Source organism: Silurus aristotelis (assembly GCF_946808225.1).
Source record: "Silurus aristotelis genome assembly, chromosome: 11".
NCBI lineage: Eukaryota > Metazoa > Chordata > Actinopteri > Siluriformes > Siluridae > Silurus > Silurus aristotelis.
This window is the reverse complement of record NC_139584.1, coordinates 2004767-2076855: the sequence shown is the minus strand read 5'-3', so window position 1 is coordinate 2076855 and position 72089 is coordinate 2004767. Positions and strand designations below refer to the sequence as shown.

The following is a 72089-nucleotide window of genomic DNA, read 5'->3' as shown; positions in this document are numbered from 1 at the left end:
GAGAGAGATAGCTGATATGATGGAGAGGAGAAAGGTAGATGTGTTGTGTGTTCAGGAGACCAAGTGGAAAGGGAGTAAGGCCAGGAACATTGGAGGTGGGTTTAAACTGTTTTATCATGGTGTGGATGGAAAGAGAAATGGTGTAGGGGTGATTCTGAAGGAAGCGTACAGTAAGAGTGTAGTGGAGGTGAAGAGAGTTTCTGATATGGTGATGATCGTGAAGGTGGAAGTTGAAGGGATGATGATAAATGTCATCAGTGCCTATGCTCCACAAGTTGGCTGTGAGATGGAGGAGAAAGAAAGATTCTGGAGTGAATTAGATGAAGTGGTATATGGTGTACCTAGGAAAGAACGATTGGTGATTGGGGCAGACTTTAATGGGCATGTAGGTGAAGGGAACAGAGGTGATGAGGAGGTGATGGGTAGGTATGGTTTTAAGGAGAGGAATGTGGAAGGGCAGATGGTGGTAGATTTTGCTAAAAGGATGGAAATGGCAGTGGTGAACACGTATTTTAAGAAGAAGGAGGATCATAGGGTGACGTATAAGAGTGGAGGAAGGTGCACACAGGTGGATTATCTTCTGTGTAGGAGATGCAGCCTGAAGGAGATTGGAGACTGTAAGGTGTTGGCGGGGGACAGTGTAGCTAGACAGCATCGGATGGTGGTCTGTAGGATGGTTTTGGAGGCGAAGAAGAAGAGGAGGAAAGTAAGGTTTGAAACAAGAATAAGATGGTGGAAACTGAAGGAGGAAGAGTGTAGTGTGAGGTTCAGGAAAGAGGTCAGACAGGGGCTTGGTGGTGGTGAAGAGGTGCCGGATGATTGGGCAACTACTGCAGGAGTGATGAGGGAGGCAGCTAGAAAAGTACTTGGTGTGACATCTGGAAATAGAAAGCAAGACAAGGAGACGTGGTGGTGGAATGAGGAAGTGCAGGAGAGCATTAGGGGAAAGAGATTGGCAAAACAGAAGTGGGATCGACAGAGTGATGAGAAGAGTAGGCAGGAGTACAAGGAGATGCGGCAGCAGGTTAAAAGGGATGTGGCGAAAGCCAAGGAAAAGGCATATGAGGAACTGTATAAGAGGTTGGACACTAAGGAAGGAGAAAAGGATTTATACCGATTGGCCAAGCAGAGGGACCGAGCTGGGAAGGATGTACTGCAAGTTAGAGCAATAAAGGATGGAGAGGGAAATGTGTTGACTAGTGAGGAGAGTGTGTTGAGAAGATGGAGGGAGTATTTTGAGCAGCTGATGAATGAGGAAAATCTGAGAGAGAGAAGGTTGGAGGATGTGGAGTTGGTGAAGCAGGATGTAGATAGGATTAGTAAGGAGGAAGTGAGAGCAGCGATTAAGAGGATGAAGAATGGAAAGTCGGTTGGACCAGATGACATACCGGTAGAAGCGTGGAGATGTTTAGGAGAGATGGCAGTGGAGTTTTTAACCAGATTGTTTAACAGGATTCTGGAAGGGGAGAGGATGCCTGAGGAATGGAGAAGGAGTGTGCTGGTACCGATCTTTAAGCATAAGGGAGATGTGCAGACCTGCAGTAACTACAGGGGAATTAAGTTGATCAGTCACACCATGAAGTTATGGGAAAGAGTAGTGGAAGCCAGGCTGAGAGAAGAGGTGACCATCTGTGAGCAACAGTATGGTTTCATGCCGAGGAAGAGCACCACAGATGCCTTATTTGCTTTGAGGATGTTGATGGAGAAGTATAGAGAAGGACAGAATGAGCTGCATTGTGTATTTGTGGATTTAGAGAAAGCGTACGACAGGGTGCCGAGAGAGGAGTTGTGGTATTGTATGAGGAAGTCAGGTGTGTCAGAGAAGTATTTGAGGGTGGTGCAGGACATGTATGAGGACAGAGTGACGGCAGTAAAGTGTGCAGTAGGTACGACAGACTGGTTCAGGGTGAAGGTTGGACTGCATCAAGGATCGGCCCTGAGCCCTTTCCTGTTTGCAGTGGTGATGGACAGGTTGACGGACGAGGTCAGACAGGAGTCTCCCTGGACTATGATGTTTGCAGATGATATTGTGATTTGTGGTGAGAGTAGAGAGCAGGTTGAGAAGAGCCTGAAAAGGTGGAGATATGCGCTGGAGAGAAGGGGAATGAAAGTCAGTAGGAGTAAGACAGAGTACATGTGTGTGAATGAGAGGGAGGGCAGTGGAGTGATGCGGTTGCAGGGAGAAGAGGTGGAGAAGGTGGAGAAGGTGGAGGAGTTCAGGTACCTGGGGTCAACAGTGCAAAGTAATGGAGAGTGTGTTAGGGAAGTAAAGAAAAGAGTGCAGGCAGGGTGGAGTGGGTGGAGAAGAGTGACAGGAAAGATTTGTGATAGAAGAGTATCTGCAAGAATGAAAGGGAAAGTTTATAGGACTGTGGTGAGACCTGCGATGTTGTATGGATTAGAGACAGTGGCATTGAGTAAAAAACAGGAGGTGGAGCTGGAGGTAGCGGAGCTGAAGATGTTGAGGTTTTCGTTGGGAGTGACGAGGATGGACAAGATTAGAAATGAGTTTATTAGAGGGACAGCACATGTAGGATGTTTTGGTGACAAGGTGAGGGAGGCGAGATTGAGATGGTTTGGACATGTGCAGAGAAGGGACATGAATTATATTGGTAGAAAAATGCTGAAGATGGAGCCACCAGGTAGGAGGAAAAGAGGAAGGCCAAGGAGGAGGTTCATGGATGTGGTGAGGGAAGACATGCAGGTAGTTGGTGTAAAAGAGGCAGATATAGAGGACAGGGTGGTATGGAGACGGATGATCCGCTGTGGCGACCCCTAATGGGAGCAGCCGAAAGAAGAAGAAGAAGAAGAAATAAGTAATAAAAAGTGGGCCGAACCTGTCGGAGGGATCCTTTGGCCATGATGAGCTTGTAGGCGACACAAATGGGGACGCAGAGCATGGAGGAGAGAGCCATACACCATCCGATCATCTCTCCCCACCACGGGTACACGTACACACTGTTGTAGGTAAGAGGCTTGTAGTTTACCAGGTGGAACACGAAAATTCTCTGAGATGAAAAGAGAGAGAGAGAGAGAGAGAGATGTGTGTAGGACGTCTTTGGATAGCATGAAATTTTACCTTCACAAGACCAAAACCTGTTCCAGCACATTGCTTTCCACTGGGGGTGGAGTGGAAGATCTCCTGCTACAGAGCTACAACACTATTGAACACCTTTTATCTGTGAGTTCAGCAGCAGGAAAAGAGATTCACTCACCATGCAAACACATGGAGTAAAAAACGACCAGCACCACTTCATCCAAGGGAAAGGCCGGTAACCGATCATACGGGCAATGTCATCCATAAACCTATCAGCACCTGCACACACACACACACACACACAGGAAAAATTAAAGCCAGTGTCATCGAGTGCATATTAAATACCTCCATACATGATAATGGAAAGCTTTATCTCCACACTTACCTGTGTAACCATGGAGAGATCTATAATAAAAGACAAGATGCAGCAGGACCCCACAATAATTTCACATTTGCTATAACGTGAAGGGAGCAGATCCAGGATGCCAGTGATCAAGCCTTCAACTCCAACAAACTGCACGAGGAGAAGAGACACGTCAAATTACGCAGTGAATTAATGGTTAGACTTCTAATCAGAAGGTCATGAGAATAAAATTTGAATAGAAATTTCTTACAAATGTAAACGCTTTCATTAAATTTTTCCATTTATAAAATGATATTTAATCGATTTGATTCATGACAAATAAATCCATCGCTAAATGTAATCAATATAATAAAAATGTATTTCATTCATTTGATTTATTCTGTTTAATTCTGATGTATTTTAGATTTTAAAATATTTATATATTTCTATATTATTAAACTGTTGACGTTCACAAATTCAAATAATCATTACAATTACTTAATAAGTAAAAAAAAGAAACAAGCTTATATTTTGCATTTAAACATATACAGTATATATATAAAATGAACACCAGGGTGTTAATAAAGTCACAGTTTCATGTTAAATGTTATAATTTGACCCTGAATCACTGACCTGACTGTCCAGTCCCAGCATCAGCAGCATTAAGAAGAAGAGTGTGGCCCAGACCGGGGCCACGGGCATCATCGACACGGCTTTGGGATACGCGATGAACGCCAGACCCGGCCCTGAAAGCAGGAGAGCATGCGTGAGACACGTTCATCACAACAGGCCAGTGGCCGGTAACGACACACACCAGCACAACTTACACACAACACCAACTTCACAAAGACAGAGAAAGCAAGAGGGAAAGAGACTGAGAAGAAAAGAGAGATGAATGTGCCTCTGGATGGAAAGAGTGTGTGAGAATTCTTCGTGTGTCATTTTCTCTAACGACAGCAGTGTTGATAGACACATTCAGATGGATTGGTCCAGTGTTTTACTACAGATACAGCGTTTAGATGTGGGGGAGGGGGCGGTGCTGACATGCTCGAGTTAAACTCATCAGTGTTCCGTTTCTCAAAACTCTTTTAGAAAAATCGCCACGTGCAAAGTTCTTAAACCACAGCAATTTGCTCCCAACTCTAATTTTCGATCGATTTGTAACGAAATGATCAAAACGTTTTAATCGCCGTTCGTTTAATAATAAAGTCTAGCGGTTATTATGCGTTATAGCAGCTATAAACAGCCACTTCTCCATCGTTCTCGGGTTTCTTGTCGTTTAACACGCTTAGGTTACAAGACGAAAAAAAAATTCAGCTTAAACGTCTCGCAGGACTCATGATGTCCTCGTTCCTGAAGACTTTACCGCATGTTACACCGACACTGGAGACTCCTTCCATAAATTTACAATAAATGTCTCCTTGTGCCTGTCAGAAATTTGGAAACACCTGGTTATTTTTATGGTTTATGATGGACACGTGCATGTTCCTTTTGTTTTTATGAACAAAAATAAAAACCCCACACCAGAATTAAACAGTGATTGAGTGGATGAAGTTCTGTGGAGCCCCAATGTGATATTTTTCTCTCTACCAGAAGAACTTGTGTGAGAAGGAGAACAGGAGAGAAGATGTGATCAGACTGCCTCATCCCCACAGTCACACATGGAGGTGGAAGCTTTGGTTCGAGGTTGGGGTTGTTTTGGAGCAGAGAAGGTTGGAGACTTATTCCAGAAAGTGAACCAACCATTCCATATTTCAACACCATGCAATTCTGTCTGGACTGCGGCTCATCGGAACCGACTTCGTGAACCGACGGTGAGCCGAAGCGTCATCCGAGCTCTGTGAGAGTTATTTAGAGAAGAAAGAGTCGTCTGGAGTGATATCTATCATGGAACGACCTGCCCAGTCACTGCAAGTTTATCACTAGATTAACTGGAGCACAAGAACTAGTGAACATCTTTGGCGGGTTGTACAGGAGGCATGACAGAGTATTTCAGCTGAACGTTTAGAGAAACCAAGTGTCCGCATGCTGAGAGCATGTAAAGCTGTTCTTCATGCTCGATGGAAATAAAGTTCTGGACATTTTTAGATTTGTTTGGTCGGAGGAAACCCTTCAGACGGTCACATGACCGAGTTTGTTGCATAGAAACTGCAGGAACATGCAGGTGTCACCTCTGTGCTGTGGTACGAGCAGGTCTGATTCAGTAGCACCAATTAAAACGGACTAATTCGACTAGTTTAGATATTTTCAGTTGGAATTTAGCCGAATTTAAACCGTTTATACGAGTTGTTTACATTGTGTTTTTTTTTTTTTTTTTGTGCACCTATTTGATGGCACTCGATTTTGATCAATTAATTACCAAACCTCGTTTCTATCGTCAACATCTGTAGCAAATATGTGATGAACATGAACAAATTCAGCACATTCCCTGCCCTTTGTTTCCTTCTAAGTGGAAATGAATGTTTACATTTACTTGTTCATTCATACAATGCAGCAGCTATGGGGTTAAGGGCCTTGCTCAGGGGCCCAAGAGTGGCAGCTTGGTATGGCTGGGTTTTGAACTCATGACCTTCAGATGCAAATTCCAATACCTTAACCGTTCAGCCACCACTTCCCCCTATCATTCGTATGTAGCTCATCGTCACTGTCTTATCACGGAGTCTGAAACACACAGTTGTATAAGATCTTCTGAACGTTACATTTTTTCCTCTCACTTGAACCAGGAGACCTGAACCTGATCCAGCATGACGATAGTTCTACCTGAGTGTCCTGCTCAGAACCCTGACCTTCTCAACCCCACTGAAGGCATTTGACAGATGCCCTTATCCAGGGCAAATTACACTTGAGCAGTTGAGGGTTAAGCGCCTTGTTGGGGACCCAGCTGTGGTAGCTTGGTGGAACTGGGATTTGATCTCATAACCTCCTATTCAAAAGTCCAAATAGAAAGGTGAAACTCTTTCTCCGCACATCCTAGCGATGTTAGGAAGCTGGGGTCAGAGCACAGGGTTCCAGCATAACAATGCTTCTGTGCACAAAGCCAGCTCCATGAAGACCTGGGTTTTGGAGTAGAAGATCTCCTACTATAGTGTTCAGATCTCAACCCTGTTGAACATAAACGCTGACTGCACCCCAGGCCTCCTCCCCTCACCAACATCAGGACCTGACTTTACTAACACACATCCTTGTGGCTGAACAAATCTCACACAAATCTCCACAAGCACACTCGAAAATCGAGTGGAACATCTTACGAGGAGGTGGCAGCGCATTGGTTAAGGCATTGGACTGTTCACAGGTCACAAGATTAAATCCCAGCACCACCAAGCTGCTACTGCTGGGTCTTCGCGCAAGTCCATTAACTGCTCAGTGGTGAGTCATATGGCATTAAGGTAAATGGCGGAAGGAGACACGAATAAGAATAAATCATGGATTGGAGTGGAAGATCTTGAGTGGACTGCTATAGAGCTCTGATCTCATCCCTACTGAACATCAGGCACACATTATAACAGCAAATGTGGAATTGGATGTTAAAAAGAATCTCATGGTCAAGTGTCTACAAACTTTTGGTGAAATAGTGTAGGTGAACTTTCGAATGTGTTTTAGGAATCAAACGTGAGCTCTGAGATATTCTGCACCGAGCGTAGAACACGCCGTGCTTCCCTTAGACGCAACAAAATCACGTGAGCCGCTCGAGATTCTGCACTCGTACACCACGGCGGAAGGAAGGAGCCCAAAGTTCGCTCAAGGACCTGACAGGGATTCACATTGGAATCTTTCTCCAAACATCTTTCCATCCATCGCTCTTGAGGCAGAGGAGTCAAACCACATTATTTAATAATAATAAATCATTATACTTATGATTTTCAAACCGTAACGAGAAATCATACGAATTTCTACAACAACAAATGCAGTATGAAATCCGAAGATCCATCAGGTTCCTGTGGAGGGTTAAACACAGGAACCATGAAGATGGATTTGGACTGTAATCAATATAAACAATTGTCTACACCGGTTCAAGTCTACGGTTGCCAGGAACAATTTTACATCAAAGTCTCCATCAATGACCCAACCATGACAACGATGAGATGATGAGAATACGTTTCCTTTCGAGTCTGGTTTCTCTCAAGCTTTCTTCCTCGTACCATCTGTGGTTTTTTTTTTTTTTTCCCTCACGTCTTCTGTCTCGCTCATTAGGGATAAACTTATAGAAAATCATTTTTAATGTTAAAATGTATATTCTGCACTTTCACAAAGTCAAAGACTTTTTAAGAGCACTTTTTTTTTTAAAGAATGAAATGTACATTGAAATTTAAACCCGTTTTACCTCTGCAGTAGAATCTGAGAGATTCGCGCCGATAACAGGAAGCCGATTGGCTGCTGCGTGTCTCATTCGTACTCGTAATACAGCGCATTTTATATGGACCAGCGGACGAAAGAAACTACAACAACCACAGAAGACCACGTTTAAGACCTGAGGTTTAGATTTTTTACAGACTGGTTAAGATTCCACAGAAACCCTGAAGAGACAAAACGATTACAAAAGAATTCATGTTCCTTATAATTGCTAGTTTGTCTCTAATTAGGGAGCCAGTGGCAAATGTGGTGAGGAAAAACCTGAGACAGCACGAGTAAGAAGGAACCTTGAGCGGAACCAGACTCCAAAGGAAACCTCATCTACATCCTCAACACTGAATGTCCATTTAAAACTGAATTGTTAGACGACTAGTTTAACTTTAAATACTGCTAGTTTTGTTTCCACTAACTAGTTCCAGACGCCCTCATCCAGAGCGACCTACAACTGAGCACTTTAGGGTTAAGGGCCTTGCTCAAGGGCCCATCAGTGGCAGCTTGGTGGTGACCTGATCCAGAGTGCAACACCTTAACTACCACCTCCCTAATAATATAAAAAAAGCAAGAAAAGCAAAGCCAGAAAATATATCTAGGGTGTGAGTAAAAACACCTTTCCCTGAGGGAGGTGACAATATTAAAATTAAAATCATTGAAATTGCCGTCACAGGTATTTTCCCATCGCTAGTATTCGCCGGAAGATTCCGGATAAAACCAATAAATCCAGAAAGACCTTTTGTACAGGCCTCTGCTCTGAATGACTTCAGCACATCTGCGGCCACAGGACAGCACTAGTCTCTCACACTGCTCTGGTGTGATTTTGGTCCACTCTTCTTCCAGTCTCCTCCACAGTTCGGTGACTGTAGTGGGTTTCTTGGCCATAACTTTGTTGCCAAGGATTTTCTAGAGGTTCTCTATTAGGTTGAGATCAGGACTCTGGGCAGGCCATGTCATTATTTCAATGTTTTCAGTTTCAAGGAACTGCTTTACCCGTTTTGCTGTGGGACATGGAGCGCTGTCCTGCATGAACACTGCAGGCTGATTGGGTGATGAACGCTGGGAAGGAACCATATGTTGTTGAAGAAGGTTCTGATAAACATTTGCATTCACTCTGCCATGTAGCTGTATAAGAGGCCCAACTCCTGCTGCAGAAAACATGCCCCAAACCATCACACTTCCTCCTCCACTTTTCACTGACATCTTTACACACTTTGGGTTCAGTCTTTCTCCAGTTTGTCGCCGAACATAATGTTTCCCATCGGACCCAAATAAATTAAACTTGCTTTCATCATTGAAGTGAACTTTGGACCAGTTCTCCTCTGTCCACACAACATGCTCCTCAGCAAAGCTTAGTCTAGCCTTTTGATTCTTTCTGCTAATGAGAGGTTTGGTCACTGCAGAGTGGGTTTTCAGTCCAAATGCTCTTAAACGTCGAGACACTGTATGACGAGACAGATCCTTACCCTGTTCAGTGCTAAACTGGTGAGCAATTCCAGCTGCAGTGTGGAAACGATTGCCCATTGAGATCCTCCGCAGTGTCCTGTCCTCTCTTGTATTTGTCTTCCATAGAGGACCAGCCTTCTTGGCGAACTTGAATGAGTTTGTGATGTAAAGATTCAATATTCTTGAAATCACAAATTTGGAACGACCAACTTGTCTTGCTTTGGCTGATAGGGTCATCCCTTTGGCCCTTATTTGGACAACCTGCTGCCGGAGGCTTTCAGTCACTAGAACGGCCCACCATCTTGCAGAGTCAGTGAAACTGGAAGTTAGGCTGCCAGTTAAATAGGGGTTGACAGATAATCAAGGAAATTAGCACCAGGTGCCAGATTAACACCAATAACAGGGAGGTATCTGAAAGTGTTCTCTAATTTTGATCAGTGTGTTTTCTGCAAAAAAAAAAATTTTTTTTTAATGCCTTAGTTATTTTATGGAAAAGGTGTTCTGGTAGCACGGTATAGACAGGACAAAAACTCCTTCAACTGTTGAGCAGTGAAGATTTTGTTTTAGAATCAGAATTAGAATTCAGAAGATTCAGAATTGTTCAATTGTTTATCAGGTGTGCTCTAATTTTGTGACCAGTGTGTGTGTATATATATATATATATATATATATATATGTATATATAAATATATATATATATATATATATATATATATATATATATATATATATATATATATATATATATATATATATATATAAATACAGTACAGACCAAAAGTTTGGACACACCTTCTCATTTAAAGAATTTCTTTATTTTCATGACTATGAAAATTGTAGATTCACACTGAAGGCATCAAAACTATGAATTAACACGTGGAATTATATATGGAATTATATACATAACATAAAAGTGTGAAACAACTGAAAAATGTCATATTCTAGGTTCTTCAAAGTAGCCACCTTTTGCTTTGATTACTGCTTTGCACACTCTTGGCATTCTCTTGATGAGCTTCAAGAGGTAGTCACCTGAAATGGTCTTCCAGTCTTGAAGGAGTTCCCCGAGAGATGCTTGGCACTTGTTGGCCCTTTTGCCTTCACTCTGCGGTCCAGCTCACCCCTAAACCATCTTGATTGAGTTCAGGTCCGGTGACTGTGGAGGCCAGGTCATCTGGCGCAGCACCCCATCACTCTCCTTCTTGGTCAAATAGCCCTTGATGCCTTCAGTGTGACTCTACAATTTTCATAGTCATGAAAATAAAGAAAACTCTTTGAATGAGAAGGTGTGTCCAAACTTTTGGTCTGTACTGTGTATACAGTGGGTACGGAAAGTATTCAGACCCCCTTAAATTTTTCACTTTTTGTTATATTGCAGCCATTTGCTAAAATCATTTAAGTTCATTTCTTTTCCTTATGAATGTACTCATAGCACCCCATACTGACAGAAAAACACAGAATTGTTGACTTTTTTGCAGGTTTATTAAAAAAGAAAAACTGAAATATCACATGGTCCTAAGTATTCAGACCCTTTGCTGTGACACTCATATATTTAACTCAGGTGCTTTCCATTTCTTCTGATCATCCTTGAGATGGTTCTACACCTTCATTTGAGTCCAGAAATTTTTTATTATACTGATTGGACTTGATTAGGAAAGCCACACACCTGTTTATATAAGACCTTACAGATCACAATGCATGTCAGAGCAAATGAGAATCATTAAGGTCAAAGGAACTGCCTGAAGAGCTCAAAGACAGAATTGTGGCAAGGCACAGATCTGGCCAAGGTTCCAAAAAATTTTTTGCTGCACTTAAGGTTCCTAAGAGCACAGTGGCCGCCATAATCCTCTAATGGAAGACGTTTGGGACGACCAGAACCCTTCCTAGAGCTGGCCGTCCGGCCAAACTGAGCTATCTGGGGAGAAGAGCCTTGGTAAGAGAGGTAAAGAAGAACCCAAAGATCACTGTGGCTGAGCTTCAGAGATGCAGTCGGGAGATGGGAGAAAGTTGTAGAAAGTCAACCATCACTGCAGCCCTTCACCAGTGGGGCTTTATAGCAGAGTGGCCCAACGGAAGCCTCTCCTCAGTGCAGGACACATGAAAACTCGCATGGAGTTCTCCAAGATGGTAAGAAATAAGATTCTCTGGTCTGATGAGACCAAGATAGAACTTTTTGGCCTTAATTCTAAGCGGTATGTGTGGAGAAAACCAGGCACTGCTCATCACCTGTCCAGTACAGTCTCAACAATGAAGCATGGTGGTGGCAGCATCATGCTTTGGGGGTGTTTTTCAGCTGCAGGGACAGGACGACTGGTTGCAATCAAGGGAAAAATGAATGCGGCCAAGTACAGGGATATCCTGGACGAAAACCTTCTCCAGAGTGCTTTGGACCTCAGACTGGGCTGAAGGTTTACCTCCCAACAAGACAATGACCCTAAGCACACAGCTAAAATAACGAAGGAGTGGCTTCACAACAACTCTGTGACTGTTCTTGAATGGCCCAGCCAGAGCAATGACTTAAACCCAATTGAGCATCTCTGGAGAGACCTAAAAATGGCTGTCCACCAACGTTTACCGTCCAACCTGACAGAAATGGAGAGGATCTGCAAGGAGGAATGGCAGAGGATCCCTGAATCCAGGTGTGAAAAACTTGTTGCATCTTTCCCAAAAAGACTCCTGGCTGAATTAGATCAAAAGGGGGCTTCTACTAAATACTGAGCAAAGGGTCTGAATACTTAGGACCATGTGATATTTTAGTTTTTCTTTTTTAATAAATCTGCAACAGTGTCAACAATTCTGTGTTTTTCTGTCAATATAGGGTGCTATGTGTACATTCATGAGGAAGAAGAATGAACCTAAATGATTTTAGCAAATGGCTGCAAAATAAAAAAGAGTGAAAAATTTAAGGGGGTCTGAATACTTTCCGTACCCACTGTATGTATGTATATATATATATATATATATATATATATATATATATATATATATATATATATATAATGTCAAGTCAAGTTTATTTGTATAGCGCTTTTCACAACAGACATTGTCTCAAAGCAGCTTTACAGAAATCAACAGTGAAGGTGAATAGTGTGCATTTATCCCTGATGAGCAGTCATGGCGACTGTGGCAAGGAAAAACTCCCTTAGATGTAATGAGAAAGAGACCTTGAGAGGAACCAGACTCAAAAGGGGAACCTCATCCTCATTTGGGTGACATCAAGAGTTTGATCATAAATCTGTCAACAGTACAGAACACTGGAGAGTGAGAACTAACATGAGTACTGGAGTATAAGATTATAAGTAAATGTTCTTTCAACAGTCTTTGGTATAAATGTAGGACAACATTTGTGATCATCACAGATTCAGCATCAGCTTCTCCATGCCAGAGCCTTTAAACACTTCAGGAAGTCCAATGTGAAACTCCACACATGTAGTGGGAGCCAATTGGCACTGGTACGTCTCTAGATGGTTCAGGATGTTTGCGAGTTTGGCATCTATTTCTTTAAAGTCCATAATCTTCACGAGGTGGGAGGTGACTGGAGCTGGCCAAACCTCAGGAAGCCTCGGGATGGGGAGAGAAAGAGAGAGGAATTAGCGTAGCTGCTGTTCATGATATTAACAGCACAAGTTGATAATGTGCATGTGATCAGATGTTCTGGAGCACAAGGTTATAATGTGAGATGTGTTATGTGTAGGCTTTGCTAAAAAGATATGTTTTTAGCACTTAAACTGGGAGAGTGTATCTGAACCCCGAACACTGTCAGGAAGACTATTCCAGAGTTTAGGAGCTAAATGTGAAAATGCTCTACCGCCTTTAGTGGACTTTGCTATTCTAGGAACTACTAGAAGCCCAGCGTTTTGAGATCTCAGGGAGCGTGACGGATTGTAGCGTGTTAGAAGACTGAAGAGATACATAGGAGCCAAACCATTTAGTGCTTTATAAGTGAGTAGCAGTAGTTTGTAGTCTATTCGAAACTTAACAGGAAGCCAATGTAGGGATGATAAGATTGGGGTTATATGGTCATATTTTCTTGACCTTGTGAGAATTCTGGCCGCCGCATTCTGAACTAACTAAAGCTTGTTTATTAATGACGCAGGACATCCACCTAGTAATGCATTACAGTAGTCTATTCTGGAGGTCATGAACGCATGGACGAGCTTCTCTGCATCGGATATAGATAACATTTTTCTTAGCTTAGAAATATTTCTAAGGTGAAAGAAGGCTGTTTTTGTAACTTGGTTGATATGATTTTTAAAAGATAAGTTGCTGTCTAAAATAACTCCCAGGTCTTTTACTGTTGAACTAGTGGTTACAGAACATCCGTCTAAATGCAGGTTGAGATGCTGGGGCTTCTGTATACTAGTTTTTGGCGCGATGAGCAAAATCTCCATCTTATCAGAATTTAAAAGTAGAAAGTTATGGGTCATCCAATCTCTTATTTCCTTAACACACTCAGTTATGCGAGCTAATTGAGCTGTATCGCCTGGTTTAGATGAGATATATAGCTGGGTATCCTCAGCATAACAATGGAAGCTAATTCCATGCCTTCTAATAATATTTCCTAAGGGAAGCATGTATATTGTGAAGAGCAGGGGTCCTAGAACTGAACCTTGTGGCACGCCATAGTTCACTAGCATTAGCCTGGAAAGCTCTCCATTTCTTCTTCTTCTTTTTCTTTCGGCTGCTCCCATTAGGGGTCGCCACAGCGGATCATCCGTCTCCATACCACCCTGTCCTCTATATCTGCCTCTTTTACACCAACTACCTGCATGTCTTCCCTCACCACATCCATGAACCTCCTCCTTGGCCTTCCTCTTTTCCTCCTACCTGGTGGCTCCATCTTCAGCATTTTTCTACCAATATAATTCATGTCCCTTCTCTGCACATGTCCAAACCATCTCAATCTCGCCTCCCTCACCTTGTCACCACAACATCCTACATGTGCTGTCCCTCTAATAAACTCATTTCTAATCTTGTCCATCCTCGTCACTCCCAACGAAAACCTCAACATCTTCAGCTCTGCTACCTCCAGCTCCACCTCCTGTCTTTTACTCAATGCCACTGTCTCTAATCCATACAACATCGCAGGTCTCACCACAGTCCTATAAACTTTCCCTTTCATTCTTGCAGATACTCTTCTATCACAAATCACTCCTGTCACTCTTCTCCACCCACTCCACCCTGCCTGCACTCTTTTCTTTACTTCCCTAACACACTCTCCATTACTTTGCACTGTTGACCCCAGGTACCTGAACTCCTCCACCTTCTTCACCTCTTCACCCTGCAACCGCATCACTCCACTGCCCTCCCTCTCATTCACACACATGTACTCTGTCTTACTCCTACTGACTTTCATTCCCCTTCTCTCCAGCGCATATCTCCACCTCTCCAGGCTCTTCTCAACCTGCTCTCTACTCTCACCACAAATCACAATATCATCTGCAAACATCATAGTCCAGGGAGACTCCTGTCTGACCTCGTCCGTCAACCTGTCCATCACCACTGCAAACAGGAAAGGGCTCAGGGCCGATCCTTGATGCAGTCCAACCCTTACCCTCTGTCGTACCTACTGCACACTTTACTGCCGTCACACTGTCCTCATACATGTCCTGCACCACCCTCAAATACTTCTCTGACACACCTGACTTCCTCATACAATACCACAACTCCTCTCTCGGCACCCTGTCGTACGCTTTCTCTAAATCCACAAATACACAATGCAGCTCCTTCTGTCCTTCTCTATACTTCTCCATCAACATCCTCAAAGCAAATAAGGCATCTGTGGTGCTCTTCCTCGGCATGAAACCATACTGTTGCTCACAGATGGTCACCTCTTCTCTCAGCCTGGCTTCCACTACTCTTTCCCATAACTTCATGGTGTGACTGATCAACTTAATTCCCCTGTAGTTACTGCAGGTTTGCACATCTCCCTTATGCTTAAAGATCGGTACCAGCACACTCCTTCTCCATTCCTCAGGCATCCTCTCCCCTTCCAGAATCCTGTTAAACAATCTGGTTAAAAACTCCACTGCCATCTCTCCTAAACATCTCCACGCTTCTACCGGTATGTCATCTGGTCCAACCGACTTTCCATTCTTCATCCTCTTAATCGCTGCTCTCACTTCCTCCTTACTAATCCTATCTACATCCTGCTTCACCAACTCCACATCCTCCAACCTTCTCTCTCTCAGATTTTCCTCATTCATCAGCTGCTCAAAATACTCCCTCCATCTTCTCAACACACTCTCCTCACTAGTCAACACATTTCCCTCTCCATCCTTTATTGCTCTAACTTGCAGTACATCCTTCCCAGCTCGGTCCCTCTGCTTGGCCAATCGGTATAAATCCTTTTCTCCTTCCTTAGTGTCCAACCTCTTATACAGTTCCTCATATGCCTTTTCCTTGGCTTTCGCCACATCCCTTTTAACCTGCTGCCGCATCTCCTTGTACTCCTGCCTACTTTTCTCATCACTCTGTCGATCCCACTTCTGTTTTGCCAATCTCTTTCCCCTAATGCTCTCCTGCACTTCCTCATTCCACCACCACGTCTCCTTGTCTTGATTTCTATTTCCAGATGTCACACCAAGTACTTTTCTAGCTGCTTCCCTCATCACTCCTGCAGTAGTTGCCCAATCATCCGGCACCTCTTCACCACCACCAAGCCCCTGTCTGACCTCTTCCCTGAACCTCACACTACACTCTTCCTCCTTCAGTTTCCACCATCTTATTCTTCTTTCAAACCTTACTTTCCTCCTCTTCTTCTTCGCCTCCAAAACCATCCTACAGACCACCATTCGATGCTGTCTAGCTACACTGTCCCCCGCCAACACCTTACAGTCTCCAATCTCCTTCAGGTTGCATCTCCTACACAGAAGATAATCCACCTGTGTGCACCTTCCTCCACTCTTATACGTCACCCTATGATCCTCCTTCTTCTTAAAATACGTGTTCACCACTGCCATTTCCATCCTTTTAGCAAAATCTACCACCATCTGCCCTTCCACATTCCTCTCCTTAAAACCATACCTACCCATCACCTCCTCATCACCTCTGTTCCCTTCACCTACATGCCCATTAAGTCTGCCCCAATCACCAATCGTTCTTTCCTAGGTACACCATCTACCACTTCATCTAATTCACTCCAGAATCTTTCCTTCTCCTCCATCTCACAGCCAACTTGTGGAGCATAGGCACTGATGACATTTATCATCATCCCTTCAACTTCCACCTACACGATCATCACCCTATCAGAAACTCTCTTCACCTCCACTACACTCTTACTGTACTCTTCCTTCAGAATCACCCCTACACCATTTCTCTTCCCATCCACACCATGATAAAACAGTTTAAACCCACCTCCAATGTTCCTGGCCTTACTCCCTTTCCACTTGGTCTCCTGAACACACAACACATCTACCTTTCTCCTCTCCATCATATCAGCTATCTCTCTCCCTTTACCCGTCATAGTACCAACATTTAAAGTACCAACCCGAACCTCTACTCTCCTACACTGCTCCTTTTTCTGCCGTCTCTGTAGACGCCTTCCTCCTCTCCTTCTCCTCCTTCGGCCAACAGTAGCCCAATTTCCACCGGTACCCTGTCGGCTAACGATACCTGTGGCGGTCGTTGTTAACCCGGGCCTCGACCGATCCGGTATGAAATTCTCATTTGTGATCCGCATATTTGATTTGGCACATGTTTTACGCTGGATGCCCTTCCTAACGCAACCCTCCCCATTTACCCGGGCTTGGGACCGGCACTAAGAGTACACTGGCTTGTGCCCCCCTAATGGCTGGGTTGGATAGCTCTCCATTTAAATCTACGAAATGGTAACGATTGGACAGGTAGGATTTAAACCAGCTTAATGCCTGTCCCTGAATGCCAGTTTAATTCTGTAAGCGATCTAGGAGAAGATCATGATCTATAGTGTCGAACGCAGCACTAAGATCTAGTAAAACTAACAGCGAGATGAAGCCTTGGTCTGAAGCTAAAAACAGGTCATTAGTGATTTTAACTAGGGCAGTTTCTGTACTATGATGGGGCCTAAAACCTGACTGAAACTCCTCAAAGATATTGTTCTCTTGCAAGTGGGAACATAGCTGGGCAGCGACAATCTTTTCTAAAATCTTAGACATAAATGGCAGATTTGAAATTGGTCTATAATTCGATATCGTGTTTGGATCCAGATTAGGTCTTTTAATGAGGGGCTTAATAACTGCTAACTTGAGGGATTTATGGACGTGACCTAAAGATAATGAGGAGTTAATAATATTCAGAAGAGGCTCACCAGTTGTATATAACACTTCCTTTAGTAGATTTGTTGGAATTGGATCTAACTGACATGTTGTTGATTTAGCTTTGATAACAACATCATACAGCTCTTCCTGTCCTATACATGTCAAATAGTGGAGTTGTGGAGTTGAAGGTAACACTGTCTCAGGAGATGGTCTCAGAGGTTGAACTGCCACAATTGTTTTTCTAATGTTATCTATTTTTTCAGTGAAGAAATTCATAAAGTCCTCACTACTAAACTGTGATGGAACACAATTTTCAGATCCCTGATTTGTAGTTAGTTTAGCTACTGTAGAAAAAAGGAACCTGGGATTGTTTTTGTTATTTTCTATGAGTTCGCTCAGATGTTCAGCTCTAGCAACTTTTAGCGCCTGTCTGTAGCTAAGCATACTGTCTTTATACGCAATATTATATATATATATATATATATATATATATATATATATATATATATATATATATATATATATATATATATATATATATATATAATTACATTAGAGATTTGGCCTGTGACATGTAGCAAGGCATGAATATGCATGGCGCACTGTACAAATTGCTTTCCAAATGCATTAAATAAAAAAATAATTAAATGTATTAAATTGAAGTTGAATAAACACAGCAGAAAAACACAAATTCAGTTTCAACAAGTGCCAAAACATCAACAACTTGATCTTTTTTTTTGCCATTGCATCAATAAACACAGCATAAAAACTCAAGTTCAGTTTTAGTAGGAACAGTGTTGTTGAACTTCTTGTTTTGCCAGTTCATCAAAGTCTGGAGTAGGTTTTGTTGTGGCAATTCTCAGGATAGAGCCGAGGTGTTGGTCAATTAACCTGGATCTGTAAAGGGCTTTGATCGGCCCTCAGTAAAAAACTATTTTGTTGTCCACTCCGTATTAAACACTCGGCGCTCACTATCCACTTTTCTTTGATAAGCTCATTTTTGCAGAAGGGCTCATAACAGAAGAAGAGAGTAATACACGCGAGCAAGGTCAATGAAGATGAAGTGCACCATCTTTTGGGTCCGGTGTCCCAATACTTTTGCTATGAAGTGTAATTAGGTTTATAAATAAGTCTGTGTTTTGCATGTACCTGAATCTGAGATGTCGTCCCAATTCGGCGAGTCGAACTCAACCTTTGCTTCTATGATCTGTTTGTAGAGTTCGGTGTCGTTATCATCGTAGAATGGAGGATAACCACACAGTCTGGAGAGATACAAGACGCACCATACATCAAACACCACTGCAGTACGTCAACGTCCAAAACTACAGCCCTTTCTCTGTTGTGATAACAACCTCCACTCTTCTGGGAGGGCTATCCACAAGATTTTGAGGCGTGGCTGTAAGGATGTGTGTTCGTTTAGCCACAAGATCACTAGTGGAGTCAGGAATTGATGCTTGTTGAGGAGGCCAGTCAAGTTCTTTCTATCCTACATGAGGAAACCATCTTTATTTATAGGTCATGCTTTGTGTACAGAGGTGTGTTTGTAAGTTCTAATACTCTTGTATGATGAGACATAGATGATGGATGTTTATGACCCTGACATAATCTTAATCTAATCTAGATCTGAAATTATACGGATATTATGGATGTACTATGTTTCCAAAAGTATCAGAACACCTGATTTTCGAGCCAATTGTGTTTTTCTTTTTCCACCCAAACTGTTAACACAAAGTAACATAAAATTGTGTAGGACGTATTTTATGATGCAGTAGCAATTTTCACTTCATATGAACTATGAAACCCAAACCTGTTCCAGCATGACAATGTTCCTGTATCCCAGGCCTCCTTGGTTTACTAAAACCCTTGTAGCCGAATGAATCTTCACAAATCTCCACAAACACACTCCAAAATCTAGTGAAACATCTTCCCAGAAGATCGAAGGTTATTGTAACAGCAAATGGGGACTAAATGTGGAAGGAAGGACCATGTCTTATGGTCAGGTGTCCACATACTTTTGTCTGTATACTGTATTACTGACATTAAAATCAACTATGTATTTATACTCAGTTTATCTCTAATAAATTTATATCACATATCATCTGAAATACAATATTTTATATATATTTTTACTTACAAAATAAATGAAATCACCCCCATGGCCCACAAGTCTACTTCTTTACCATATGTCTTCTCTTGTAGAAGCTCAGGAGCTACACACACACACACAAACACACACACACACACACACACACACACACACACACACACACACACACACACACACACACACACACACACACAGAAATACTTTTAGATTGAGCATTTATTAAAATGGCTCATCATGTTATTATGTTGTACATGTCATAGAGTTCAGAAACCTTTATAAATGTACATAAAAATACAAATCCTGTCAGGTTATCTGATGTTTGCAAGCTAGCGATCAATATTTAAAAGCATTTATGAATATGACTTTAAATTAATCCTCCTGGGTCTGGGATTTACCAGAGCTGCACAGGTTGTTGCTGGGATCCTTTTCCACTCCTCCATAATGACATCACGGAGCTGCTGGATGTTACACACATGGCGCTCCTTCACTTTCCGCTTGAGGATCCCAACAGGTTCTTAATAGGGTTCAGGTCTTGAGACATACTTAGCCACTCCTTCACCTTCACCTTCAGCTTCCTCAGCAAGACAGTTTTTATCTTAGTGGTGTGTTTGGGGTCGTTATTATATTGGAAAACTGCAGTTTGGCCCAGTTTCTGAAGTGACTTCATCATGTTCTGCTTTAAAATGTCACAATACATGTTAGAATTCATGTTTCCCTCAATGAACCTCAGCTCCTCAGTACCAGCAGCTCTCATGCAGCCCCAGACCATGATGCTACCACCACCACTATGCTTGACTGTAGGCAAGACACAGCTTTCTTGGTGCTTCTCACCAGGGCATCACCCATGGGCGTAAATTTCATTTAACAGTAAGGGGGACAATGAATATAAAATTTCTCATGAGCAATTTTTGAAGGGGGACACAAATAATACAAATTGTACTTACAGTATAAAGACACTGTGTCCCCACAGTGAAACACTTGTTTCTATCATTATTATTGTAGCATGGAGACTGCGTCAATTACAATAGTAATTCAAACTGCTTTACATAAATAAAGTAAAACTATCATAAAATATTAATCACAACAATAAAAACAAGGAATTAAAAAAAGGTTTAACATTTTATTTACAAATTAATTAACACACTTAAGAACAGAATATAAATTGATTATAACAAAAAATACAGTGGGGTCAGTTCGGATGTAGCACAGTGCTCATTTAGTAAATGCACAGATAAACAATATGTTAATTGTGGCTGTTAATGTAAAATTAACATTATACCACTGCATGGGAAATGGCTTTGGTGTGTTAGTGTCAGTGCACTATGCTACAAGCTATTATAAACAAGCTAACATTCACTAGATAAGTCATATTTTAATCGCTAATAGAGCAGATTCATGGAAAATTACATCGCTAATCAGCATTTTTGCTGCAACTAATTTATGAATGAGTCTGCATCAACTAGATTAAAGAGAATTGCTTTATTTGAAGTGAATAAAATACACTAGTTAATGGAGTTGAACATTAATTGAGCCGTAGACACACACCTCACTCGTGTGTGTAGAGAAGGTGAGATGAACGCACACCTGACTCGTGTGTGTAGAGAAGGTAAGATGAACGCACACCTGACTCGTGTGTGTAGAGTAGGTGAAATGAACGCACACCTGACTCGTGTGTGTAGAGTAGGTGAAATGAACGCACACCTGACACGTGTGTGTAGAGCAGGTGAGATGAACGCACACCTGACTCGTGTGTGTAGAGTAGGTGAAATGAACACACACCTGACTCGTGTGTGTAGAGTAGGTGAAATGAACACACACCTGACACGTGTGTGTAGAGCAGGTGAGATGAACGCACACCTGACTCGTGTGTGTAGAGCAGGTGAGATGAACGCACACCTGACTCGTGTGTGTAGTGCAGGTGAGATGAACGCACACCTGACTCGTGTGTGTAGAGCAGGTGAGATGAACGCACACCTGACTCGTGTGTGTAGAGCAGGTGAGATGAACGCACACCTGACTCGTGTGTGTAGAGCAGGTGAGATGAACGCACACCTGACTCGTGTGTGTAGAGCAGGTGAGATGAACGCACACCTGACTCGTGTGTGTAGAGCAGGTGAGATGAACGCACACCTGACTCGTGTGTGTAGAGCAGGTGAGATGAACGCACACCTGACTCGTGTGTGTAGAGCAGGTGAGATGAACGCACACCTGACTCGTGTGTGTAGTGCAGGTGAGATGAACGCACACCTGACTCGTGTGTGTAGAGTAGGTGAAATGAACGCACACCTGACTCGTGTGTGTAGAGTAGGTGAAATGAACGCACACCTGACACGTGTGTGTAGAGCAGGTGAGATGAACGCACACCTGACTCGTGTGTGTAGAGTAGGTGAAATGAACACACACCTGACTCGTGTGTGTAGAGTAGGTGAAATGAACACACACCTGACACGTGTGTGTAGAGCAGGTGAGATGAACGCACACCTGACTCGTGTGTGTAGAGCAGGTGAGATGAACGCACACCTGACTCGTGTGTGTAGTGCAGGTGAGATGAACGCACACCTGACTCGTGTGTGTAGAGCAGGTGAGATGAACGCACACCTGACTCGTGTGTGTAGTGCAGGTGAGATGAACGCACACCTGACTCGTGTGTGTAGAGCAGGTGAGATGAACGCACACCTGACTCGTGTGTGTAGAGCAGGTGAGATGAACTGGGAACGCAGGCAGTGGGTCAAACCACTGTGAGGAAGGGGAGGGGGAACTCAACAGTTTCTAAATGCATTTTTGCGGGGGATTTTTTTACTTACACAATTATTTAGGTATACATATATATATTAATACAATTAATACTTCCCCCTAAGTACTGTGACGTAAACAAAGAAAAAAACATTTCTATTACAACATTATGGTTATTGTTTGTTATTTGTTTGTTAACGCGGCATGTTGGTCAGCAGACTCATGTCTTTTTAAATAAATCAGGATTTGCAGCAGTGTACGCGTTTGTGACTTGTTATTAGAATAAAACAGGTATGTAGGGTCTTTTTTGTTGATGCACATTCCTGGTCCATTAAATCATGATTACTTATTCCCCCCTTTTTCATTTAATCTATTTTTTTAAACATAAAACCTGCCTGGTGCGCGGTATTGTTATATTATATATTGTTTATATTTGCAGTATAGGTTGTGTTTATTCTATAAAACGTGCTTAATTGTCTTTATTGTATTTAATTGACACTCGGGTTGGCAAAATTAATTACATGCAGTACACAAGTTCCGCCACCAGATGGAAGCAGCGTTTAACGTCAATCTCCTTATACAGCTGAGAGTCAGTGAATAATAGTTAGCTGTAAAAATCTATAGGTTTTAATCAATCAAACAAACTATTTAGAATCTAAAACTGGAAATAGATGTGGAAAACTATACTTTAATTGACATGATATTTCTCCTCATGGTCTGAAACGTCGAGTTGAGCAATTACTGTCTAAAAGTCTTAAAGTCGTCCACCGCTGCCCAGTGTCCCTGACCTTTAGCACAAAAAAAGCCTGACAGGTCTTCAGCGCTTCATGATTCAGATCCAGATTGTCATTAAAAATGTTACTTTATGGCTCCAAGAGGTTCAGTATCGTATTTATAACATCACTAAATTCAACACTTTGTTTTTTTGTTCTTGTTTTCTTGACCTCTGTTCTTTTTACCGAGTCAGACGCACGCCACGTTGATGAGGAACTAACAGACGTCATCTGTTTTTATTGATGAAGTGAAAACGAAAATCATAGTCTGAGTAGCAAACAAAAATTAAAGGAGAGACCATGGGTTCCTCTCGATCGAGTCACCCCAGAGACACCAGTTTTGGGAACCCCAGGGGTTATTTAGGGTTCTGATTACTCAGGGTTCTGATTATTTAGGGTTTTGTTACTTTGGAATCCAGAAAAAGATACAAATGATCCTTGATGCCACCTTCTGCTCTGAGGTCCATGCCTGAGGAGTAGAATCAGCTTTCAGTGCCACATGCAGTCACTGCAAACTGTAACACACACACATGATGAGTCAGTCACACACTCACACACACACTCATACTCCTACACACAAACCATTTTTATAAAATGAAGGCAAGACATTTGAGATGATAAATTTGATCTCCAACGTGGTCTGTGCTCTTCTGTCTTTGTTATTAATCACTTGGTTTGGTTTTAAGTACACAATGCGGCCAAATGTTTGTGGACACCCAACCATGAGATTGTTATGTGCTTCTTTTTAAACGTCCCGTTCCACATTTCCACTAGATTTCGCAGTGTGTTTGTGGAGATTGTCATGTGGAACACAATTGTATAGGACATCTTTGGATGTTCTGCTAATAAGAGATTTTCCAGGAGACCCAAACCAGTTTCAGACTCACAATTACAATGTTTTTTTGTGTACTTATACTTTCAAAAGTAGGTTTCTATAAAAATCTGTAGTTTTTTATGTGTGCGTCTCTCTGAGCTCCACCAACCTCCTGCAGATCCTACAGACATCAGTGTGGAAGGCCAAAAGGAGCACAAACACGGCCAGATCTGCACCACTGCTACTGCTCAGTAGTACCACGCAGTAGAAGAGAGGAGGTACTACTGCTCTGAGTTTTTATTTCTAGTTCTATTTTTTATTTCCCTTCGATCGACTTTTATAATACAAAAGGCGTAAAGTTTAGCTGATATAAAATATAATACTACATTATATCTGTCTGTCTGTCTGTCTGTCTGTCTGTCTGTCTGTCTGTCTAGTCTGTCTGTCTGTCTGTCTGTCTGTCTGTGTAAGAGAGGATTCCTATTCAGTTGTATTTCCATGCTTCACCACTAGAGGCAGATGTACAGTTTACCAAGCAATGACAAGCTATCTATGACATCACAGTGCATCCCCCCATCGAGAGTATAAAAGGCCAGAATACGGAGCCGCGGCATGCATTCTGCATTTTACTGACACCCTGCGGCGGGTACAATCCCCCTAATCAGCGCACACCAGATAGTGAGAATTCTTATTTGGTCTTTTGAGCTAGATAGGAAAACTTCCTAACAGTCAGTCAGTCAGTCTGTCTGTCTGTCTGTCTGTCTGTCTGTCTGTCTGTCTGTCTGTCTGTCTGTCTATCTATCTATCTATCTATCTATCTATCTATCTATCTATCTATCTATCTATCTATCTATCTATATTTGTTTGTTTGTTTGTTTGTTTGTTTGTTTGTTTGTATGTATCTATTTATTTATACAGTATATTGACAAAAGTTTTAGGACACCTGACTTTCCCAGCCATATGTGGTTTTTCCCAAACTTGTTCCAGCAGGACACTGCCCCAGTGCAGAAAGCCAGCTCCATGAAGATCTGCTTTATATGGGCTGGAGTGGAAGATCTCATCCAAAAATCTAGAAACATGGTTCCTAAATGAGTGGAGGTTGTTATAGCAGAAAATGGGGAGTAAATCTGGAATTCAAAAAGCACATACTAATCTTATGGTCAGGTGTCCATAAACTTTTGTCTATATATATATATATATATATATATATATATATATATATATATATATATATATATATATATATATATATATATATATATATATAATTTGAATACATACTGTACATTCACACTTGTACATAACTATATCATGTCATCTGAGTATATTATCTTCTGATATCTATGTATAATGTTTTTACAGTATATTGTATATTATTATATATTATTACCTACTGCACCTTCTGTACATTAATCACCATCATCCCTGTATATAAGAACCTCATACACTATTTATCTACTCTTATTTATTGTAAATAAGCCACTTATGCACTTCTGGTTAGATGCTAACCTAATTTCATTGGCTTTGTAAATGTTATCTAATCTAATCTAATCTAATATCCATACCAAACAAGGCCCAAGAGAGAAAGAGAACCTTCCTCAATGAACTGACCGCATGGGAAAACACTGCAATTACTTCCTAATGAACCGGGGTCACATGACACTTTTTCACACCACTCTATACTCAAGTGCCACAAGATGGTGCAAACGAATGTGTGCCATGACATGGTTTTATTCATTTTCACAGCACCAAGGTGGAGAAGATGTTGAGATGATGTTAGATCATCATTTATAGTCTAAAAATAAACCGAGTTAAAAGTTATAAGCAAATTTTCTGTCTTCTTATGACGTACTTTTTACTCCACTATATTTTAATTGACAATGAACATTACTAATGACATTTTGCACCCCGGTTTTATCTGCTGTGGCCTTTTTATTTAGAAGAAGAGGCGATATTGCCTTCAACCAACCAGCTTTTTTTTTTTAAGTTGAATTTAAAAAACTCTGCATCAAATCACATTCAGCTCTGAATTTTTAAGTCTATCGAATGCTTATTTTACAGTCAGTTTTTACTTATTTTCAGGTCCTCTTTACACCTCTTGCACAATTTTGCATTTATTTATTAATTTTTTGCACTACAGGGATTTTTTTTTTTTTTTGGGGAATTTTTTTTTTATTTTTATTTCTAGCCTTGTTGCTCAAAACTTTTTTTTTTATATTTTTTTTTTTATGTTTTTATACTTCAATGAATAGTGTTTCTAATCACCATAGGTTTAATTTTATATGTTGCTTTGTTTGATACTGCACTGAATAACTTATTTACGGTCTTGTGTGTGTTAGAGACATACAGCGATCGAGAGAGAGAGAGAGGGAAAGAGGTTAAAGATTGTGTGAATTCAAGTCTTGTACAAGGAGGTAAGATTTCAGTCTCCTGCTAAACATTTTCCATCAGTCCTCCCCTTCACTGTACATCCCTCCCATAGGTCAATTCCAGCATGCCTACAGTTTATAGCTGCACATATGGATTTGATCTTTGCTGGTTGTTCTCTCGGGCCTGGACAGTTGGACGACGTTATGTACGAGTAAAATATAGACTAAAGTACATGTATATTTACTTGATTATCCGTGGAGCGTTAAATGGAGTTTCACTTTCATTACTCGGAGCATCTGGCCATCTGGTTCTCAGTGGAACAGGAGTTATAAATCTCTGCCATGTTTGTGTGTGAGGTTGATGTGATCATCGTATTGCTTCTTGGTATCATTCATTTGTCCCGGATTCGGATTTGAATGCTGTCCAACTTCTGTGACTCCTGTGGTGTTTTTTGGAAGTTCGATCTTAGATAAATGCTGCCACTCCTGTGAAAGTAATCCAAACTGGATCTATTTCCGTAAAAAGAAAAGTCAATGTAAAATGTAGTAGTGTTTATTTAGTTATAGTCTTACCAACAGTTTAAAACGCCAGGGTTCAAGCCACAATATCGGGCAATATGAGTATATAGTCAGTTAGTTATCTACAGACAGACAGACAGACAGACAGACAGACAGACAGACAGACAGACAGACAGATAGAGAAATTCCAATAAGTACAGTAGGATATATACATGTATATACTTCTATATCCTATATACTGCTCAGTATAAATCTGTAAATCAAAAATGAAAATTGGGAATATGCGCAAGATGTATGTATTTATTTTAGATTAATAGTCACACCAGTGTTTATGAATTTCATTCTTCAGCCAACCTGTAAATGCCATTTACTGACATGTTACTATACACACGACCGACATACGGTCTTTTAAATAAAATGACCTAGAATGACCTTTATATATATATATATATATATATATATATAAATTTAGAATACAGTTGCAAAAGTTGCCAGTGAGAAGGTCTTTTTACAGACTACAGTGAAGCACTGCGTCGGAGTCAGGACACGTACTCGGTGAATGTGTTACACATGACCTGTGAGTCAGAGGCACATTAAAATGAATATTTATGGCTGACTGGGGTTCAGCACGTTCCACAGATCTGGTAACAGAGCCACAGGACGCAACGTATTACTTGGTGGTTAGCCCGAATAGTACTGATCCGACACCTCGAGACTAAAATCAGCAACATACAGTAACATGAGGATCAGAACATGACATTTACAAGTGATTGGCAGAAAGCTGTTTTGACACAGTGGTGAAAAACAGAACCTACCATTATATATTTATACAGGGGCATCTCAATAAATTACAATATCACTAAAAAGTTTGTATTTATTTAATACTATTTATTTTAGTAATTCAATACTAAAAGTCAAACTCGTATATACACAGACTGATATATTTGAAGTGTTTATTTCTTTAAATTGTGACGATTTTGGCTTACAGCTGAAAATCTCAGAAAATGAGAATATTGTGAAAAAGTTGAATATTGGAGACTCGTGGTGTCTCACTCTAATCAGCTCATTAACTCCAAACACCTACAAAAGGTTCCTGAGCCTTTAAATGGTGTCTCAGTCTGGTTTAGGCTCCACAATCATGGTGGAAGACTGCTGACTTGACAGTTATCCAGAAGATAATCATTGAAACCCTGCACATGGAGAGTGAGACACAAAAGGTCATCGCTAAAGAAGCTGCTGTTCACAGACTGCTGGATCCAAGCACATTCATGGGAGGTTGAATGGAAGGAAAAGATGTGGTAGAAAAAAGTGAAACGAAGCTCATTCAGGAAATTGAGGAGATTGCTAGTGTTGGTCCACTGTGTTTTATCAGGTCCAAGATCAGCACAGCCGTCTACCAGGAAGTTTTAGAGAAGTTCATGCTTCCCTCTGCTGACCAGCTTTATGGAGATGCTGATTTTATTTTCCAGCAGGATTTGGCACCTGCCCACACCAAAAGCACCAAAAGTTGGTTAAATGTCCATGGTGTTGGTGTGATTGACTGACCAGCAAATTCACCAGAACTGAACCCCATAGAGAATCTCTGGTGTATTGTCAAGAGGAAAATGAGAAACAAGACCAAAAAATGCAAATTAGCTGAAGGCCAATGTCAAAGAAATCTGGGCTTCCACACCACCTCAGCAGTGCCACAGACTGATATCCTCCATGCCACAGTCTGATCTCCTCCATGACACAGTCTGATCACCCCCATGCCACAGACTGATCACCTCTATGACACAGTCTGATCTCCTCCATGACACAGACTGATCTCCTCCATTACACAGTCTGATCACCTCTATGTCACAGACTGATTTCCTCCATGTCACAGACTGATCTACCCCATGCCACAGACTGATCTCCTCCATGCCACAGACTGATCACCTCCATGACACAGTCTGATCACCTCCATGACACAGTCTGATCACCTCTATGACACAGACTGATCTCCTCCATGCCACAGACTGATCACCTCCATGACACAGTCTGATCACCTCCATGACACAGACTGATCTCCTCCATGCCACAGACTGATCTCCTCCATGACACAGTCTGATCTCCTCCATGCCACAGACTGATCTCCTCCATGACACAGACTGATCACCCCCATGCCACAGACTGATAACCTCTATGACACAGTCTGATCTCCTCCATTGACAAACTCATAATCATTGTTATTTTACAAATAAATTGCCAATTAGGCAGGCAGACAGACAGACAGACAGACAGACAGACAGACAGACAGACAGACAGACAGACAGACAGATAGATAGATAGATAGATAGATAGATAGATAGATAGATAGATAGATAGATAGATAGATGGACAAGACAGACAGACAGACAGACAGACAGACAGACAGACAGATAGATAGATAGATGGACAGAGAGACAGAAAGACAGATAGACGGACGGGCGGACAGACAGATAGATTGACAGACAGACAGACTAGACAGAGAGACAGACAGACATAGATCGATAGACAGACAGACAGACAGGCAGACAGACAGGCAGATAGATATAATGTAGTATTATATTTTATATCAGCTAAACTTTACGCCTTTTGTATTATAAAAATCGATCGAAGGGAAATAAAAAATTAAACTAGAAATAAAAACTCAGTACCTCCTGTCTACTGATGTGTGGTACTACTGAGCAGTAGCAGTGGTGCAGATCTGGCCGTGTTTCTGCTCCTTTTGGCCTTCCACACTAATGTCTGTAGGATCTGCAGGGGGGTTGGTGGAGCTCAGAGTGACGCGCGCACTTAACGCTCCGAGCGCCTGCGGACACGGGGACAGAGAGCGCCGGAGACAGAGCGAGAACAACCAGGCAGCACCGCCCATACACACACACACACACACACACACACACAGGGTACCGTTACACCTGTTATTCGAGCACGCGGGTGGATCTCAGGAGCGCAGTGGAGATGATGGTGTAGTCACAGGCGGGGAATTTGCTCCGTGTATCGGTGAATGTAATTCCTGTACATTGACCGGCTGGTTTCCTTTTTTTTTTCCTCTGTTTTTTTTCCCGACCCGACAGTCGCCTCCTCTTCGAGAGATACGAGCCGATGCGATTCTTCAGACTCACCTTCAAGTGTTTCGTGGATTGTTTTTGAAGGTGCCCTTTTTTTCTCCTCTTGTTTTTTTCCGACGTTTTTTGTTTTCTCCTTCCGTGCGACCCGCGTCTTTATTACTCACGTTTAATCCTTAATTATAGAATATTATATATATATAGGGACAAACATCTCCCCCAAGAAGGCTATCAGTGAGCCTTTTTTTTTTTATGAATATATGTTTGAAATAACAAGACCTGATCTTCAGAAATAAGCCTTTATTATAAGGGATATTCTAAAGAAAGACAGAGGACCAGATCCTGTTAATCCTTTAACAGTTTTTTTTATGCAGACAAGAAGAAGAACAGAAGGACATTTTTTTGTGTGTCAGTAAAGGACTCGAGCCATACAAATAAAAACAAAAATGAAAACAAAAAAGCAACAAAGAGATTTTTTGGGGATTATTTCCACAATCCCAGAGGCATTGACTGATTTATTATTTTTTTTAATTTTTTATTGGGGTTCCCTTCTGGCTCGAGGTCTGATTGTGTTGAGTGAGTGTGTACGTTTGTGTTTAGGATGGAGAAAAGCCAGAAGAATGTGTCTGGTGAGAACGGCTGTGCCATTGACTTGGGGACGGACACCTGTGAGGTGGTGAACGGAAACCACCACCAGCCTGCTAAAAGCAATCTTGCAGATGCCAGTCGCGAGAAGAAGCGCATCCAGCCTGAGAGAGAGACATGGACCAGGCATATGGACTTCATCATGTCTTGCGTGGGCTTCGCTGTCGGACTGGGGAACGTGTGGCGCTTCCCTTACCTCTGCTACAAGAATGGTGGTGGTGAGTTTTTATATATATAAAAATATATACACTTACAGTGGGTACGGAAAGTATTCAGACCCCCTTAAATTTTTCACTCTTTGTTATATTGCAGCCATTTGCTAAAATCATTTAGGTTCATTCTTCTTCCTCATGAATGTACACACAGCTCCCCATATTGACAGAAAAACACAGAATTGTTGACATTGTTGCAGATTTATTAAAAAAGAAAAACTGAAATATCACATGGTCCTAAGTATTCAGACCCTTTGCTCAGTATTTAGTAGAAGCCCCCTTTTGATCTAATACAGCCAGGAGTCTTTTTGGGAAAGATGCAACAAGTTTTTCACACCTGGATTCAGGGATCCTCTGCCATTCCTCCTTGCAGGTCCTCTCCAGTTCTGTCAGGTTGGATGGTAAACGTTGGTGGACAGCCATTTTTAGGTCTCTCCAGAGATGCTCAATTGGGTTTAAGTCATTGCTCTGGCTGGGCCATTCAAGAACAGTCACCGAGTTGTTGTGAAGCCACTCCTTCGTTATTTTAGCTGTGTGCTTAGGGTCATTGTCTTGTTGGAAGGTAAACCTTCAGCCCAGTCTGAGGTCCAGAGCACTCTGGAGAAGGTTTTTGTCCAGGATATCCCTGTACTTGGCCGCATTCATCTTTCCCTCGATTGCAACCAGTCGTCCTGTCCCTGCAGCTGAAAAACACCCCCACAGCATGATGCTGCCACCACCATGCTTCACTGTTGGGACTGTATTGGACAGGTGATGAGCAGTGCCTGGTTTTCTCCACACATACCGTTCAGAATTAAGGCCAAAAAGTTCTATTTTGGTCTCATCAGACCAGAGAATCTTATTTCTCACCATCTTGGAGTCCTTCAGGTGTTTTTTAGCAAACTCCATGCGGGCTTTCATGTGTCTTACACTGAGGAGAGGCTTCCGTCAGGCCACTCTGCCATAAAGCCCCGACTGGTGGAGGGCTGCAGTGATGGTTGACTTTCTACAACTTTCTCCCATCTCCTGAGTGCATCTCTGGAGCTCAGCCACAGTGATCTTTGGGTTCTTCTTTACCTCTCTCACCAAGGCTCTTCTCCCCCGATAGCTCAGTTTGGCCGGACGGCCAGCTCTAGGAAGGGTTTTGGTCGTCCCAAAAGTCTTCCATTTGAGGATTATGGAGGCCACTGTGCTCTTAGGAACCTTAAGTGCAGCAGAAATCTTTTTGTAACCTTGGCCAGATCTGTGCCTTGCCACAATTCTGTCTCTTTCTGTCAAATTATTTTTTTGACCGGGGATCAAACCCGGGTCGCAGCGGTGAGAGCGCTGCATCTTAACCACTAGACCACCAGGGGACCTCTTCCAAAAGTGGAATACCGATTGGAATTTATTCCAGAGGTCCAACACTAATTACACGGATTTGCTTTCTGATTTCTGTAACCCCCGAAGCGCATTATACACTATAATACACTATTCTTTATAGCGTCGCTATACAAGATTCGTTCGTTGGCCTCCAGACCGTCAAGATAAAACCAGCTGTTGCGATCTGCAGCTTGCGATCGATTGCATTCTTTTATTTATTTTTGCCAAAGAGTAATTACAAATCCCACCAGGACCCCCCGAACTGAACATGTTGATTGAAAGCCAGTTTGCATGTGCTATAAGAGCGGCGACGGTGCCGCAGTGGGTATTTATAGCCTCCCCTTCGTCACCGCAGCGCCCGACTGAGATCCGAGTGAGACCGTGCTTGTGCACCTGTTTTACAGCCTGTTCACACACACCAGACATGCTCGATACAGACTTGTTACCACGCTCTGTAACGTAGTAAACGTATGCTGTCGAAAAAAAAGCCCAAAACTGACCACATGCTCATTTGTTGGGGGTGGGGGTGGGGAGGGGATATAAAAATATGACCTGGGCGTCTCTTGGCATGTTAATCTTACTTAAAGCTGGAAAGGTCACTCGGACGACATCGGTGACATCATGTCAAATTCATGTGTTGCTCGTGTCACCGAGGACACCTGCGTGTTCCTGCGTATATAAAAGCTTTTAGTAATTAGAAATTACTAATTTCCTGAAGGCATTAGTAAACGCATAAATGCTCAGCTTTTAATGCCTTCAGGAAAAATGACTGCGACAGAGGACGCTATTAGCAGCCAGATGGTCAGTGCTGTGGATCACCTTGGAGAGGGAGAGAAGGAGAGAGATGGAGAAAGAGAGGGAGAGAGAGAGAGTGTTCACACAGTTCTGTCCTCGATTTAGAATTTAGGGCTGGGAGTCTCTTTGGACCTTTTTTTATTATGGCTGCGCAGCACTTCCTCTCGCTCTTAGCCTCCGTCTCGACTTCTTATCAAAAGGGCTCTGTCCCAGAACAATAGCTCTTTATTTATTTATTTTTCTTTTCCCAGAAGGCACAACCTGCTACTCATTCACAAGCGCTCCTGCTCTCCGTAGTCTACATTAGATTTGATCCGTACAGCCTTCGAGGCTCGATCCCAATCCTTTTTTTTCAATTTTTGATTCAATGCTGTTGAATTTTTCTTTTAAATAAATAGTGCCACATATATATCTTTCTGTTTCTGTTGTGTTTTCACACTATCTCTCCCACTCTTTCTCTCCCCTGCTCTCTCTTTTTTTCTCGTCTCGCCTCATCTCTCTCAGCAGGACCTTCATTCAATTTCAGCGTATCATTTGTTGGTCAGTGTGTATTACGGCTTTAGTCACTGCACTTGATTGGTCCACGATTGAAGCCCCTCCCCCTTCCCCTCCTACTTTTGCCCCACTTCCCGCCCCAAATGAGTAAATAAATGAATACATAAATTCAGCCACTCTCAGATCTCTCGTCTGGAGGTGGGTTTTTTTTTTTGCTGCGGCTTCGGCTGCAATGCGTCACTGCAACCGACCTGAAACCAAAGCTCTGAAATGAAAAAATGGTGTCCGTGTGTGTGTTGAATTGAAAAAGGAGGGTGGGGGTGGAGCATGAATCGCTTTACGTTTCTTTGTGCATTTCTTAGAGTCAGAAAATCTCTTCATATCCATTTATTACTTTATATTGACATCCAGACATTAAAAAGAGGAGCATTTAAAACAGGTGAATTATATAAAACCTGGAGTAAATCAGACGGGGTGAAAATAATCAGCCATCACCCCGGTGTCATGTGACCAGAAACGCTGTGAAAACTCCTTTTTTCCGTTTATAGCTACGTGATATCGGGAATCATCTACGAGACAGTTATTAACATGTTAACTGCATTGACATAATTAATTAAAAATGTTCTCTTTTTCTCTTTTCTCTTTCCTGCACAGGAGCCTTTCTCATTCCCTACCTGTTGTTTATATTCCTCGGTGGAATTCCTATTTTTTTCCTGGAAATATCTCTGGGCCAGTTTATGAAAGCTGGAGGCATCGCCATGTGGAACATCGCTCCACTCTTTAAAGGTCTGACCTTCTTCTGCTTAGCTCGCAGCACCTCCATTACACCCCCCCCCTCCAACATCCTTCTTGAAAAACCCAAGCCACACCTCCTTATTACAGTAAAAACCACCAAACCATGCCACCTTTATTAATAACACTTAAGCCACACTTTCTTATTTAGTAGTAAAAACACAGGCCACGCCTCCTTTATTATATCTATAAACACAGACCACGCCTCCTTTATTATATCTATAAACACAGGCAATGCCTTCTTTATAATATCTGTAAACACAGGCCACGCCTCCTTTATTATACCTATAAACACAGGCCACGCCTTCTTTATTATGTCTATAAACACAGGCCACGCCTTCTTTATTATATCTATGAACACAGGTCATGCCTCCTTTATTATATCTATAAACACAGGCCACGCCTCCTTTATTATGTATATAAACACAGGCCACGCCTCCTTTATTATATCTATAAACACAGGCCACGCCTTCTTTATAATATTGGTAAACACAGGCCACGCTTCCTTTATTATGTCTGTAAACACAGGCCACGTCTTCTTTATAATATCTGTAAACACAGGCCACGCCTCCTTTATTATGTATATAAACACAGGCCACCCCTTCTTTATAATATCTGTAAACACAGGCCACGCTTCCTTTATAATGTCTATAACCACAGGCCATGCCTTCTTTATAATATCTGTAAACACAGGCCACGCCTCCTTTATGATAGCTATAAACACAGGCCACGCCTCCTTTATTATATCTATAAACACAGGCCACGCTTCCTTTATAATGTCTATAACCACAGGCCATGCCTTCTTTATAATATCTGTAAACACAGGCCACGCCTCCTTTATGATAGCTAAAAACACAGGCCACGCCTCCTTTATTATATCTATGAACACAGGCCACGCTTCCTTTCTTATATCTATGAACACAGGCCACGCCTCCTTTATTATATTTATAAACACAAGCCACGCTAGAGCGGCTAGCGATTGTGTTCGTAAAGTCGAATGGTCGTAAGTTGCATAGGTCGTAAGTCGACGAATACCTGTATCTATAAACACAGGCCACACCTCCTTTATTATATCTATAACCACAGGCCACGCCTCCTTTTTGGAGTTCAGTAAGTTGTGCTGTTTTGAATGAAACCCTACAGTTTGTCAATCTCCTGATAACGAACCGTCTCCCTGTTCCGTTTCTTCACTCTGTGTCTCAGGACTCGGCTATGCCTCCTCTGTTATCGTGTTCTTCTGCAACACCTACTACATCATGGTCCTGGCATGGGCTTTCTATTACCTTATAAAATCCTTCACCGCTGTACTGCCGTGGTCCACTTGCACAAACTCCTGGAACACGGAGAACTGCATCGAGACCTTCCGCCATGACGCCTGCAGGAACGGCACCAACTCCAACTACACCTTCATGAACAAGACCTGCGAGGAGTTAGAGAACGCCACCTCGCCCATCATCGAGTTTTGGGAGTAGGTTGCTTCCTTTCCGTTTCCGTTCCTTTACTGTTGGTGTGCGACGTAATTTTTAACTCCTCTGCATGATGCACCACGGCCTTTTGTGTGTGTGTGTGTGTGTGTGTGTGTGTGTGTGTGTGTGTGTGTGCGCGTGCATGCGCATGTGTGCTACAGACAAAACACCCCCGATAATTGAACCAGTCGCTACTCAGACGTTTGCTGTTATTCGCTCTAACGGCTCTGCCGAACCCTTGAAGATCCACCTACACATTTGGTTTCCACATTATGGAGATGTTCCATGCTGATGTTGTTTCCTCAGAATCTCCTGTTTCATAGAAAACACTCTTTTAATTTTATGACTGAAAAGTGATGCACATGAGAAAGAGGTCTTGTGTGCTTTGGTTTGTTTCTGTTTATAAACTCTTATAATGTCTATATACAGTACACTGTATGCCCAAAAGTATTGGGACACCTGACTTTATCAGCCACATGTGATTTCTCTTTGAACTCTTTGAGACCCAAACCTGTTCCACCATGACAATGCCCCTGTGCACAAAGCCAGCTTCAAGAAGATCGGCTTTCCAGTTAATTCAATCCAGGTCCCATTCAAAAATTATTTCGGCATGTAAAACCTCTACCTTAGCAAGATCCAGGTTCCGTGACGCTGCCAGGAATCGGCGTATTTCAGGCACAGAGTCAGTGTCTGTGCACGTTCGTGAAGGCGCGAGTGTTCGGGGTCTTTAAATAGCGAAAGCCGAGTCACTGAACCCGAAAAAAACATCTAGTTTTCTGGCAAAACCGTGAACAAACAAACAGCGAGAGCGGGTGTGTAATAACACCGCGGTGTCTTTTGGACGGATGCCACCAGCGAATCGGGTTGAAGGAATCGAGCGGCCTGGGTTTTGTTTACGCCGTGGCGATGCGTAAAAATTCCAAAGCCAAATGAAGTCAAATCGGACGAATCTTGTATATAAACGGTTTCACATATGGAGTTTGTTTCTGCCGCCTGCTTGCTGGTGAACTTCAGTGTTTCTGCACCGCAGTCACTTGCGGCTTTGGCCGTTAAGGATCAACATCCTCAATATGCAAATACACCATAACTGAATAAACATGGACTCGGTGGAAGTGACTCATCGGAAGCACGTGTTCGCTTTTAGAGTCAGGAAAAATGAGGCTACCCTTAAATTGCTGCTAGCAAGTAATGCATTCATTAATATATTGGGTGAAAGATAGATATTAAAGACATACTTATACATATATATATATAAATTCAAAAGTATTGGGACACCCGACTTGTCCAACCGGGAGGTGAAAATTTCCTCTTTAAACACGGAGACGTTCAAGCAGACCGTTTTTATTCATTTATACACACTACATGGTGTGGCCAAAAGTATTGGGACACCTGGCTTTTTCTATATGCCATATGTGGTTCTTCATACGATGTTCACTCGAGCTAGAAGACCCAAACCTGTTCCAGCATGACGATGCCCCTACATTCATGTATATATGTTTTACATGTTTTGGAGTAGAAGATCTCCTGCTTTCGAGCTCTAAACCCTATTGAATGAATGTGAATGCTGGCTGCACCCCAGGCCTCTCCACCTCACCTGAACGAGCACAAAGTTCCACAAAATCTCAAAAAGCTGAAACAAATCTTACGCCAGTGTGTCCTAAAACTTATGGCCTTACAGCATAGTTGTCTTTGAGCGATCTGTTTTTTTTTTCCCTGGATTTTGATGTACGTAGACTGTATTTTTTCGTGTCGTGTTTCAGGCCATGTTCTTTGTCCTTTACTGTGCAGGAACAAGGTGCTGCGTATCTCTGAAGGTCTGGACAGTCCGGGTCAGATCAACTGGGAGGTGACTTTGTGTCTGTTGGCCGTCTGGGTGTTGGTTTACTTCTGCGTTTGGAAAGGAGTGAAGTCTACAGGAAAGGTACAGACGTCTATACAGTCTGTCACACACACACACACACACACACACACGAGCTGATATCAAAGCGGCACTCATCTTTTTTTCTCTCTCTCACTTTCTCTCTCTCTCTCTCTCTCTCTCTCTCTATCTATCTATCTATCTATCTATCTATCTATCTATCTATCTATCTATCTATCTATCTATCTATCTATCTATCTATCTATCTATCTATCTATCTATCTATCTATCTTTATTCTCTATTCTTTATTAAAATTCCGAGTGCACGACGTGGAAATGCTTGAACTTGAATGTGGAATAAGGATTTATTCCGTTCACACTCGCGGGAAATACCATTCGATGGCACACGATGCGGATGAGCCCGTTAATACACGAGAAGCCTTTCGCACACATCCTGGCTACGTCACCGAACCGACATGACTTTCTTTAGCCTCTCGATCCCACCAGCCGGTGCTCCACATCAGCGCAGTAGCAAGGCAGAGAGGTCGTCATGGCAACGTCATGTGCCAAAAGAGGCGTGGTTTAGCTGATATCCGTGCATTCCCGTCAGAAATGCGTGGCATAGTTGGACGGTTAGCGGGGGAGGTTTTCTGCAGTGGGACGTGACCAGGCCCTCGTGTGCACATGGCCACTAGCCAGAATCGCTCTCTTCTGAACGTGGGAGGAGGAAGAGGAGGAGGGTGAGGCTGGAATGGGGTTTGTTGGATTCAGATGGAGGGGGAGTGGGTGTGATCACATGAATCCACACTGTCAGAATGACTGGAGTTTATTTCTGGTGTTTCATGCAGCCACGCCGCCCTCCCCCACACGCTTTACAACCACTTGCTTATGTTTCACATACCATTGGCTTCAAATCGACCTCGACAAAGAAAAGAGACAGTGAGAAAGTTTCCAGATAAGGAAAAAAAAACGCTATTGAGAGATCGTTCAAAAAAGAGGTGCCAACCTCATTTCTTTCCTTTTATTTGCCATTTTTAAGAGAAGTAGTCTGAGCTCACTGGGCCTGTATTCCCATGCCATAAGGTAGCGTCCCAGTGAGCTAATTGGCTTTTTCCAGCATCTCATTAAATAATACGAGGGGCTGAAACAAACGCTGGATTAACCTACATCTCGCAGGTCAGGTGGGACGGAAATGAAGGTGTATTTATTGTTTCCCAACATTATGAGGAGCATTTCTTTTAGTCAGTGCAGCCCCTAAAGAATTCAATATGGCCATATCCATACATCTTCATCCCTCATATTAGTATAAGCGGATAATGGATTTTAATTACGATCGATCACTAATCAATTAACCAATATTTAAAAAAACATATACTGGATTAAAAAATATATATAACACTCCAAGGGAAATAGTTCTGAAATTTAAATGTGCTAAATAAAATAAATATTAATTTATTAATGAATAAATAGCATTCTATAATAAACAAACGATAAATAGTATATACAATGTACCACTCTTCGTGCACCACGTAGTCTGGCGAGTAAAAACAAACAGTGCATGGCATCAGCGATTCACCTCTAGAGGCCGCTCTTGTGAGGAGAGGGTGTGTATTGTTCCAGCAATCGACTAATCTGCAAAAACGATTATTCGGTTGAACTGTACTCTTTAATTGAGCTTTGGTGTGGTTGTAGTGGAAGAGCTCATGCACAGAACCCTGACCTTGTCAGGAAGCCCCCTTCGGCGGTCATCAAACTTCGGCATTCCCTGAAGCATCTCGCTCATTCTCTCGTGCGTGCCCCGCCCGCACGGAGCTGCTCGCAATCGGGCTTAATGGAGAACAACTGAAGCTCATTCACACACTTATCACACCGCCTATATAGTCACTCGCTTTTCGCACACTCCTCGTCTGTTATTGCTTGTACATGTGTGTGTTTCCCATCGTTTGTTTTCACGTTACGCTTTCCTTTGCGCACCTTTGGATTTATCCTCACGACCCGCCTTGCATGTGGTTCGGGACTCTGTGGGCCGCGTTCCGGTGAGCGCACCACTGGATATTACGTTTTGCGCATGTTTGTGTTGGCATTGCCTGGGATTTGACATTAAACGTTGTTTTGGTTTACTTCAGCTTCCGCCTCAGCTTCTCGCATTACAGAATAACCGACCCCTGAAAAGAAATATAAGGACAAAGAAAAAATAAAACAATAAATAAAATTATTGGATTACCGCCGTGGTCCCGGCACGAACCGAATTTCGGAGGTAGGATTTGCTCGGCCGCGATCAAGCGACGGCCAAGCTTCGCCCCCGGGAAAACCCGGAAACTCACAGCCGTTTCTCGGTCATGCTCGGCAGCACCATGCCCACACGCTGACGTCACGGAATTCCCGGCTCGCTTCTCCGGCAACAGGGCTGAGTGGGGCGTGTTTTTACGGAGCGTGGAGGGTTATATGGAGTCGGATTTTTCCTTCTACCCAACAGAGAGGGCAAAGATCGCTTTCATCATCACTCTACTGTCCGGAAAATCCCGGCTCATGTGCCCGTTTCATTTGGCTTCTCACCAGGGAACTCGAGATTCTTACTGCGGCTCTCCACTCTCTCTCCCCCACCTCTGAGAGCTCCTCTCTGCTCCAGAGTTTCCCGGAGAGCTCCGTTCCGCACCAGGGTTTCCCGGAGAGCTCGGCTCCGCTCCAGGACCTCCAGGGGTTCTCCACCCTGCTCCAGGTCCTCCAGGACAGTTCCGCTATGCCCCAGGACCTCCAGGAGATCCTTACCCTGCTTCAGGACTTCCAAGCAAGCACCGCTCCACTCCAGGACCTTCAGGAGAGCTCTGTTTTGCTCCAGGACCTCCAGGAGAGCTCTGTACCGCTCCAGGACCTTCAGGAGAGCTCCTTTCTGCTCCAGGACCGACAGGAGCTCTCCATCATGCTCCAGAACCTCCGGGATGGTTCCGTTTCACGCCAGATTCCTGAGGAGAGCTCGGCTTCACTCCAGGATCTCCAGGAGAGCTTGGCTTTGCTCCAGGATCTCCAGAAGAGCTCGGCTTCGCTCCAGGATCTGCAAGAGAGTTTGGCCTCTCCCCAGTATCTCCAGGAGAGCTCGGCTTCGCCCCAGGATCTCCAGGAGAGCTCCGCATCACCCCAGGATCTCCAGGAGAGCTCCTCTCTGCTCCAGTGTCTTCAGGCGAGCTTCTCTCCGCTCCAGGGTCCCAAGGAGAGCTCGGTTCCACTCCAGAGCGTCCCAGAGAGCTTTTCTCCGCCCAAGGGGTCCCCCGAGCACACGATTCAGCTCCAGGACTGCGAAAGGGAAGTCGAACCCCTGCCCCCGGGCTCCACCGAAGGCGACGGCTCGCCCCACAGTCTCCCTGAAGGCGAAGGCTCACCCCACAGTCTCCCAGAAGGCGACGCCGCGTCACAGAGTTCCCCTGAAGGCGACGCCGCTTCACAGGGCTCCTCTCCTGGCAATGACACCTCACAAAGCTCCTCCCACGCCGACGTCCCGCTCCCAAGCTCCACCCACAGCGAAGTTTCGCCTCCAAGTTCCCTGGAACACAGAGGAACCCCGAGGAACACCGAGGAACCCCGCCGAGATCATCGCTCGACCTCTAAGCTCCGCCGAGGACGTCGTATGGCCTCAGGACTTCATCAAAGGTGCGTCTCGGCCTCTGTTCTCCGTCATGGCTGTTGCTCCATCTCCGGTCTCCATCCAGGGGGTTGTCCAGCCTGTAGGCCCCGTTGAGAGCTCCACTCCGCCTCCAGTGGTCGCCAAGGGTGTTGCTCTGGTCGCCAAGGGTGTCGCTCTGGACCAGAGCGACACCCTTGGCGCTCTGGACCAGAGCGCCAAGGGTGTCGCTCTGGTCCAGGTCACCAGGGTGATTGTTGCTCAGCCTCCGGTTGTCACTGAGGTCGTTGTACCGGTCTGGGTATCCATGGTGGAGATCTCTCAGCTCCAGGCCTTCGCCGAGGACATCGCCCGGCCTCCAGTCTCCGCCGAGAGCGCTGCTCCGCACCTCCGATCTCCGCCGAGGAGTTCGCCCAGCCTCGTCTGGTTTCCCGTCGTGGAGATGGCTCCATTCCAGGTCTCTGTGGTGGACGTCTCCCCGCCTCTGGTCGCCGCTGAAGGCGTCACTCCAATCTCTGCCGAGGGCGTCGCTCTGCACCTGGTTGCAGTGGTGTATGTGTATGTGGTGTATGTGTCTCGGGTTCCGGTCTTTGCTGAGGGCATCGCTCCGCTCCAGGTCTCCGTGGTGTCCATCTCTCAGCTCCAGACCACCGCAGAAGAAGTTGATCCGCTTCCAGTCTCTGCTAGGAGCGCCACTCCGCCTCCTGTCGCTTCGCTCCTCAGCTTTCCCCGAAGCACCTCGTTCATTCTCTTGTGCGTGCCTGCGCTTCCCTTCGCGCACCTTTGGATCTATCCTCAAGACCCGCCTTGCCTGCGGTTCGTGACTTTGTGGGGCATGCCCCGGTGAGCGCACCACTGGATATTACATTTTGCGCGTGTTTGTGTTGGCATTGCCTGGGATTTGACATTAAACGTTGTTTTGGTTTACTTCGGCTTCTGCCTCAGCTTCTCGCATTACAGACCTCATCCACACTGATCTTTACCTGAAATCGGGATGTTCTCACCTGGCATCACCTTACAATGTGCACAAATCCTCACTGCCACGCTGCAAAATCTGAGTAGCTAACCTTAGCAAGAGTAAAGGCTATTTAAAGAAGCAAGAAGGAATAAATACATGGATATGATGATCAGGTGACCATTTATTATTGTCCTGGTGCTGCTGGTATAAAAGTGTGTAAAGCGTAGCTAAATTTGGTGTATGTCACAACGCCTTTGAAACAGAAAAGCCCTTCTTCTCTCTGCTTATGAATTGCATCGTCTTCACCTTCAAACGCTGTATTTTCCATCAGATTTTTTTTTCCGTTCGCGTTACGGAGAGACTTAAGTTTCCTGAAGTTCTCTGTCTAATAAAAGAGACACATAATCACATCTTTGTTGATTCATTGTTCCACCTCGACATCACATAAAGGCCAGCATGGCTCAAAAGCCTGTCTCTGTGAGCACATGGAAAAAAAGCACTAACACACAAGGCCTGATTAGACACAGAAGGTGAGGGGACCTGGTGGGTGCGGGGTGTGAAGTGTCCCGTCCTGAATAGCGCCCCAGTCTCCGGGCACCATTATGGTTGAGTTCATCATCCCTGTGGGTCATGGAGTAATACTCAACCCAGCCTGAGCTTTCCATGACGAGGACAGGCACGGGTTGTGGGAATCACTTTGCTACGGCCATGTGACGTCGCATACTGAGATGTGTATTTGGATCACAGCAGAACGTGTGAGAGGAGAAGGGAAAAAAAACATTCGCCTGACTCATTGTATGGAAGCTATGCGGGACTGACCCGGCCATCGCAGACACTGAGTCAAGTCAAGTCAAGTCAAGTTTATTTGTATAGCGATTTTCACAACAGACATTGTCCCAAACAGCTTTACAGAAATCAACAGTCAAGGTGAATGGTGTGCATTTATCCCTGATGAGCAAGCCATGGCGACTGTGGCAAGAAAAAACTCCCCTAGATGTAATGAGGAAGAAACCTTGAGAGGAACCAGACTCAAAAGGGGAAACCCATCCTCATTTGGGTGACATCAAGAGTTTGATCATAAATCTGTCAACAGTACAGAACACTGGAGAGTGAGAACTAACATGAGTACTGGAGTATAAGATTATAAGTAAATGTTCTTTCTACAGTCTTTGGTATAAAAGTAGGAGCTACTGAGCTCAACATTTGTGATCATCACAGATCCAACATCAGCTTCTCCATTCCAGAGCCTTTAAACACTTCAGGAGGTCCAATGTCAAACTCCACACATGCAGTGGGATCCAATTGGCACTGGTACGTCTCTAGATGGTTCAGGATGTTTGCGAGTTTGGCATCCACTTCTTTAAAGTCCATAATCTTCATGAGGTGGGACGTGACTGGAGCTGGCCAAACCTTAGGAAGCCTCGGGATGGGGAGAGAAAGAGAAGCAGTGGAGAGGAATTAGCGTAGCTGCTGTTCATGATATTAACAGCACAAGTTGATAATGTGCATGTGATCAGATGTTCTGGAGCACAAGCTTATGATGTGATGTGTGTTATGTGTAGGCTTTGCTAAAAAGATATGTTTTTAATCTGCACTTAAACTGGGTGAGTGTGTCTGAGCCCCGAACACTGTCAGGAAGACTGTTCCAGAGTTTAGGAGCTAAATGTGAAACGCTCCCAGAAACAGTTCCAGTTATTAATAAAGAGAAGTCTGTGCTCTCGACACCATGACTATAACCATTCATTTAGTGCTAAAAGTCTACTAAACTTCATGTGTGAAAGATCATGTGTGTTTCAGAGATTATCTTTCATAGCGATGATTACATAAAGCACGGGAATGTTCTTATCGCGCTTTAATACAGAATAGCATCAGTTATACCAAGGATACCTATTTATAAAATACTTCTCTAAAAGAATGAAGCCATTGTAGGGAAATCGCCATGAAGGAAATGGGGACATGCTGTATACAATACCTCATTTCTAAATACAGCAGTAGAAGGAGAAGTAAAGATTACTTTGAGACGCCGGACAATGGTGATCATTGATTGGTTGATCTGCTCATACAGCCTTGAGCTGGCATTCACATAAAGCTCAGAAAGAGGCAGGGCCTCCCCCCCTTCATTCTTCGAGGTCAAGAACGATTCAAACGACCTACACACGTAAATAATTCTCGATATTTCTGAATGTTATGATGAAACCACCGGCATTGCAGTAGGGAAAAAAAAGGCCTGATAGAGATAACGTTCAGCAGATCACCTGTTCTTATGTTAATAAACGTTTGTTTGTTTGTGTGTGTGTGTTTGTGTGTGTGTGTGTGTGTGTGTGTGTGTGTGTGTTGCAGATTGTATATTTCACTGCCATGTTCCCCTACCTTGTCCTGCTTATTCTTCTGGTGAGAGGTATGACCCTTCCTGGGGCCTATGATGGGATAATGTACTATCTCATACCTGACTGGTCAAAGCTTCTAGAAGCACAGGTGAGCACTGAGGAATAGGCAAAAGTCAGTCTCTGTGTGTGTGTGTGTGTGTGTGTGTGGGGGGGGGGTAATCTTAGTGGTTACGGCATTGGACTTAGGATCCGAAGGTCATGAGTTCAAATCCCAACCACACCAAGCTGTCACAAATTTGGCCCCAGAGCAAGGCCCCCAACCCCATAGTTGCTCCGGATAAGGGTCTCTGACAAATGCTGTAAAAACAGATCTATCTTTCCCTCACCCCAACTAGTTTTCCGGTCCGATGAAACCCTTGTGATCAGATATATTCCAGTAAAGCAGAATTAGATTATTGCCTGCCGCTGTCCATTATTTTTATTCTGTTTCTCTCTATCTATCAATCAGGTCTGGATCGATGCCGGCACTCAAGTGTTCTTTTCTTACGCGATCGGACTCGGAGCGCTGAGCGCTCTTGGCAGTTATAACCGATTCAACAACAACTGCTACAGGTGAGAGTATTATTACCTGTACTTATTGCGTATTAAATATTCGCGGAAAAAAGACTCCTGAATGTCAATATTCGGAACCAGATAAATTATTGGTGTTGTTTCAGTTCTAATTTGTAAATATCGTGTATGTATTTCATTTACAATATCATTTCCATTATAATGCTTTTATAATGTTAAAAAAAATACTGACTCATTGGCTTGAGAAGGTACATGATGGTGTGTAAAAAATAACCAATAGCCTAAAATTATAGTTTATGCTAGTTAGCGGCTAGTTAGCTACGCTAGTAACAGGTCTCAGGCTCGTTTTTTTTTTTTTTTTTTTTTTTTTTTATCAGGGTCTGAAAAAGCATTTTTACCACAGGTTTTAGTCACTAGCATTAGGTACAATAATAATAATAAATGCTAGCAAGCTAGGTCAATATTACACAGCTAGATACGTTTCAAGTCTGGGGTTTATTTATTTATTGTTTTTTTATATGTAGTCAATTAAATATTTAACAATATCCACAAACAAGCGACGCAAACCCAAATGTTTTTGTTCAGTATTTATTTTTTTGCTGAGTCAGCTAGCTAGCCTTGCATACAGCTACCTGGCTAAGCTTATTGAGCGTTTAGACTTCATATACAATACCAAAGTCCTATTGGACAGGATCTGTCCCAGACACTGAACTGAACAAATTGTTTTCCTCAGGGATACGTTCGTGTTGGCCCTGATAAACAGCGGTACCAGTTTCTTTGCTGGCTTTGTAGTTTTCTCTGTTCTGGGTTTCATGGCTGCTGAGCAAGGTGTGGACATCTCCAAAGTGGCAGAGTCAGGTAGGATTCCCCCAACTGTGCATGCTTATTGAGTGTGTCTAAGAGTTTTCCGGCTGTTTTCTAGGTTTAATCAGGAAAGAAAAAGTCGACCGTATTGTCCCTGTGGACAAAGGTATGCGGATACCCAAGCTTAAGATCCGAATGTGCTTTGTGATCGTCTCGTTCCGTTTTCTTAGTCTCCATTTGCTCTTATGAGGAGTTCCACTCTTCTGTGAAGATGTTCCAGTAGATTTTTGCGCAACTACAAAAGTGTTGGTTAAATCAGGCGAGGTGAAGAGGCCACAAAAAATTCAGCATGAAAAATCCATCGTAACAGGACTGAAATCATATCCTCCACCATATCCAACCCATGTAATGCAGATCTTCATGGTGCTGGCTTTGTGCACTGTCATGCTGGAGAAGGTTTAGGGTCTAGTTGAAGCGAAAGCAAAATTTTAAAGCAAACGTCTGCCTCCAGATTTGTTCTTACAGCTTGTTGAAGAACGAGACGAGTCGGATGTCCGAATACTTTTGGCCGTAAAGTGTATGGGTAAAATCTGTTCTCTAATTTATCTTAAGGCAAACCTGAGGTTAAAACTATTCGCAGTGTTTTTACTTTTTACCATTTAGAAGGAATAATGCAAAGCCTCCGGACGCATTTGGTGGATGTCCCGAGGTTGATGGTGATGTTCTTCATGACACAGTTACACTTAAATATGTGATTATTCTTTAATTCTATATTTAATTAGATTCAGATTGTGTGTGTACGTATATATATATATATATATCAGTAGGGATGAGATCAGAGCTCTATAGCAGTCCACTCAAGATCTTCCACTCCAATCCATGATTTATTCTTATTCGCATCTCATTCCACCATTTACCTTAATGCCATATGACTCACCACTGAGCAGTTAATGGACTTGCGCGAAGACCCAGCAGTAGCAGCTTGGTGGTGCTGGGATTTAATCTTGTGACCTGTAAAAAGTCCAATGTCTTAACCAATGACCTGCCACCTCCTCGTAAGATGTTCCACTCGATTTTCAAGTGTGCTTGTGGAGATTTGTGTGAGATTCGTTTAGCCACAAGGATGTGTGTTAGTAAAGTCAGGTCCTGATGTTGGTGAGGGGAGGAGGCCTGGGGTGCAGTCAGCGTTCATGTTCAACAGGGTTGAGATCTGAACACTATAGTAGGAGATCTTCCACTCCAAAACCCAGGTCTTCATGGAGCTGGCTTTGTGCACAGAAGCATTGTCATGCTGGAACAGGTTTGGGTCTCCAAGTTGAAGTGAACCTTTTGAGTTCTGGTTCCTCTCAAGGTTTCTTCCTCCTACTATCTCAGGGAGTTTTTCCTTCACCACATTCGCCACTCATCAGGAATAAACGATGATAAGAAACAAACTTCTTTAACCTTTAACCGCTTTACCTGTGCGAAGCTTTCTCGAGTTCTGTTCTGTGTGAATGTGCTCAAGGGGGGGGGGGGGGGGGGGGAGGTTAAAAATGTCATCATTGTAAGGACCTAAACGCTCTCTACCTCCATACTTGAACGACAGTAGCTATTTCCTTTTTCCTTTTTCCACTTTTTTTTTCCAAACAGACTTCTTCCAGATCTTTCCATTATACCTTATACATTATTAGACAAGGTTTCTGTTTCTAACTTGTGTAGAATCCTGCAGGTTCAGTCTAATTTCTTTGTTCTTACTCTCTACTTCCTTCTGATCTGTACATCTTAAATATGACAAATATTTCACCCAAAGCGTCCAACATCTAACATCCAACTAGAGCATCAACAGTACAGGAAGTTCCATTTACGTTCACTTGTATTAAGAAATTTAATGATGGAAGCGACGCCTAACACAGAATTCTAACTCCAGTCACATGTATAACAGCTAAAGGTTTGTGGACACCTGACCTTCAGATTGGTATGTGCTTCTTTTTGAAGGTCCAGGGTTCAGTTCGGAAATGTTCCATTTTAAAGGTCAGTGTTTAGGGCTCTGGGTTACTGATCAGAAGGTTGGGTGTTTAAGCCCTAGTATCTCCAGGCTGCCACTCTTGGGGCCCTTGAGCAAGGCCCTTAACTCTCAGTGCCCCATGGGCTGCTGTATCGTGGCTGGCCCTGTGCTCTGAGCCCAGCTTCCTAACATCGCTGGGATGTGTGGAGAAAGAGTTTCAACTTTCTAATTGGACTTTTGATTAGGAGGTTATGAGTTCAAATCCCTGTTCCACCAAGCTACCACAGCTGGGTCCCCAACAAGGCGCTTAACCCTCAACTGCTCAAGTGTAATTTGCCCTGGATAAGGGCATCTGTCAAATGCCTTCAGTGGGGTTGAGAAGGTCAGGGTTCTGAGCAGGACACTCAGGTAGAACTATCGTCATGCTGGATCAGGTTCAGGTCTCCTGGTTCAAGTGAGAGGAAAAAATGTAATGTTCAGAAGATCTTATACAACTGTGTGTTTCAGACTCCGTGACAAGACATTGACGATGAGCTACATACGAATGACAGGGGGAAGTGGTGGCTGAATGGTTAAGGTATTGGAATTTGCATCTGAAGGTCATGAAGTCAAAACCCAGCTATACCAAGCTGCCACTCTTGGGCCCCTGAGCAAGGCCCATAACCCCATAGCTGCTGCATTGTATGAATGGATAAGTGAATGTAGACAATCATTTCCACTTAAAGAAACAAAGGGCAGGGAATGTGCTGAATTTGTTCATGTTCATCACATATTTGCTACAGATGTTGACGATAGAAACGAGGTTTGGTAATTAATTGATCGAGATCGAGTGCCATTAAATAGGTGCACCAAAAAAAAAAAAAAAAACTCGTATAAACGGTTTAAATTCGGCTAAATTCCAACTGAAAATATCTAAACTAGTCGAATTAGTCCGTTTTAATTGGTGCTACTGAATCAGACCTGCTCGTACCACAGCACAGAGGTGACACCTGCATGTTCCTGCAGTTTCTATGCAACAAACTCGGTCATGTGACCGTCTGAAGGGTTTCCTCCGACCAAACAAATCTAAAAATGTCCCAGACTTTATTTCCATTGAGCATGAAGAACAGCTTTACATGCTCTCAGCATGCAGACACTTGGTTTCTTTAAACGTTCAGCTGAAATACTCTGTCATGCCTCCTGTACAAACCGCCGAAGATGTTCACTAGTTCTTGTGCTCCAGTTGATCTAGTGATAAGCTTGCAGTGACTGGGCAGGTCGTTCCATGATAGATATCACTCCAGACGACTCTTTCTTCTCTATATAACTCTTACAGAGCTCGGACGTATTCCTCGCTTCGGCTCACCGTCGGTTCACGAAGTCGGTTCCGATGAGCCGCAGTCCAGACAGAATTGCAGGGCTTCCACCTCCATGTGTGACTGTGGGGGTGAGGCAGTCTGATCACATCTTCTCTCCTGTTCTCCTTCTCACACAAGTTCTTCTGGTAGAGAGAAAAATAACACATTGGGGCTCCACAGAACTTCATCCACTCAATCACTGTTTAATTCTGGTGTGTGTGTTTTTTTTTTTGTTCATAAAAACAAAAGGAACATGCACGTGTCAATCAAAAACCATAAAAATAACCAGGTGTTTCCAAATTTCTGACAGGCACAAGGAGACATTTATTGTAAATTTATGGAAGGAGTCTCCAGTGTCGGTGTAACATGCGGTAAAGTCTTCAGGAACGAGGACATCATGAGTCCTGCGAGACGTTTAAGCTGAATTTTTTCGTCTTGTAACCTAAGCGTGTTAAACGACAAGAAACCCGAGAACGATGGAGAAGTGGCTGTTTATAGCTGCTATAACGCATAATAACCGCTAGACTTTATTATTAAACGAACGGCGATTAAAAAACGTTTTGATCATTTCGTTACAAATCGATCGAAAATTAGAGTTGGGAGCAAATTGCTGTGGTTTAAGAACTTTGCACGTGGCGATTTTTCTAAAAGAGTTTTGAGAAACGGAACACTGATGAGTTTAACTCGAGCATGTCAGCACCGCCCCCTCCCCCACATCTAAACGCTGTATCTGTAGTAAAACACTGGACCAATCCGTCTGAATGTGTCTATCAACACTGCTGTCGTTAGAGAAAATGACACACGAAGAATTCTCACACACACACACACACACACACACACACACACACACACACACACACACACTCTTTCCATCCAGAGGCACATTCATCTCTCTTTTCTTCTCAGTCTCTTTCCCTCTTGCTTTCTCTGTCTTTGTGAAGTTGGTGTTGTGTGTAAGTTGTGCTGGTGTGTGTTGTTATCGGCCACTGGCCTGTTGTGATGAACGTGTCTCACGCATGCTCTCCTGCTTTCAGGGCCGGGTCTGGCGTTCATCGCATATCCCAAAGCCGTGTCGATGATGCCCGTGGCCCCGGTCTGGGCCACACTCTTCTTCTTAATGCTGCTGATGCTGGGACTGGACAGTCAGGTCAGTGATTCAGGGTCAAATTATAACATTTAACATGAAACTGTGACTTTATTAACACCCTGGTGTTTATTTTATATATATGTTTAAATGCAAAACATAAACTCGCTTCTTTTTTTTCTTATTAATTAATTGTAATTATTATTTGAATTTGTGAACGTCAACAGTTTTTCATCACAGGCTTCAGCACTTTTTTCTTAAAAACGATTCCAAATAAAATCGGTTTAATAATATATAAATATATAAATATAAAAAAATCTAAAATACATCATAATTAAACAGAATAAATCAAATGAATGAAATACATTTTTATTATATTGATTACATTTAGCGATGGATTTATTTGTCATGAATCAAATCGATTAAATATCATTTTATAAATGGAAAAATTAAATGAAAGCGTTTACATTTGTAAGAATTTTCTATTAAAATGTTATTTTCATGACCTTCTGATTAGAAGTCTAACCATTAATTCACTGCGTAATTTGACGTGTCTCTTCTCCTCGTGCAGTTTGTTGGAGTTGAAGGCTTCATCACTGGCATCCTGGATCTGCTCCCTTTAAAGTATAACAAGCGTGAAATAGTTGTGGCGTCCTGCTGCATCTTGTGCTTTTTTATAGATCTCTCCATGGTTACACAGGTAAGTGTGGAGATAAAGCTTTCCATTATCATGTATGGATTTATTTGATGTGCACTCGATGAAACTGGCTTTAATTTTTTCTGTGTGTGTGTGTGTGTGTGTGTGTGTGTGTGTGTGTGTGTGTGTGTGTGTGTGTGTGTAGGGAGGGATATATGTCTTCCAGCTTTTTGACTATTATTCTGCCAGTGGAATGACCCTGTTGTGGCAGGCATTCTGGGAATGCATTGTTGTGGCTTGGGTTTATGGTAAGACTCACCATCACCCACGTACACTATAATAACACTTACAACACTCCAGTGTTTAACTCTCAGTTCATCACACTTCAGATTTCCCTGTAGAACGGAAGCTTAGAGTGTAGGTTTCGCTGCAAGGTGAAAAAAACGAAAGCACTCGTTCTGATTCGTTACTTTAATAATAGATAATAGATGTGTTGTTGATTCTTTATATTTCTCAGCATATTAGGAAGCTGGAGTCATGAATGTAATTAACTGTAACTTCATTTTAAAGTCAAATATTTGACTTTTTACTCAACTACATTTAGTGAAATCAGTCGTTTCTTTTTATTTATGAGGATAAAAACGTAACTGCTGAAACACGCAGCGAGTCACCAATCAGGATCGAGCGCACGCTCTGTTTTACACGTGTTCTGATCGACGCTCGGTGTATCTACTGATCACCAACATACAGTTCAGCATCAGTTCAACATCAAGCAGAACATTTAGAGAGGAATAAATGATGAAGAAACTCCAGACTCGAACTCGACACAACACACGTGGATTTATTTACGGGATTGTTTTGAAGAAGGTTTTGGGTTCATGATGATTGTAATAGAAATCAATCAGTGTTTGAGTCATTAATATCATTCTATTAATAGATCAGTGTGCTGAGAGTCACATTCGAGTCTTTACACGTTAAAGTGATTAAATAAAGATAAAAATGATAATATGAACATTATAGTTATAATAAATCACTACTTTGGATACTTAAGTTCATTTTTACTGGAGTTACATTTAACTGAGTGCAGCTTTATTTTAACTACATGGTTTATGTACTTCGTCCACCGCTGATGTTCAGTATGTACCTGAAAATGGATAAAAAGTGTGGGCGGAAAAAGGCGGTGAAAAATCATAACAGGAGGTTCTTCATATCGAATAGTGAAACTGTTGTGTTTTATATGCTGTTATTATGTTCACTGTTATTGCCAAAGCAAACGTTATATATGCGTGTGTATTAAAGTGTGTGTGTGTGTGTGTGTGTGTGTGTGTGTGTGTGTGTGTGTGCAGGTGGTGATAGGTTTATGGCTGATATTGTCCGTATGATCGGTTACCGGCCTTTCCCTTGGATGAAGTGGTGCTGGTCGTTTTTTACTCCATGTGTTTGCATGGTAAGTGAATCTCTTTTCCTGCTGCTGAACACCGAAAGAAATGATGCCAATTATTATTCCTATTGCATTTATGGCTATGGCTGTGTACTAACCGTACTAAAATTAAGGCATTTCAATTGCATAAATTAATATTAAAGTTTCAAAGAATAAATCAATTACAAATTATGAAAATATTTATTTATAGCACATTGCAACAATGCACAGGATAAAATAAATAAAAATTAAAACTTAAATGTTTAACTTAAATGTACAGGCCCTCTGGCCTGCTGAAAGGTTGTAAAATTAAATATGTTCTTTTATAAAAACAAAGTGCATTCAGAAAGTGCAACTGCTTAAAGATACAACAATATCACTGGGAAACTTCCTGCCTTTTCAAAAACCTCCAGCACAGACGGAGTGCGCGTGCTCGGAGGGGTTTTGCTTTTCTGTGCGTGCTCCTCTCATATTCAGCATAGCGATCGGGATGTTTGGATTTCAGGTGATAAATTAAACCCGACGTGGAGAAAATTTTTACAGACGAAATTTCGGCATTACATGTTTTGCAAATCGCTCTCCGTGGGTCTTTCTCAGATATACTGAAATACGTCCACACCGCAGACATGTTGCTTTAGACATGCACGTGCAGGGCGCGGTTTCTGTTTGCATCATCACAACAAACTGTTTCGCCCGTGTTTTTTCGCTGATCAAAGTCTTTCGGCCAAAAACCGAAAATGCACTTTTGGGCCATTTTCGGCCGAAAATGGCCCACCGAATATTCGGTGCATCCCTAGATAAAAAGTGTTCAATAGTGTTGTAGCTCTGTAGCAGGAGATCTTCCACTCCACCCCCAGTGAAAAGCAATGTGCTGGAACAGGTTTTACATTTACATTTAAATTTGTGGCATTTAGCAGACGCCCTTATCCAGAGCGACCTACAAAAGTGCTTTAAATCTCTAGTAATGAATACATCTACACTGGTACGCAAGATTACAAACTTCATATAAATATAACTCGAATTCTACAAACTTGGAAAGTGCTAATTTAGGTATTTCAGGAAGAGGTAGGTTTTGGTCTTGTAAAGGTAAAATTTCATGCTATCCAAAGACGTCCTACACATCTCTCTCTCTCTCTCTCTCTCTTCTCATTTTAGGGAATTTTCGTGTTCTACCTGGTAAACTACAAGCCTCTTACCTACAACAAGGTGTATGTGTTTCCGTGGTGGGGAGAGATGATCGGATGGTGTATGGCTCTCTCCTCCATGCTCTGCGTCCCCATTTGTGTCGCCTACAAGCTCATCATGGCCAAAGGATCCTTCCGACAGGTTCGGGCTTTTTATTACTTATTTATTTTATTCTTTTGAGCACATAAAGTAGGTACAGAGCGCTACAGGATTTCATTAAGTCATTTAGCTCTGCATTTATTCGGTTTTTCGTTCATAATCGTCTTCACTTGTTGCGTTTTTTGTGATAATCGGCACTTAAAACTCGCATTCGGCAGCACGTGACGAAAACGTTCTGCGAGGAAACGTAATTTGTGTAAACACCTGCGCTAAAAAATAAATAATTAAGTAATCCACTATAGGTGGGTGTGTTTATGCTTTTTTTTGGAAAGGGGTTTATGGTGTTTGAGAGACGTTTGCAGGTTCCGTTTGTTTCTATGCGACAAACCCGCTGGTGGTTCCATTATAGATATCAGTCCAGACGTCTGTCTGCTCTCTAAATTACACTTACAGAACTCAGACGTACACTCGGTTCCGATGAGCCGCAGTCCAGACGGAACTGCATTGTGTTTAAGTATGGATTATCAGCCGCTGTATGATTCCACTCACATCCAGTGTTTTTTATTAACAACACTCGCCATTCACACTTATTTCCCCAACCTGTTTAGCAATGAGTTTTGGTTGCTAAGCAATGTAACAGACAAAAAAAGAAGAGCACGCCCCAGACAGAACATCAGACGAAACGACGGTTTGAAATCCGTCGCGTGAAAAGAGCTTTCGGTTAATCGTGAAAAAGTCGCAGTGAATCGCGATGAAGCGACGCGTGGAGTCAAAGCATCAGATCCTGATCCTTTGAGATCCACCACTTTTGAGCCATTTGGATGTTTTGCGTCAGCAGTTTCCTACAGACTCGGCGCCTACGAACGAAAGCAGTGCGTTTTCGTTCTGATAAGTGGGCTAATGGCTTTCCATTAATCCACAATGTATTAAATGTATGAATGAAATAAATGTACGTCGCTCTGGATACGGGTGTCTGTATTCGTGCGAGTTGATATTTTGTGAAACTTCTTTAGTCTTTTGTAGTTTTTAAAAATACTATAAAATCCTTTATAAGACACGATGACATCATACAAAACGCGGCCTCTGATTGGTGCCCAGACTTGTTGAGATCAGAGCAGAAAACTGATCCATATGGAAGAAGGTGGTGAAGGTAACAAACACACAGGCTGCCAGCTTTCAAACAGACGTCCGATGATCGATAAATAAATAAAAATCCGAGTGCCAGATATTGATTTATTATTAAAAATCAAATGATTAAAAAGCAGCCCTTCGTTACCAAACACCAAGTAACTACTTTAGGATACATTTATGATTCATTCACAAACCTTTCAACATTAAACTACTTTAAAACTCCACTTCGTCTGGGAGATCACAGGGACACGTATGTGAATGTTTGATCTGTTGATTAGTTGCATGTGTCAGATTTGATTGCGTGACTCCGCCAGAGAAAATCTGCTGCTATCAAACATTGTTTACTTGATTAACCGATTCAGTTTTGAACTGATCAAACAGACCAAATGACTGAAGGTTTGCAAAGAAATTTCATTCTTCCTTTGTAAAAGCATTTTTTAGTATTTTTTTCAATATTTTGATACATGATGCAGCTGCTGTCTTTTGTAGTTTCTTTTGATGCCGTTAAAGTTAAAGGTATTTGGTATTTTATTTTAAAATAAATTTTCTTTGCCCAATCCTGAGTCTAAGGAACTTTTAGAGACTCGATGATTCGTTTGCATTTCAATTCGTTTTATTTGTGCAATAAATCCGAATACTTGTCTATAAACAGTTATGGAGACACGATGCAGCGTAGATTCAGATCAAGTCTCTAAATCATGTCTGTTTTCTTCATAGCGCTGGGAAACTCTGATCAAACCCGTATGGGGTGCACATCTCCTGGAATACATGGCCCCCGCCGCTGACACCCAAAACCCGCCGTCCTCGTCCCCCGGAACAGAAGACGTAGACGAAGTCGTCTTCTTGAAGAGCAGCATGTTGCCCGGGAGGTTGAAGGGTCCGCGCAAAGCAAAAATAACAAAGAAAACAACAACAATCCCGAAGACAAGCTGATTATGCTGCTGCTCGAAGCCGTTCTCCAGTTCAGATTTTACACTCGTCTGTATTTAAACAAGCATCGTTTCAAAACATGTTTCATTTCAGTTCAAATTCAGTTCACTTGTATAGTGATTTTAACATTATGCATTGCAGAAGTTTTAAAGAAATGATGCATTGTTATTATTATTATTATTATTATTATTATTATTATTATTATTATAATTATTAAATAAATTATTAATGTAAACGTATAAAAATGCTCCCTATGAGTTTCTCTCTAATGAGAAATTAACGGATTCTGAAGGGAACCTATCAGATCAACTCTAATTATGACCTGAGTGATGTAGCTGAGGCTGTGGAACTGTCCGAGCCAAGCGTATGCTTAAGACACTGTAGCACAAATTACAGCCCAAATCTATCGTCAATTACGTGTACACGTGCTCAGGACGAGGGGGATACACACACACACACACACACACACACACACACACACACACACACACACACACACACACACACACACACGGATATAAATGTACACAATGAAATCTACACTAATAGAATTGCTGTAGAAACAGCAACCGGGTCCACTGTATTTAGGGGCCAAAATAGACGTTCACTCCACATTCTCCCTTCTGTAGTGTATTATTCAGTCTTACTAACGTATTCGTGTTTGTTCAGGCCGGACTAATAAAACACCAGAGAATAAGTGTTAAGTTAAATGTTCATTTAAAAAAAATTTTTTTTTTTGTTGACCGCCAAGGAGGTACAAAGTAACCGACAACAGTTTTTACAGTCTTTTACAGGGTATTTTTTTTTTTTTTTTTTTTGTAATACATGAATTATTTACTTTTTTTGTTTTGCGTGCCAAACATCTCGCTCAGTCACAAAAGACTCGTTGCCATACAGGACCGAGTTGAACTTGTATTCCTGTTCAGCTTCTCCACAAATGACTAGTAGCTGAAGGAAACGTTACGTCTGCATTTTTTTTGTTTTTACACCAAAACGTGAGGATGAGAATCTTAAAGAAGATTAACTTCAGCCTTCTTTTTTAATCCTGTGATATCAGTGATGTCGAATCGCCAAAAAAATTTATAAATCTACGTTTGCAGTGTAAGACTAAGGGGTCGGTATTGGGGCCGTCAGGAATCATTTAATACACATCATTCTATAGAACACACTAGAAATTGATAAACTTAGACTAAATTGATCAGAGAGTTTTTATTTTTTTTTTAGAGTTTTAGACCTTTTTTTTTAATTAAATGCAGGAATTCTTAAATGTTAGTCAGAATACCGAAATGTATTATCCTTCGACGTCTACCTTCAGACTTCCATTTTTTTCTGGCTTTTTTTTTCTTCGATAGAAAAAGGGGGTTAAAACCCTTATTCGTGGCAACCACAAACGACACAACAATACGTTTTGTTGAGAAGAAAAAAATTTCTAAAATATTAACGATTGCATTAGAATTTAAAATTTGGATCGCCCGCTACGCAGACGTCCGAACGAGGATTTTTTGTTTTTTTTGTTTTGTTTGTTCGAGCGTGTCGACTGATCCGACCTCAGATCCTGGTCACTGTAACTGACGGCAAACAGTTGCCTTTTTTTTTTTCGTTTGTTTGTTTGTTCTTTCGCTTTAGCGCCCATTCACATCGAGGTGTAAGTGCGCAGTGGGAATTCTGCCCTTCTTTCCTTTCTGTAGTGTAGCTGACTCTTTAAGCCTTTCTAACACCAATCTGAAAAAAAGTCTGGACACTACTAGAATGTAAAAAAGAAAAAAAAGTAGACGTTTAATTTTAATGTTGTTTTACATAATGTGAAATTAATCAGAGATTTATTTTGTAAAGGCTTTTATTTTGCTGATATATGTTGTCTGTTATAAGTATCGAGTGTGTGTGTGTGTGTGTGTGTGTGTGTGTGTGTGTGTGTGTGTGTGTGTGTGTGCTTAATGTGTTAGATTTCAGTATTTTCCGCTGACCACCCAGGGACCAAACACGACTGAATTGATTATCTGGAGAGTTCCTCCCCTTTTCCTGATTTCCACTTCATCCCACAGCACCCTGGGATGGTCAGCTGATAAAATTTTGTTTAGTCATTGTATGTGAAAAAGTAAAGAAAGAAAAAAAGATTTTTCTTCAATCAGAACGTTTTTACCGTATTTGAATACGCCGATTATTTAATTAATAAATGAATGTTAATAAAAACAACCGTATCTGAATTCCTCTATATTTCTAAACAACTGACTTTTACTCTTTTAGAAATGAAAAGCTGTAAAATGTTAATCTGTAATCAAATTCTTATGATTTTAGTGTTTTACCAGTTCAATTAACCAGCATTAACATTTTTTAAGTAAAAAAAAAAATTCTAGCGGATCAGCAGTGATTATCTTTGTTCGGAATAGTGAACTCTTCAATAGAATACCATAAACTTTTGGCTTCAGAGTTTCGAATCCAGTTCTAACTCGAGAAAGTTCTTTTCTTTTGATAATATATTACAGCACGTTATATTGTTGGTGGACCGAAACACTAAAGCTTTGGGTCGAGTTACTGTTTCGAAGGTTCTCTTACTAACGTAGTAAAAGTAGTGATGAACTCTTTCATCGTTGTGCTTGGTGACATGCCGTGAGCCGTACCCACAGTCTTCCATTCGTAAGCTGAAGTAGTAATAAACATAACGACTCGTGCTGTAACTAAAGTCATTGCTTGTGCAGGATTTGATCACTGATGATGTTAATGTTTGAAGGGCTTCATGCTTTACACCACTGTGACTGTGTGCTGAAGATCCACTCACCCATATCAGATCAACAACTGGCAATAAACCAACTAACTCCATGGCAACACTCGTGCGTCTCGGCTTTTCTTTTTGTCTCTGAATATAATATAGAACTCTTAATATAGAGTTCTCACTATACAGTTCTCATACAAAGTTCTCAATGTACAGTTCCCACTGTAAAGTTCTCACTACAGAGTTCTCACTGTAAAGTTATTACTATACAGTTCTCACCATAAAGTTTTCACCATAGAGTTCTCACTACAATTCTCACTGTTGAGTTCTCACTATACAGTTCTCATATAAAGTTCTCAAAATAGAGTTCTCACTACAGTTCTTACTATAGAGTTCTAAATGTATAGTTCCCACTATAGAGTTCCCACTATAATGTTCCCCCCATAGAGTTCTCATTATAAAGTTCCCACTATAGAGTTCTCACTACAGATCTCACTATAAAGTTCCCACCATTAAGTTCCCCTTCAGGAACTCGAGCTGCATCGAAACGCTATGGGAACGCCCCTGCGTTGTCCCCGCTCTGAACCATGTGAGAAATCTAGCCAATAGGCAAGCCGTGACATCATAGACAGGCGACGTTGCGTAAACCAGGAAGCTACAAGATGGCTGTGCGGTGGTAGCGACATTAGCTTCTGCTCATTCAGGTAAGCATTTTGCGTGTGTTATCTGTGCAGTCATGAGCTTAAATGCAGGCAGAATTCCGTCTGCGTGTTTCCGATGTGTTGTTTGCTTAGCTTAGGAGCGTGCTTAGTCGTCTCTCGAGGGTATCGGCTGTTAGCATTTTAGCCGTGTGGCTATGCGCTCCCATGCCTGGCGGCTGCTTCTTCTCCCGGTGCGGGCGGCGCAGCGTTTCATGTCTCTCTCTCCAAGGAGGATGAGATGATGGATGCTAGCGAGCCTGCGGACTCCTCACAGCCTGTGCTGAACGTGGAGCTCCTTGAGGTCGTGGCAAGGGCCAGGTCCGAGCTGGATCTAGCTTGGCCGGTTGTGTAGCAGAAGCAGCACGCACCCAGTGAGCTGGATGAGCGTTTCCTGCGCCCTGTGTCACAGCCTCAGCGCCTTCCCTGATCTGCGCACCGAGGTGTCTGGGTCCTGGGAGGCCCGTGTGCGTGCGTGCGTTTCCGATGTTTCTTGCTGTGCACGAATGTTATTGGATCTAAGTAGCGCGGCAACGGGATGATGCCGCTTGTGGTGGAGATGCTAGCTAGCTGTCTCTCCCTGAGTGCTGCATCTATGAAGGCTATCGGTTTGCCTACAAAGAGCCTATGTGGCGGGTCAGGCTGCGGGTTGCTTCCACACGATGCAGGCTGGCCTGCTATGGGGGACGATGTGAGCTTCCTTCTGTGCACCACGGTGACCCCTCCTGGCCTGACCTGGTAATGCTGTAGGTGAGGGCGATTGCTAGCGGGTTCAGGAGACCGCGGTGCCAGCCCCGAGGGGTTGGTTCTCCCTGTGGAAACTTTCTGTCAGTCTGGAGGGCTGCCAGGAGTCTCTCGGGGGTCCTGCGTACTGTGGAGAAGGGCTGCGCAATTAAGTTCGCGTCTTCTCCTCCACGGTTCAACGGGGTGTGTCCCACTCTGGTGGGACCCGTGCAGGCTCTTCACTGTTCCGAAGAAGGACGGCGGGTTGCATCCCATTCTGGATCTCCACTCCTTGAACCACTCACTTTTGAGGCTCGGGTTCAAATTTCTCGTTTAGAGAGGTCGTGTCTCAGGTCGAGTCCGAGGACTGATTTGTCATACGTTAGCTCTGGAGGTCGCATGCTCCCACGCAGCCGTCCTTCACCACACACGGGAGGTTCCTGAGGTTGCTTTTGGGGCGAAGCTTACCAAGCTCACCCCGTACCTTCACAGAGTGCGTGAACACTGCACTGACCCCGCTGCGGCTTCATGGCATCCGCATTTTGTAATGTATCGACGATTGGTTGATGTTGGCTCGTTAGAGCACCAGGCAGTTCGGCATTGAGATGCTGTTCTCGCCTGCATGGTGGTACTGGGGTTCAGACTAAAACGGCAGGTGGAGTGTACTTTCTCCAGCTTTCTCGGCTGGGTTGCGGGCACGGTTGTCTCCCGCCCGGTTTGTAGTCATCCTCACCGCAGTCAGGAGGGTAGGAGCAGGCCAGCCAGTCACTGTAAGGCAGTTCCAGAGGCTGCTGGGTCTCATGGCGGTTCTTCTCGTGGTGTATTTCCACTCGGCCTTCTCCGCATGAGGCCCCTCTAGTGGTGGCTCCGGGGCAGTAGGGTTCTCCCCCAGAGGGAGTCTGTATCGTACCATCAAGGTATCGCGGTGTGCCCTTTGAGCCTTGGATGCATGGAGGACCCTACGTTCTGTCCCGAGGCCCCGAGGCGTAATGCTAACGACGGACGCTTCCCTCATGGGGTGGGGAGCGGTCATGAGTGGCCACTCCGCCCAGGGTCTGTGGAGCGGCCCACATCTCTCGTGGCACATAAATTGCTGGGAGATGCTGGCAGTGTTGTTGGGGTTAAAACACTTCCTCCCAGTCCTGAGAGATCGCCATGTGTTGGTCCGCACGGACAATACTGCGGTGGTCTCATACATCAACCACCAGGGGGGCCTCCGGTCTCGCCCCTTGCAAACAACTGGCGCAACTGGTCCCGGGACGAACTCCTCTCATTTAAAACCGTTTACATCCCGGGACGGTTGGATTTCTGAGCAGACGCCCTGTCGAGACAGTGGCTGCCATGGGACAGTCTTGGCCGAGGCTACGCCTGTACGCCTTTCCACCGATCGCGCTGCTCTTGGGAGTTCTGGAAAGAGTTCGCTGGGAGGGAGTCTGTCTCCTCCTGGTAGCACCTCGATGGCGGCTCACCCCCGCCCGGTGTTGTGGAAGCTGTGGCTGTGGCCCCTGAGGGGGGCACAGTTCATAGCGGCTGTTCTCTCTACCGAGGTAGTAGAGGCCCTTCTCCACTCCAGAGCTCCCTCCACGAGGAGGTCGCTGTTCGTGTCTGTTTGTGTCACGGTGTGAGCACCATGACTTGGACCCAGTTAACTGCCCGGTCGGTTAAGTTCTGGGGTTTTTACAGGTACAGGTTCCAAAATGTGTGTGAACTTGATTGCTTGCCAGTGTGACACTTCAGTCCAGGGAAAGGTTCTGGGGAAAGCGATGTCAGAAGGCAAATCTTTAAAGCCTCTCTAAAAATTCCCACATAACCTTCATGCTTGGTGTCTTAACCCTGTGTATTGGAGTAATAATTTCATTGTTAGCATCAAATTTAAATCCAATCCGATGTTGCCCTTCCAATAAGTATCCAAACAACACTTGGATGATCGTAGGTTAGAAGTTAATGACAATTCTTTACCAATGATTTGGATAAAAAAAAAAAAAAAACATGAGTCAACTAATCCTGCTTTGATATCCAGTTACTGTGTGATGGTCTGGGGAAAAGCCAACAAAATCGGTTCCCTTTCAGGAACTCAAGCTGCGTCGAAACGCTTTGGGAACGCACCTGAATAACGTGTGTAATCAGTCAAAAATTGGACGCTGGCTGTTACCGATGAGGTGACATCACGACCAGGAGTATAAAATGCATATTAGAGTAGCCAGCGGCAGCTTCTGTGGTTTTAGAAAGGGCTGTGTGTTTGTGTGACATTGTTTGTCATATTGTGTGTCTGTCAGAAAAAAAAAAAAAAAGCGGAGAAAATAATGAAAGCAAGCGGAAAAATTAAGCACAGTTTTCGGGCGTGCGTTCCTCCTTGCCCCCGCTTTATTACGGGGGGTGTGTGGGGGGGGGAGATTCGCACAGCTTGTGTGTTGCTTGCTTGGGTGCGGAGCATGCGAGATCGGTTCTTGAAAAATTGGACGCTGGCTGTCACCAATGAGGTGACGTCACGACAAGGAGTATAAAATGCATATGAGAGAAGCCAGCGGCAGATTCTGTGGTTTCAGGAAGCGCTCTGTGTGTTTGTGTGACATTGTTTGTCATATTGTGTGTCTGTCAGAAAAAAAAAAAAAAGCAGAGAAAATAATGAAAGCAAGCGGAAAAATTAAGCACAGTTTTCGGGCGTGCGTTCCTCCTTGCCCCCGCTATATTACGGGGGGTGGGGAATTCGCACAGCTTGTGTGTTGCTTGCTTAGGTGCAGAGCATGCGAGATCGGTTCTTGAAGAGGGAGCCGATTGTGTTCACTGTGCTCGCATGTCTTTGCGCTTGCTCCGCGCTCGCTCCGCTCTTTTCAATTAAATGGGTGCTCTAACTTCTTCCGGGTCTAGTCCTGCTCTCGCCGAGGCAGAGCATTGTGCCAGATCCTGGGGTTTGCAGATGGACCTTGCAGAGGGTTTCGAGACGGGTTTTTCCCTATCTCCACCCTTACCTGCTCGGTCTAGCGCTCGCTCACAGGATTCGGAAGCACGCCTTTCAGGGGGATTCTATCCCCTGCCGCGAGCGCATGCGGCCTTTCTCGGGGGGGCGGGGGGGCACACGCTGCGATATGGAAGCCAAGGAGCTTTCGGAGGTTGTAATGCGTGCTGTTGCCAAGCTCGATATAACTTGGCCGGCTCATGAGCAGAAAGTGCTTTCATCCAGTAAATGAGATGAGCGCTTTCTGACACCCGTGTCGCAACCTCCGCGTAGGGGTCTTCCAATTTTTCCCGATCTACACACCAAGGTGTCTAGGTCATGGGTTAAACCTTACACGGCCCGCCCCTTCACCCCCACTTCCACTGTGTATTCCCACATTTTTGGGCGGAAAGAATATGGTTATGAGGCTATGCCTCAGGTTGAAGAGACACTTGCCACCTATCTCTCTCCCGGAGTCGTCTCTTCTCTTAAGACCTGACATTACCCACAAAGCCCCTACGCAATACTTCTGCGCTCGTGGGTAAAGCCTATGCTTCAGCAGGTCAAGCTGCTGCTTCCCTGCACACCATGGCGGTGTTGCAGGCATATCAGGCTAACCTGCTGCGTGAATTGGATGTGGGGGGTGCCGTGGACGGCTGTTTTGATGAGCTGCGCCGTACGGCGGATTTGGCTCTCAGAGCCACTAAGGAGACCGATAGGGCCATTGGCCGGTCTATGTCTGCCCTGGTGTCTACAGAAAGGCACCTGTGGCTCACACTGTCAGACATGTCTGATAGGGACAGGGCTGTATTGCTGGACGCTCCGCTGACTCCTTCTGGCCTTTTTGGCGATTCCTTGGTTGAGAGGTTTCAGGAAAATAAGAAACAGGTGGCGGCATTCCAGCGTTACCTCCCACACCGCTCACAAGGGGCTGCCCGGCGGGCTCAGCCCCAGCCGCAGCCCTCCATCTCCCATCGGGAGATTCAGAAACGCAGTGTCGCGACTCGCTCTCCCCCTGTGAGGAATCCTGCGCGGCGTTGGTGTCAAAGCCTCGTGAGGTGACAGATCTGAGAGCTGTCATCTCCAACAGAAAGGCTTTGGCAAAAAGATCCTGACACGGAACTTTCTGGGGATCTGGCTGTGGAGGGGCGTGTCTCACCGTTTTTTCAGGTGCCCGTCCTGTCCCGGCCCCCTTAGGGACCTGGTCCGTTAACCCTGCCACCCTCGGTGCTTCAGGGCACGGCCAGCTCCAGCGAGCTCTCTCCTTGGTTTCCACCCGGCATCGCTGTGGTCCAGGAGATCTCGCCTCCCCTAGAGCCGTCTCAGGGTGATTGCAGGCATATCAGGCTAACCTGCTGTGTGAATTGGATGTGGGGGGTGCCGTGGACGGCTGTTTTGATGAGCTGCGCCGTACGGCGGATTTGGCTCTCAGAGCCACTAAGGAGACCGATAGGGCCATTGGCCGGTCTATGTCTGCCCTGGTGTCTACAGAAAGGCACCTGTGGCTCACACTGTCAGACATGTCTGATAGGGACAGGGCTGTATTGCTGGACGCTCCGCTGACTCCTTCTGGCCTTTTTGGCGATTCCTTGGTTGAGAGGTTTCAGGAAAATAAGAAACAGGTGGCGGCATTCCAGCGTTACCTCCCACACCGCTCACAAGGGGCTGCCCGGCGGGCTCAGCCCCAGCCGCAGCCCTCCATCTCCCATCGGGAGATTCAGAAACGCAGTGTCGCGACTCGCTCTCCCCCTGTGAGGAATCCTGCGCGGCGTTGGTGTCAAAGCCTCGTGAGGTGACAGATCTGAGAGCTGTCATCTCCAACAGGAAGGCTTTGGCAAAAAGATCCTGACACGGAACTTTCTGGGGATCTGGCTGTGGAGGGGCGTGTCTCACCGTTTTTTCAGGTGCCCGCCCTGTCCCGGCCCCCTTAGGGACCTGGTCCGTTAACCCTGCCACCCTCGGTGCTTCAGGGCACGGCCAGCTCCAGCGAGCTCTCTCCTTGGTTTCCACCCGGCATCGCTGTGGTCCAGGAGATCTCGCCTCCCCTAGAGCCGTCTCAGGGTGCTGCCTGGGCGTTCCGGAGGTCAGTCTCTAGAGGCTGATACCCCTGAGGCATTTTCTGGGAGCTTGGAAAGCTCTCTCAGATGTGTCTCGGTGGGTCCCGCATACTGTAGAGCGAGGTTACTTGATTCAGTTTGGGTCTCCTCCGCCCCGTTTTCACGGGGTTCTTCCCATTCTGGTGGGACGACAGAGGCTCTGGTCATGGAACAGGAAGTAGACACTCTCCTGAGGAAGGGGGCCATCGAGGTGGTCCCTCCATCAGAACGAGAGTCCGGGTTCTACAGCCGGTACTTCATAGTTTCCAAGAAGGACAGTGGGTTGCGTCCTATTTTAGATCTACGTCAGCTGAACTGCTCTCTCATGCGACTTGGGTGGGGAGCGGTCATAAGTGGTCGCTCCGCCAGAGGTCTGTGGGAGGGGCCCCATCTACTGTGGCACATCAATTGCCTAGAGATGCTGGCAGTGCTTCTAGCTCTGAAGCATTTCCTCTCAGACCTCAGAGGTCACCATGTGTTGGTCCGTACGGACAACACCTCGGCGGCCTCTTACATCAACCATCAAGGAGGCCTGCGCTCGCGACCCCTGTGCAGGCTAGCTTACCAGGTCCTCCTTTGGGCCCGGGGGAAACTCCTCTCTGTGAGGGCAGTTTACATCCCAGGCCGATTGAACGAGGCAGCAGATGCCGTCAAGGCAGGGGTTGAGGCCCGGGGAATGGCGGCTCCACCCCGATGTGGTGGAGCAGGTTTGGGAGAAATTTGGAAGAGCCCAGGTGGATCTGTTTGCGTCATTTTGGGGGCCCTTTCTGAGCCCCCCTTCGAGCCTCTACCCGAGGCATCTTGGAGGCACCTTTCTATCAAAACCGCGTTCTTGTTGGCCATCTGCTCTATAAAAAGAGTAGGGGACCTGCAGGCCTTGTCTGTGGCCCCCTCCTTCCTGGAGTTTACCCCAGGTATGGCTGGTGCCCTCCTTTACCCCCGTACGGGTTACATCCCCAAGGTGCCCTCGGTCGTTCTACGGCCCATTAGACTACAGGCATTCTATCCCCCTCCATTCCAGGCCCCAGACCAGGAGAAGCTCAACTGGCTCTGCCCGGTGCATGCTCTGGACACTTACGTCCGCAGGACGGGTTCTTGGAGAAGGTCCCATCAGCTGTTCATCTCCTACGGCCCTCCCAAGAGAGGCTTGGACATATGTGACGCTGCGGGTTAGTCCGCCCCAATGACCTTTGTGCGGTTCTATAACCTGGACCGCAGTGCCGCTCCTGGCCCCTCGGTCCTCCTCTAGCTGTGGTCAAATACACACTGGGCAGGGTCTGGTCAGTCTGGCATGATTGGACACTCGTTCCCAAAGCGTTTCGATGCAGCTCAAGTTCCTGAAAGGGAACGTCTCTAGGTTACGTATGTAACCCTAGTTTCCTGAGGGAACGAGGCGCTACGTCTCTGTGCCACAACTCCGGCGTCCCTGCAGCGCTTCCTTCTCCCTTTCAGAAGCTGCTGCTGGCTTCTCTTATATGCGTTTTATACTTCTGGTCGTGACGTCACCTCATAGGTGACGGCCAGCGTCCAATTTTTGACTGATTACACACGTTATTCAGAGCATGAACACTCAGGCGCGTTCGCAAAGCGTTTCGACGCAACGTCTCGTTCCCTCAGGCAACTAGGGTTACATACGTAACCTAGAGACGTTCTCACCATAGAGTTCCCACTACAGTTCTGACTGTAGAGTTCTCACTATACAGTTCTCATATAAAGTTCTCAATATATATAGTTCCCACCATGAAGTTCTCACTATAGAGTTCTCACTACAGTTCTCACTGTAGAGTTCTCACTATACAGTTCTCATATAAAGTTCTCAATATATAGTTTCCACTATAAAGTTCCCACCATAAAGTTCTCACCATAGAGTTCTTACTACAGTTCTCACTATAGAGTTCTAAATGTAGAGTTCCCACTATAAAGTTCTCACTATACAGTTCTCATTCAAAGTTCTCAATGTACAGTTCTCACTATAGAGTTCCCACCATAAAGTTCTCACTATAGGCTTCTGAATCTAATAATCAGTGGTGGACAGACAGGAAGTGAATGTGATGAGTTACGTACTCATGTTCACGTTTTACTGAAGTGTTTCCATTTAGGGAGACTTTTTACTGTAACTTCAATACATTTCAAACTCAAATATTTGACTTTTTATTCAACTACGTTTTGTGAAATCAGCCGTTGTCTCTTATTATTAATGAGGATAAAAACTGGTCTCATAACTCTGTTTTACACGTGTTCTGATTGGCGCTCGGTGTATCTACTGATCACAAACATACAGTTCAGCGCTCAAGTCAAGGAGGACAAGTATAGTTAAAAGCCCAGAGTCGGCTGCCAACTGGAGAGATGTTCATGAATTTGAATTGCAATACACTTTTCCACTACCTTGGAGATAAATGGTAAATTTGAAATTGTCAAAATTTTATGGGTCACCTCCTGGTTTCTTAAGTATGGGTGTAATAATAGCAGATTTTAAAGATGGAGATACAAGACCAGAACTAAGTGAAGCATGAACAATTTTTGTAATAAACGGCAAAAGAGCTGGTAAACAAGCTTTCACTAAGGGAGCTGGTAGAGGGTCTAACTGACAAGTTGACGATTTAGATTTACCTATCAGACCCATTATCTCTGAAGCAGTAGGTAGTGCAAAGTTAGAGAAAACAGAATGGGGAGGTGTGTGCATTATAAACTGAGAGGAGTCATTGTGAAAAGTACCAATAAGTATTTGCTGATGTACATTTTCAACCTTAGATGCATAGAAAGTCAAAAAAACGATCACATAGGTCAGTGGAATACATATCAGATGGCAAATAATCAGGTTGTTTCAGAATATTGTTTACCACCAAAAAGAGAGACCTAGAGTTCCCATTGCTAATTGCAATTCTGTTGGAGTAGTAATCCGATGTAGCTTCAGTCCGTGCAGTTTTATAATTTTGAATATGTTCAACATACATTTCCTTATGAACAGTAAGGCCAGTCCTGGCCCACAGCTGCTCTAACCTACGGCCTTTAGTTTTAAGTTCTCGCAGTTCTCTTTTAAGTTCTCACAGGTGTGAACCAGGGAGCTGAATGTACAAATAAAACAGTTCGAGTTTTTTACAGGTGCGAATTCATCCAAAATCATGTTCAGTCCGTCATCATAATATTTTACTAGTTCATCAACAGTAGAGAAATCAGATTTACTGGAGAAGATGGCAAGTTAGCAAGAGTAGGCATATCAATGTTCCTAATATTCCGAAATGAAATCGGACGGCACAGGTTTGCCTTAAAGATGGCCAATTTGGCACAAAAAGACACCAAAAAGTGATCTGATATAGAAAGATCAGAAACAGTACAATTAAAAGGTATTATACCGGAGCAACTAACGAGATCAAGAGTATGCCCCTTGATGTGAGTGGGCAGTGTGTTAAATTGTTGTATACCAAAGCAATCCAAACATGATAAAAATTCGCTTGTAAATGCATTACTGGTATTATCTATATGAATGTTAAAATCACCCAGAAGGATAACATTTGGAGATATGGAACATAGATGAGTCAAGAGTTCAGATAGTTCAGTTAAAAAGACATTATTGCTCTTGGGAGGGCGGTAGATAGTGTAAGGATTGTAGGAATCGCACAATTGATTTTTATGCCAATTTATTCAAAAGAGGAATATGTGGAAAAAGTTAACTGAGATACTTTCAATTTCTCTTTATAGAGTATTGCTAGACCCCCCTCCCCTTCCCGGATGGTATGACGGTATGAATATTTGGAGGAGTTACCATGCTTATCTGAAGATGATAAGATGATAAGGAAAGGATACAACAAACAGTTTATTTCCATTCGCGTTCAATGTTCGTGCAGTACACCTCGAATGGATCCTCAAGGAAAAGTTATTTTTAAACAAGAATTCTGAAAAGGTTTAGACGGAAATGGGTGAAACAGACCGGGCCTGAGATTGAGACTGAGGTCCGGTTTCTGCTTTGCCTGCGGTGAATTTTGGTTAACAGCAGCATTTTCTATTCGATTTCATTCACCTCCCACCACACGGGGTGAAATTTCACCAGGCCGGTGTTTGATTTCGTGCCCAGAGCGTGTGAGTGAACCGTGATTAAGACTCCGGCAGCAGGCTGATTTCCAGTAGGCTCTCACAGGCTTCATGGAGGAACACGATAAGTCAAGTATTAACGGTAAACAGTCGAAGTATTCAGGTAGCACAAAGAACTAGCACAGTGTCTTGTTTAGAACGGAATGCTGTGTGGGGGGGAGAAATCAATAAGAGATCGGAGGAGAACCGAAGAAATTGATGTAACTCGTGGTGTTCTCTTCATTTAGAGATCACTGTACAGCTGAGGATGGTTCTGCATCAACAGCATAAAAAATCCATGAGGTTCCTGAGCACCTCAAGGGTGGATTTGGACCAGCACTGATATCAAAAGTCTGCTACGACGCCTCAGGCGCGCAGTTTGCACGAGTAGTTCACTAAACACACTCGACCATGAGTCTGGTTTAGGGTGGCAAAGGGGTGGGACATTTCTGGTCAATTTCCAAGGGAACTTCATCCGGTGAAATTCCAAATTTATGGGAATTAATGATAAATTTGGGTACATTTATATAAACTATTATTCACCAACATAAACATTTGGTCATACGCAGGTTTGAGTTGCAGAACCTTCAAGATATCAGAAATTAGTTTCAATGATCTATCATGCATATGTGACAAATTCGTTATAGTAGAAATCGCCTACATTTTTCTCTTTTCTGGTGGGATCGGTTCCTTTTTTTTCTCCAGCTTTTGGGCAAACAAGAACCCTCTCATGAAGCCTCCTGGCTGGGACATTAAAGTGTGCCATTTTTTGCTTTGATTTGGTCTTTTGATGAGCATTTAACTTTTAAAAGCTTCTTCATACAAAGTCCCTGAGATCACAACACATCCTTCTTGTGTTTGAAGTGATTTATACCGTGCCCTGTTCCCCCTGACCTCAGTGTTCAGGCCATCTGAAACCACAGTGCCCTTTAGGTTTGATTCCATCCACCAGATACTAGAAAACAATTAGAGTGTTTATGCTCGTGTTACTGATTCATGAAGCAGAAGTGTTCATTTGGGAGCAACTTGTACAAAGCGGAGCTTATTTACGTGATTTTGTGTGTGTGTGTGTGTGTGTGTGTGTGTGTGTGTGTGTGTGTGTGTGTGTGTGTGTGATCACAGAAACTGATTGGCGATTCCGGAGGCGGGAGGCAAAGTGAAGGACAGCGTGGAGGAGGAGAGCAAGGCCTTAAAGAAGGAAGTCAGGAAGCTGAAGGATGAGCTTGAAGCCACCAAGAAAGGTACAAATTAACTTGGTGAAACACATCTATACACATCAGCCAGGGATGACAGGAAAGAGTGATGATGCACACACACACACACACACACTCAGAGTAATGAAGGTGTGATGTGGATGTGTTAGATGATGAAGGGTGGTGTAGATTCAGCAATTACAGAAGGATGGTCTCTTAGGATTTATTTTATGCATTAAATTAAACAGTACCATATATAATGGCAAAAAGTTTGTGGACACCTGACCTGGCATTGGACAGTGAGTTCAGATTACATCCATACCAAGCTGCCACTCCTGGGCCCCTAAACAAGGCCCTTAACCCCATAGCTACTCAGTTCTATGAATGAGATCAAAAGTCACTGTGGATAAGGGCGTCGGCTAAATGCTATAAATGTAATAATTCATTCCACTGCATCCGAAGAAGTCCAGTACAACAGAACCACACGTGGCTGGAATCGTCAGGTGTCCCAATACTTTTGCCCACACAGTGTAGTTAATTCTGATCCACATGGTGAATATGAAAATGTGAAGCAAACGACCGAGAAAGAAAGAGAAACGAGTGTCTGAATATGGAAATCAGAAACTTTGTCTTCATTTGTATATTGCGACGTGATTGGCCATTTACGTTTTGACAACAATTTGTCACGCGATCAATACCGATTTAGTGTACAAATACAAAAAACCTGTTGTATTGTATTATAAATTTGCAAACCAGTTACTTTTTGTTTAAAAAAGGCTCAGTTTGTGCACTAGAGCATAAAAAACCACTGAACTGTGATCAGGGGGGAAACCCCTGACCTTCGGCTTCATCTCAGCCCACATTAAAAACACCTCCATCGTGACCAGTGAGTTGGTTTCCTGTGTAAGTGCACGCTGATATGACCAAGTACTGAATTCGAATGTTGTAACAAGTCGAACAGCTGAGCAGAAATAATACACAAAAATACTAGATTTCAGTAAATGAGTGGAGGAAAGTTCTGTGAAGTCCAAATGGGACATTTTTGTCTCTAATAAAAGAACTTGTAGAATAGAAGAGATGTGATCAGACACTCACACATGGAGGTGGAAGATTATTGGCTCGGGGTTGTTTTGGAGACTTATTCCAGATCCCTCCCATTCTATACTCCATACACCATGCAGTTCCGTCTGGACTGCGGCTCAGCGAAACCGAGCGTACATCTGAGTCCTGTAAGTGTTATATAGAGAGCAGACAGACGTCTGGAGTGATATCTATAATGGAACCACCTGCCCATTCACCGCACCTAAATCCTGTTAAACTGCTCTGGGATGATCAAGAAACCTCCATCCAGTGAAGAACTAGATCTGAATCTGTTCTTCATGCTGAGAGAGGAATTTTTAAATAAAATAAAGTGGAACATCTAGAAGTTTATAGAATTATTTGGTCAAAGTAAATCTTGTATAGCGTTACATGAGCGAGTTTGTTGCGTAGAAACATAAAAGACCTCCACACGTTCAGCAGGCTTTGTATCTCCTAAACCTTGTTAGGGCGGAAACCTTAAAACATTTTTTGTTTGTTTGTTTTGCAAAAGTACGTCATTTCCATGTGAAGTGTTTTAAATCTGGACCACAACACCAAGTCTGTTGCTTTCACACGTCACAACTGGAACAGGACCCATCCATTCAGGACTACCTGTTCTTAATATAGAGGCATTAACGTAGACGTACAGCCGCAGTGCACACGTCCGCACGTGCCTGCGCGTGGAAGCAGGTTGCGTGTTGTAATTGGATACACAGCGTCTCTTTTTTTGACTCGTTTGTTTTTCCTGTGTTTGTTCCTGTGCAGCACTTCAAAAGTCCGACGGTGATGTGAAGGCGATTAAAAAGCAGGCGGAGAATCTGACCGTGGAGTACGATCGCCTGCTGGAGGAGCACTCCAAATTACAGGTTGACGCACACATAGAAACGTGTACACAATTCAATGTGTTCAGGAAGCTTCACCAGCATAAACTTGCAGAAGCATAAAAACAAACAAAATACAGTGATGGAGACTATAAGACAATATTACAAGTAGCAATTTGTGGGTTCCAATATCCGATTTGTGGGGTCCACTATCCGATTTGTGGGGTCCGCTAGCCGATTTGTGGGGTCCGCTAGCCGATTTGTGGGGTCCGCTAGAATGTGGACCGTGAAT

The 72089-nt window shown here is 43.5% G+C and overlaps 3 protein-coding genes across 4 annotated transcripts in view; 2 read left to right on the top strand and 1 right to left on the bottom strand.

The window, feature by feature from the left end:
- Positions 1 to 3316, bottom strand: part of LOC310733663 (sodium- and chloride-dependent creatine transporter 1-like) — a 22963-nt gene extending 19647 nt beyond the window's left edge. Inside the window, exon 1 of the mRNA XM_083555089.1 lies at positions 3216 to 3316. Within this exon, the coding sequence (XP_083411215.1) occupies positions 3216 to 3302 (87 nt within the window). The 5' untranslated portion in view covers positions 3303 to 3316. The remainder of the gene's footprint in view (positions 1 to 3215) is intronic.
- A 19135-nt stretch (positions 3317 to 22451) lies between these two features.
- Positions 22452 to 55586, top strand: LOC310733566 (sodium- and chloride-dependent creatine transporter 1-like). Of its 2 annotated transcripts, XM_083554920.1 has the most exons (14): positions 22452 to 22532; positions 30388 to 30650; positions 33930 to 34061; positions 35271 to 35535; positions 37322 to 37454; positions 44306 to 44440; positions 44801 to 44904; positions 45596 to 45720; positions 50022 to 50134; positions 50643 to 50771; positions 50914 to 51016; positions 52055 to 52155; positions 53284 to 53454; positions 55261 to 55586. In XM_083554920.1, exons 2-14 carry the CDS (start codon positions 30389 to 30391, stop codon positions 55474 to 55476), a joined length of 1989 nt encoding a protein of 662 aa, XP_083411046.1. In that variant the 5' UTR covers positions 22452 to 22532; position 30388; the 3' UTR covers positions 55477 to 55586. The 2 variants fall into 2 exon arrangements, with proteins under 2 accessions (XP_083411046.1, XP_083411045.1); XM_083554919.1 differs by lacking the exon at positions 22452 to 22532 and having other exon boundaries at positions 30045 to 30650.
- Positions 55587 to 62829: 7243 nt separating this feature from the next.
- Positions 62830 to 64937, top strand: LOC310733671 (uncharacterized protein). Its single transcript, XM_083555100.1, has 3 exons — positions 62830 to 63405; positions 63605 to 63709; positions 64444 to 64937. Exons 1-3 carry the CDS (start codon positions 63128 to 63130, stop codon positions 64484 to 64486), a joined length of 426 nt encoding a protein of 141 aa, XP_083411226.1. The 5' UTR covers positions 62830 to 63127; the 3' UTR covers positions 64487 to 64937.
- The last annotated feature ends 7152 nt before the right edge of the window (positions 64938 to 72089 follow it).

Coding starts and splice junctions, on each gene's coding strand:
- LOC310733566 (XM_083554920.1), top strand. CDS start 30,389: ATGGAGAAAAGCCAGAAGAATGTGTCTGGTGAGAACGGCTGTGCCATT. Junction 44,441..44,800: donor CAAAGCTTCTAGAAGCACAG/GTGAGCACTGAG, acceptor TCTATCAATCAG/GTCTGGATCGATGCCGGCAC. Junction 45,721..50,021: donor CTCCAAAGTGGCAGAGTCAG/GTAGGATTCCCC, acceptor TCCTGCTTTCAG/GGCCGGGTCTGGCGTTCATC.
- LOC310733671 (XM_083555100.1), top strand. CDS start 63,128: ATGGCGGTGTTGCAGGCATATCAGGCTAACCTGCTGCGTGAATTGGAT. Junction 63,406..63,604: donor GGCGATTCCTTGGTTGAGAG/GTTTCAGGAAAA, acceptor GTGAGGTGACAG/ATCTGAGAGCTGTCATCTCC. Junction 63,710..64,443: donor GTGTCTCACCGTTTTTTCAG/GTGCCCGTCCTG, acceptor CCGTTTTTTCAG/GTGCCCGCCCTGTCCCGGCC.